Source organism: Leucopleurus acutus (genome assembly GCF_964270905.1).
Source record: "Leucopleurus acutus genome assembly, chromosome: 18".
In the NCBI taxonomy this organism is placed as follows: Eukaryota; Metazoa; Chordata; class Mammalia; order Artiodactyla; family Delphinidae; genus Leucopleurus; species Leucopleurus acutus.
In genome coordinates this window covers 55461383-55533471 of record NC_139160.1, presented here as the reverse complement: position 1 = coordinate 55533471, position 72089 = coordinate 55461383, and positions in this window count along the sequence as shown.

Below are 72089 nucleotides of genomic sequence, written 5' to 3'. Positions count from 1 at the left end.
AAGCTTTTGACAAAGTTCAACACCAATTTATGATAAAAACTCTCCAGAAAGTTGGGATAGAGGGAACCTACCTCTACATAATAAAGGCCATATATGACAAACCCACAGCTAACAGCATTCTCAATGGTGAAAAGCTGAAAGCATTCCCTCTAAGATCAGGAACAAAACAAGGATGTCCATTATAGCCACTTTTATTCAACATAGTTTTGGAAGTCCTAGCCATGGCAATCAGAGAATAAAAAGAAATAAAAGGAATCCAAATTGGAAAAGAATAAGTAAAACTGTCACTTTGCAGATGACATGATACTATATATAGAAAATCCTAAAGATGCTACCAGAAAACTACTAGAACTCATCAATGATTTCAGTAAAGTTGAAGGATACAAAATTAATACACAGAAATCTCTTGCATGGCTATAAACTAACAAGAACAGATCAGAAAGAGAAATTAAGGAAACAATCCTACTTATCATAGCATCAAAAAGAATAAAATACCTAGGAGTAAACCTACCTAAGGAGACAAAAGATCTGTAAACTATAAAACGCTGATGAAAGAAATCTGAAAACTATAAGCTCTGAAACTATAAGCTCTGAAACTATAAGACGCTGATGAAAAAAATCAAAGATGACGGAAACTGATGGAAAGATATACCATGTTCTTGGACTGGAAGAATCAATAGTGTCAAAATGACTATACTACCTAAGGCAATCTATAGATTCAGTGCGATCCCTAACAAATTACCAATAGTATTTTTCACTGAACTAGAACAAAAAATTCTAAAATTTATATGGAAATACAAAAGACCTCTCAGAATGGCTAAAATTAAAAAGACTGAACATAAAAAAAAGTGTTGGTTAGTATCAGCAGCTGCAATCATCACACACTGCTAGTCCAAATATGGACCAACCATATTCTGGTAAAATGGAGCAACCACTTTGGAAAATATTTCTTAAGGTTAAGCATACACCTGTTGTTCTACTCCTGTTCCCAGGATAAATAAAAGTATATGACAAAGTATGTACTTTTACTCAAATGTTTTAAATGTAATAGTCAAAAATGAGAAACACCACAAGTATGTATGACTTTGCAAATATGAATATTGTATATCCTTACAATGGAACACCATTCAGCATGCACACAAAAAAGGAATGCACAAATGACAAAACACAGGTGAATCTCTACATAGTTTTGTTGAGTGACAGAAGCCGGCCCTCCTACCCCAAACTCATACATATTATATCATTGCATTTACGTAAAATTAGAAAATATGAGTTATCTACAGTAACAGAAAGCAGATAAGTAGTTAACTGGGGATAGAAAGGGGACAAAGAGAGGTGGGAAGATGCAAATGTAAAAAGACGAAAGGAAGCTTTGGGGTTGATTGTGGTGATGTTTTCATAGATGTATACATATGCCAGATCCTGTCAAATTATATACTTTCAACATGTGCAGCTTATTGTCAAAGTACCCATCCCACTCTCAATTAAAGATGTCCACTCTCTTCTACAAAGATCTGTTTCCAATATAATGACAATGTTGTATGATAAAATGAGGCACACTTTTGGAATAAAAAGATACAAATTATAGTCCTAATCTGACAATGTTTAGTGGGTGATCATGAATCAGTAACCTTCATGGTTCTCAGATTCCCTTCTTAAAATTGGAGGGTAGAGCCATTTAGTGTTTTTATGCACTTTAACACTGTAAATATAAAGAGGTCTTCCATGTTCTGGTGTGAATTTTAGCATTTACTACTATAGCATAAAACTTTTCATTTTCAGTGTCTCTCTACATTCAATCCAGATAGTCTATGGGAGCACATTCAGTTCTAGCTAGGAAACCCAAATACATGAGTTTATAAATCATAATTACATGCATAGTCATGTGTATATATATTACATATAATACATATAATTTTATATAATGTAAATGATACACATTGAATATTATACTTATCCTATCGTTTTCTTTAACTGCAACTAATGATATCATGCACAAATGATTTTTAATTATCATGAAATGCTTAAAAATAGCAACCTTTATTTACTTTTCAATATATTTTGTGCTTCTTCTTTAGCTACATTCTTCGCAGCTTTGCATAGAATATTAGCCAGGTAGTTAAAATCTGGGCATAGAACAAATTCAGGTTGTTTCCTCAATGACTCCACATCTTCACAAGAGAGAGGGAAAGAGACAAACTGAAGCACTGACTGTTTTCAGTGGACAACTGAGAGTACTTAAAAGTTAATTTCGTTAGAATCACTTTTTTAAAAAAAATTCAAATTGGCGCTGTGTTATGAAAGGGGATTTTATCTCTTGAGTTTTATCAGGATGTTACCAGAGTTTTTTATCTTACTAACAGTGTATCATATCCAAAGGACATCAATTTTGGACTATTCTCAGAAACAGATATTCCACACTAGTATAAAACAAACCTCTTAATTGTTATTCAGATGGGAAAATAACAAAGAAAGAAAAACCATTGTCATAGGTGATCTATAAAGGTTACAGTATTTAAAATTATATCCCCTTAATGTGTATTTCAACTCAATTTGTAATTTGAAAGATTATAGCAATCTCTGTTTTGAATGTGAAATGTTATAGTCAAATGTAGAATGAACTTTACACTGAGAAATACATTTCTCTATATAATTAAATTTACCTAATTGATCCTGTTTGTTAATCTCATTTTCTTACTTTGACATTAATAAAGTGGATGGATACTAGAAATAGAACATACATACAGTACGCTCTTATTTTTGGAGAAAATATAGCTAAATCAAGTGAGAGATCTTTTAAAAAAAAACAAAACTATTTTTATTCCAAGAACATTTACAGCTAACCTATATACTTAACTTATAGTTTAATTCATAATTTAATAAAAATATAGATTAGATATATTTTTAAATCATCAAAGATATCAAACTAATTAGGCTTCCTGTAGTTTTTAAAATAATTCTCCAACATGTATTGTCTTTTTCCATTATAGGGTATGATAATTTAAGAATGTGACAACTTTATTGTGCATTTTTAACAAATTCATTTTATATGAAATAAAATGAATGACAATTTTATATTTTTAAAATATGTATATTAAAAAAATTGGAGCCCATTACATTTGTATAAAGCAACATTCTCCAATGAAAACTTTAAAACTAAACTTAAAAATCCTTCCATTCTAAGTTCATCCTTGAATTTCTAAGCAAGCCAATTTGGAAGAAGAAAAAAAAAAAAGGAAAAGAGTAATAAAATTTCACAACCCAGCCTTGCCAAAGTTAGTCAAAATAATTAGGCAAACCTTGAATATGTATGATTTTCCACCTGTAGACATTATATTCACTATTGTGCCATAAGTTAGAAATCCAATTTACATTCATTACAATATATGCTTAGTTATAAAAATGTTTTTGCCCCAATCACATGCATTCATTTTTATTTTCTTTTAACTTTTATATGAAAAACCAAACCACCATCTTTTATTAGTTTTATTCCATACCACTTTTAAGTGATAGTTTTAAGTAAAGCCATGTGTAGAGATAAAATTCTTTGTCACCACAGTCTCTAATTCTAAAGTGTTCTATATTCTTATGCATGAAAAATATCTTCTTTTGGAAAAAAAAATATCAGCAAAATTTCAAATGATTTCTGGTTTTCATTTCTATGAATATTATCCAAGAATTTTCTAGGACTTCCCGGCGGTGTAGTGGTTAAGAATCCATGCTTCCAGTGCAAGGGGCACAGGTTCAATTCCTGGTTGAGGAACTAAGATCCCACATGCCGCATGATGCGGTGAAAAAATAACAGTAAAAAGCAAACCAGGTTTAAATTTTTTTCAAAAAGAAGAATTTTCTAATACATAATCAAAATTTGTTACAGCAGACATATCCTAATTGTTACTGAACTCTCATGGCACATAGTGCCCACAAGTAGTGAATTGCAAGCAATTCTTGGCCAAACTATAGTCACAGTCATAAAGACTCAGCTCATAAAATGCTCACCTCTCAAGAGCTTTCCCTGAATGCCATCTCAGCGAAAATTCAGCTAAACCTTCTCCATGAACTTGAACTCACACCTATTCAGTCACAACCTACAACTCTTGAAGGCACTCTTCAGACCATATCTTATTCCTTCTGCAGTGTGATCAACTGTGTGTGAAATTGTTTATGATACAGTAATGTCTTCCCACAGCTTCACCCAGTGCTTATTGCAAGACTGGTGCTCAGTCAGTATTGGATGAGTTAACACTAGCAGATAGTATCTAATGAAACTAATAATTAAAATTTACAGTTTTCCTAAGGATTACAAGAAATCCAAAGCAGTCTCATAAGCTTGAAAACAATAAATTAAAAGTTTGTGAAACTAAAGTGATACTTGCCAAATACAATGTTTCAAATAGCTGATTACAGTGGTTCTTAAGCAAACTTTCCCTAATTAACTCCATTCACATTTTCATATTTAAGTACATAATTCGCAATGAGTAACTTGCTTTTTATACCTTTCTTTTATAAAGCTTCTAGTTATTATTTCCTGTGCCATGTATGTTTATCCTTTCTTTACCTTGATGGCCAGTTACACAAGATTAGGGTTTATATTTCTCACTGAGCAACTGTTACGTTAAGTGTTGACCTGCTAGACAGTTGCACACTGGACAAAGGCATGAAAAAATTACGTCAAAGTGCAGTAAATGTATATATCCAAAAATGTGAACAGTACATATAATTCAAGATAAGAAAGATCATGCTTCTGTACTCTTTTGATTACAGAGACTAAAAAATACACAGGAGGAAAAAAAAAGTGATATTATCTTACTTTGTAAAATAAAATTTAATTTCCAGTTTTCTATTTTGAAAACACTTGGATCATCTTTAAATTTAGCGTACATTAATTTCTTCAAACATTTGTGATTGTATAATATATGCCAGGCCCTCTGATGACTTCAAGGTAAATATGAGGAGACATAAACTTTACCCTTCAGAAACTCAGCTGTGCAGTGACCTGCAAGTTTAAAATCACCTGCCATATGGATGTTCTTATTGAATTTCACAAATTCTGCAATGAATTACATAAAAAAAAGAGCTTCACAGAGTTTTACAGAGTCATATAACTTCAAAATATTTGGGATGGAAATAATGTGCAGACTATTTTCCCACTTCTGCTTCATATCTCTACAGAATTCTGGCTTTAACGATCATTTCTCATTTTGAAATCTGTACTACATTCTAATATATATCACCAACTTTATATCATATTAAAATTTGATTTGCTAGTATTTAGTTATTATCATGCAAGTGCCACATATATATTAGCATTTATAAAAATAAAAAAGCAGAACATTAATCTGAACAGTCTTCTCTGTAGTACATTTCATAGCATTCTTGATTAAAAATATTAAAATAAAATTATATACTAGCCACATGACAACAGGATTTTTAGGTGAGGTGCAGCCTGGTTTTTACAGTTTTGAATCTTAAGTTATTTGGAAGCTCTTGTAAGTGGTATTGCTTTGTAGACTCATTCTAGTTCACACTTATAAATTCTTATTATTTTACAATAAATTTCATATGATTCTTATGCAAAATTTAGACCTAAAGTGTCATGGAGGAATCATACAAAATATTTTCATTTGTGCCTTTGGGTTTAACACTGCTGTTACCCAAACACTACTACATGTGTCCAGTATTAACAGTAATGTAATAAGAGCTCACATCCTGGTTTTCCTCCAATTCACAAGTATAAACAACTCAGATGGAGATCACAGAGCCTACAGGTAAGTTTTTAAAATCCCAGAAAAATAAATAAACAATATATGTTTATACACATAAGATTTCTATCATATATATAATATAGTTATTCTAATATTAGTTAGAATTTTAGTAGCATAGTTATTTGTCTTCTTTGAACACAGTATACTTTTACCTTTATATTAGAAGTTGAGTAAGAGAGCAGGTATTATATAAAAGCAGGGAGAGAGTACTGGGTGCTTTCAAAAGGCATGGCCAAGTCCAAAAGATCAGAGAAATGTTATCTCCACTATTTTCAAAACAGAAAATAGTTTGAATCTATAGTTTGAAAAGTTTAAAAAAAAAAAGAAAAAGAGAAAGAAAAAAACCTCTGTGTACCTCATTAGCACCAATGAATATCACTGTATGACTATAATTCATTAATATTTGTTGATATGACCTTGAGCCATCATGAGAAAGCATATCATATTTAATTTATTCTACTGAGGAAGGGAAAACTGCCTCTAATTTGAAAAAGATGATACAAACATTTTACTTGGTATTTTTTCAAACTTTTGGCACATCAAGAGAAATAAATCAGTCATCTATAAAAATTACTTTTGCAGAACATTTCATTTTGTCATAATCTCAGGTAAGTACCATATTTAATTCTTTAATCTGACACAGAAAATACATCTCCTCATCATTGCAGTGAGAGACAACCACCCTCTACATGTTTCTTGAATTGTATGCCTGGTTAAATTTTAAGATCTACACTAAACAGTTAATACATCCATATAATCAACTTACTGCAGTTTTTAGTGGCAGTGGTAATGACAGTGGCTGAGGACTCTGCATAGTGCGAGTTCAAAATGTGAAGCTCTGTCTTCCTCCTGGGCGCTGTCTATCACAAGGAGCAGAAAGGTACTCCTTACTATGGCCACTGAACAGAAATAATGTTCTTCATTACCCCTCCACATTCTTATATACTAATAAATTTAACTGATTGGAAGTACCCACATATTTGTGTGAGTTCTCTTAATAAATGAATGCATATGCATTCAATATGTTGCTTAGATATTTACCATTATTTGCAATTTTTTCACAATTCGACCCCAATATTTTTATAGTCATTGCCATGGTTCAACGCTTATACATTTTGTATCTTATATAAATTGGTTAAGTTTTGTGGTTGTACCACATTCTAATTCTCCAGATATATTTTTGGTATATATTTTATTTGTTTCTTATAACAATTTTATTTAATTCTATATAAATATTTTTTGCTGTATATAGGATACATTTGTAAATATCATAGTTTACCACCCACTGAACACCTTTTTTATTTTTCTTTTTTATGTGGACCATTTTTAAAGTCTTTATTGAATTTGTTACAATATTGCTTCTGTTTTATGTTCTGGCTTTTTGGCACCGAGGCATGTGGGATCTTAGCTCCCCAGCCAGGATCAAACCTGCACCCCCTGCGTTGGAAGGTGCCGCGGAGCAACCACAACTACTGAGCCTGTGCTCTAGAGCCTGCATGCCGCAACTGCTAAGCCCGTGTGCCACAACTACTGAAGCCCACACTCCTAGAGCCTGTGCTCCGCAGCAAGAGAAGCACCACAATGAGAAGCCTGTGCACTGCAACAAAGAGTAGCCGCTGCTCGCCACAACTAGAGAAAGCCCATGTGCAGCAACAAAGATACAACACAGCCAAAACTAAAAATAAATAAAATAAATTTATATCTAAAAAAATATGAATCAGAAACATAGATCTGGGAGTGCATTCAGTATATACAAATATGAGACAATGCAGAGTGGAGTGTAGAAAAGAGAAGAAAACCTAGAACAGAGCAATGACACTCAACACTTGTGAGAGAGCTACATGAGAAGAGAGCATGTACACTGAATCGGCAGAATTCCAGTTCAGCGTGTAAGGCACTTGGAAGTCACCACTGTGTCCTAACTACTGTGAGCAAAGAATGTCGCCTGCATTCTTCACCCATAGTAAACAAAGGATGTTGTGGCCATCAAGCCACTGGCCGCAGCAGCTGTCCCCCAACTATGCACCCTGAGGGGATTAGGATGAAGAACAGGCTACTGGCCTTAGGTATTTTAACTTGCATATCAAACGAATGAGTTCAATAAGCCAGACTCTTACATCTTCCCATACATAGAAAAGTGCTAAATTCATTAAACTGTGATGTCTGGTTACCTTAACAGTAATGTTTTGATGTTCTGACTACCTGGTTTTTGTTGCAAAAACTCCTATACATCCTGGCTCCTCCCTTACTCTTCGGAGCAGTCCCCTCAGAGCTGTCTGAGAGGCTGTCTTCTGGGCTTACATCCTCAGTTTTGTCTGCCGAATAAAACATAATTCTCAACTTTTAGATTGTGCCTTTTTTTTTTTTTCAATCGATGCTACAAGTAAAAAGTTGAACAGACTGAAAAAGTAACAATCCTTCTTGGACTTGTAAGAGAGAGGAGGACACAGGGCAAACTGCTCCCCTCAAGACTGGAAAGATAGGCAGGCGAAGTCTTACCCGAGCAGAGACTCAGAAGCAAAAGCCACTGTGGGAACCAGCGCTAGGAGGAAAACTGGACCGTTATTGACAAATTGTTGGAGGCTCAGTGAGGACGACATAAAGAGTTTAAAGGCTCCAGGGGGACACAATCAAAGAGAGGCCCCCACAATATTGTGAGACTTACCTCCAGGAGCTTGATCAGATTCCTGTAATAAACACTGGAGAGAAATCTCTTTGTGCTTCCCGCAGGGAGAGGGGAAAAGGAACCATCTTGAAATACACCAGAGCACTCTTTTCCTCTTAACAAGGCCTGCCCTCAGGGGAAACTTGTTAACCAGATTGTAAACTGCTGGGGTATTATCAGAGCCTAACTGCCCTGGCAGAAGGGAAATATGCAATTCTGGCCTGCTCTTGCCTTCCTTGTGGGAGATGGAAAATATCCAACTCCAGCCCATTCTACCCATCCTGTCACACCAAAGGGGAAAAGAAAAACTGAGAAAGTTGTGAAGTTCACTAAAAGACTGAGACCTAATCATGGCACTATGGAACACTTCCCCTCACCCCATAACTCATCACCACATTACTAAAGACCTATTTACAGAAGCTTCTTTTATCCAGTACATCATGTCCAGCTTTCAAGAAAACATTATGAGGCATACCACAAGACAAACAACACAATTTGAAGAGACAGAGTAAGCATCAGAACCAGACATGGCAGAGATGTTGGGATTATCAGACTGGGAGTTTAAAACAACTATGATTAACATGCTAAGGGCTCTAATGAAAAAGTAGACAGCATGCAAGAACAGATGGGCAATGTAAGCAGAAAGATGAAAATCCTAAGAAAAAACTAAAAGGAAACACTAGAGATCAACACAAAACAAAACAAAACAAAAACACCATTCTTCAGAAATGAAGAATGTCAATGATGTAGTCACTAGTAGACTGGACACAGCTGATGAAAGAATCTCTGAGTTAGGGGCATATCAACAGAACCCTTGAAAACTGAAAGAAAAAGAATCAAGACTAAAAATAAAACAAAACAGAATACTCAAGGACTGTGAGACAACTACAAAAGGTGTAACATGTGTGTAATGGCAAAGAAAATTGGCAGAAAAAGGCCATGGCTAAGAGTGAAACCAGAAGAATGCTGAGTTAGGAGATCAAAAAAAAAAAACATTAGAAGTACTTAAGCAAGATTGCCAGTGGTGACAACAGGTCAAATAGAATAAGCCTGAAAGATGTGTATTGGAGGAAACGGCGGATAACATATCAATGTCCTGAAGACGTTTTGTTTGGAGGAGCAGTGAGCAAAAAGGTCAGATTACAGTGGGTTGAAGACTGATTGGAATACAGGAAGTAGGGGCATTAAGTGTAGCCTTCTATGTTATCCAGGATACCATTGATTTCCCCTGAGCACTTTTTCCAACTGAAAGGATTTACTTCACACTGTCAAAATATATTGAGGGGTTTTAAAATCGGTGCAAAGGCAAAACTCATTAATTCTTGCTACTGAGGCAAATATTTAATTACCTTTTTTCATTTCATACATTTTTTTAAAGTTTATATTTAGCATTTCAGTTTCCAAAACCACCAATACCTAAAAATTTCTGAATCCTATTATTTATTCCTGCTTGAAAATCAGCCAATTTATTTTCTTATATTATGTCTTATTTGAATTATCTTACTAAATGCAGCTGCCAGAAACCAGCCATATGATACCACTTTTCTCCTTTAGGAGTTCATTAGGTGTGTAATCTGCATTCTGATTTATCTTAGTCAACAGTTTTAACAGTGTTGCAATACTGCCTACCATGGATCACCATGAATCCATCCTCTGAAAACAATTTCTTGAAGCCTGCATGCTGTATTTAACCCAGTGTCGCCATACCTTTTCTCATGTTTTGTTATGACACCATCCTATTCCCAGGAATTCATTTCTGTATCAAGTCAGGTATATTAGATTTTTTTTTTTTTTTTTGCAGTTCGCAGGCCTCTCACTCTTGTGGCCTCTCCCGTTGCGGAGCACAGGCTCCGGACTCGCAGGCTCAGTAGCCATGGCTCATGGGCCCAGCCGCTCTGCCGCATGTGGGATCTTCCCGGACCGGGGCATGAACCCGTGTCCCCTGCATCGGCAGGCAGACTCTCAACCACTGCACCACCAGGGAAGCCCCCACATTGTATCTTTTAATATGGTGTATGTGTGTGTGTGTGTGTGTGTGAGAGAGAGAGAGAGGGAGACATTGATTTTATACTTCTAAGAGTTAAACTGCTTTTGTTGAAGTTACAGAGGTTACAAACTAATCTCTCAATATGTCTGTAGGAATCACTATGTCAGTGATCTTATAGGTTGCAAATAGAAAAATAAGACAACTAATTTATTATATTATATAAAACTTTGATGTGAAATTAAACTACATCTTTTGGAAATCAATTTGGACTATTATATCTGACACAAAAATCATGTTAGAAAATTATATCTGACACAAAATAAGTGAACTATATACAAGTAGTTGTATATCCATTTGCACTTTAAAAAAATAATTATTTTATTTACTATTTACTTTTCATGAGACAAGCTTTGCTTCCTTATGAGGAATTGTATGTGGCTTGTGTTTTAGGAAAAAGTCAATGGGATGAACTAAAGTGACTCATCAAGAATATGTAATAAAATCTCCAAATGAAGATTATATTACGTATAAAATTAACTGCCAAAAAAGAGTGAAAAGCAACAGATGGCCAACAACAAAAGATGGCATTTAAAGAGTCAGGTCTGATATTGACTAAGTGGAGAATTTTAATCTAAACTTGCATATAAGATGCACAAATAATGGCTGACAAATAGAAGATTTTCTAGAGTTTGTGAGGTATACAAAGAAAATTTTTTATATGGCAAAAAAAGAGAAATGGTGACTATAATGTTGCACATGTAAAATCATGCTGAGATCATGTCCTAAAATTTAAGAACTTATAGATGAGAAGATCTGGGGAAAATAAAGCAAAGAATATAAGTCAGATGTTGCAACTGAAGTTGATTTTTCAACTTAACATAAATCCCCAACAAGTTTGAGCAGAGGACAATGAAATTTTCTCATTAGACAAAACCAGGATGATATATACTCTTCAAACATTTAAAATAACTATATATATTTTAAAGTTCTGAGACAATAATAATAGGATGAAGGTGTATTAATTACTTACTGCTGCATAACAAACCACCCCCGAAATTGGTGGCTCTAAAAAGAAGCATTTATTATTTCTAATAAGCCTAGAAGCCCAATAAGCTCAGCTGATGGTTGTAGTGCTCTGGAATCAGCTGTGCTCACCCAAGCATTAGGGTTAAGAATAGTGCAGGCTGGCTGATCTACAATGGCATCATCCATGTGTGGAAGTTGTCTGCCTGTTGGCCAGCTGGTCTTGTTCTCATGGCATGGTGTATATTCTAGAGAACAGTATAAAATGCAAGGTCTTTAAGGCCTAGACTTACAAGACTCATTGATACTCTACCACCTCTGACTCATCATATTGGTCAAAGCAATATAAGGCCAGCCCAGATTAATTTCCAGCAGGAAATAGATACCACTTCACAGAACTATAAAGTCACATTGCATGGGGCATGGGATACATGGAGGGGGACAATTTCAAAACGAAGTTTATCATGTTCTGCCCCATGGCCCCCCAAATTCATGCCTCTCATGCATTCAAATTATGGTCAGTTTACCTAAAGAGGCTCTAAAGACGTATGCAATCATGGCATCAGGTTCAAAATCCAGAATCTTATAATCTACATAATTACAGATGTAATTGTTTAGATGTTTCATTTTTTGACCTGAGGACCTATGTTTACAACAACAATTGATCTGTCACCTAAAATACCTAAGATACAGTGATGAAAAAGAGACAGGATTGCCACAATAGATCCATATAGGGAGCCCACAAATTTGTTAAATGAGTTTTGTTGTTGAAGAACCCAAGACTTCATCAGGGATAAAAGGCACAGGAAATTATTCAGACTGCAAAAAGCTCTCATGGTTCCTAAATTTTTATGAATAGAAATCAACCTGAGAAAGCTATGTATCTTTTTGTGTAGGCAATTTTTTCAAAAGTAACCAATGAGGGCAATGAACAAAAATTTCCCAGAGGATCTGCCAACAATAGTAAGTCAACATGCATTCTTCTTCTCTGATATGCTTCTATTCAAAACTTGAAATGATGGAACTATAGATGAAAATCATCACTGTGCTTCTAAGTATATGGTGCTCCAGATATCCCAGGATATGGTTTCAACATGTTTGTCAAAATAGAGTCGTTCATCTCAAGGTCATAACGTTTTGTCTATAACCCATCTGGTCAGGGAATGTAAAGCCATCTTCTTAAAATGTTGAACTCACATAAATTTTATATGCCAATGTTAAGGTGAAGATTAAACATTTTTTATACATAGTCCAGAAACAGGCCGCTCTGGTTACAGATTTCTGTAGATATTAAATTTCTAGTTATTTTAATACTAAATTGTTCAATTAGTCTTGGTACTCAAGAATTAGAGAATTATAGACATGGAAGAGGTTATCTAAAGATTATTTGGGGGAAAAAAGAAAAAAGGAATGTCCCAGAGGGAGAAATCAAGAGTCCTTAAATCAGTGGACTAGGGGGACACATCCAGGAAGCAGAAACTAGGTCTATTCATGCAGCACTTCTTATCCATGGGATTGATTAACCTGGCAATATATGCCCAGATGTAGTTCAGAATACCTATGGATCCACAGTGACTGCATTGTGCCTCTTATTCTCCCCTATGTCAAATGACTATTTATGTCTGATTGTAGTTAATTCTTTTTCATAAAAGCCAAAATCACATAGAGCAAGGCTAAGAACTCTGAGAGTTCCCAATCTCCCATACTGGATTAAATCTGTGAAATGTAATGATTTCAGTGTAGCTAGAATTATCTGAAATGTTGAGGTGTAAAGATTCATAGGTATAATTTTCTAATTTGAGAAATGATTTTTTTTTCAGAATAACTCACACTGAAAAACTAGAAAAGCTAAAAGGTAAAACATAAAACATAGTAAATATAAGTTTCTAGAAAACACTGGAGACAAAAGAACTTGTGTGGCAAGGGGCTAGAAAGGAGAAAATTCAAAGATGTGGGCCTTTTATTTTGTACTGCTCTTACCTCAAGGCATTTGCAAACTGGAAAGTGGTAGCTGAGAGACTAAAAAGCAGAGATTTTTATAAGCTCTTATGGCCAAGGAGAAAACCTTCACTTCAGTGGATACCAAAAAAAGATAGTGCAGGGAAAGCACCCTAGGTTTTGCAGTTGGGATAAGTTAGGAATAAGGGTGAACAGAAAAATTAATAGCCAGTCCGAAGACTAAAACCTAGATAATTCATTTCCATCCTGATTGGTTGAAGGTGTTCTGCCCCTCCTTAGTTGTTTAGTAGAGGCAAAATGAATTCTCCCTGGATATAGAAATACTATCCTATGCCTCAAATTTTTCTGTATAATTATACATGTATCTGGTGTTGAATCAGGAGGAAAAAAAAGGGGGCAAATGCACAAGAATTGATTAAAAACAGAGAGTAAACAACAGAAACAGATGCAAAATATTCAGATATTTTGATCCAGATATTAGAGTTATTGAACAAGGCCTTTGAAATAATTGTATTTAATATGTTCAACAAATTAAATTACAATGTAGAGAATTGTGAAAGGGAACTGATAACTATGAAATAATAGAGTAGAATTCATAGAAGTGAAAAAGATTAAAAATCCAATTGATGGGACTATCAATCAGACAGCCACCTTCACCATTGAATAATGGGTGCTGAAGGAAGGGTTATGAAGGAAACAAGATGTGACTGGCGACATATGAAAAAATGAAGACATTCTACACAGTTTACACTCCACTGTAAGCAGACCAGCCTTTAGTTTATGGAAATACACTGCATCATCCTTTGGTTAAAGTAGAATGCTAGAAATTTGTCAACAAGATAGAGTTGATGCTTGCTACCACATCATTAAATAATTACATTCCAATATTATTTAGTTCATCCTTAATTTGACAAACTTTTAGCTTATTTGTAAACTCATATGGTAAGTATCTAGGATTAACATTAACAAAGCAAGAGTGAAGTGCATAGGCTTCAAGATATAAGGTACTTGTAGACTTAGGCATGTTTTACTTTGAATTCTGCAATGCAACAATTAAAATTATTTGAAAATATGATATTCTATATCACAAATGCATGTTTTGTAATCTCATTTACAACTTAAAATATTGACAAATCACATATTTATATACTATATATAAATATTAGAAAATAGAGAGGGAATATAATCATTCCACTCTATTTTATATTAACTAGGGGATTAATAATAAATGTATTAAATACATAACTGATATCAACCCATCTCAGTGAATGATTTATTAATATTCTCATTAGAATGGCAAATTAAATGTGGGTGAAGGTAGCACACAACAATTCATTCTGAAAGAAGACTGAATAAATCAATATTGATAGAACAGAGGGATCAGAAAGATGACTGCTTAGAAATATCCCTGAAAAGGACAAAGAAAGCTGTTTACAGTCTAGTATGTTAGGCTAAAGAGTAATTGTGTTTGACTAATTCCTATATATCTTTTCTATCTCTATTTAGATGTTGCTATTTTCAGTAAATAATAAATCGATTACACCTAGTCCTCAGATATGATTTCTAAAACTTGGATTTCTAACAGCTATCTCAAAATTAAGGTAACTCAAGATTTCATTTGCTTTTTTTTTTCTTTTTTGCGGTACGCTGACATCCCACCGCTGTGGCCTCTCCTGTTGTGAAGCACAGGCTCCGGACACGCAGGTTCGTTGGCCATAGCTCACGGGCCCAGCTGCTCCGCGGCACGTGGGATCTTCTCAGACAGGGGCATGAACCCGCGTCCCCTGCATCGGCAGGCGGACTCTCAACCACTGCGCCACCAGGGAAGCCCTTCATTTGCTTTTTGTTCAAATCACCCACCCTATTTCTCATGCTTCAAACTTGTAAGCCATTATTTTTGCATCCTCCCTGTTTATTCCCATGTTTCATGCTAATAACTTAAAGTCATTACTATCACCTTCATTTATTCTCTAGATTCTATATATCCCACATCCATTCTATCCCTCCTCTTCTATCTGAAATATATCCAATCTCTCCATTTGTTTTGCTCCCCAAAACTCAAATCCAATCCATGATCTCTCACATGTATTATCGTAATACACTACCTTCTTCTCTCCTTGCATTTGCTATAACTTGTCTGCATACCCAGTGTGATCTACTTTAAGTACATGTCTGAATATGTCACTCCCATGATGACACCCTTCAGTGAATTTCCATGGTGCTTAAAATTCTCATCATGGCCTAAGAATATGTTTATGATCAGGCTCCTGATCATGTCTCCAATCTTATTTCTTATGTCAAATATACATTATTTTGAATTTGTTTTCCATCTCTCCTTTTTCTCCCCAGGTCAAGTCACACGACATCCCGCTCATCAGACAATTTAGAATTTAGGTTGCCAATCCAGTCTGTATTTTTATACACTTTTTTCCCATATATCTGTCAATCTTCTCTCTCCCTCTCCGTCTCTGTTTGTCTTTGTCTCTCTATATATATATTCAAAATATATTCTCTCATATATATACATATGTATAATATGTATCTATTCTCTCACATGTATCACATTGTATGTGAAATATATGTTGATTATACTCTGATATCTTTCTTTTTTCACTAATTATGTCAGGTGCTTATTGAGCCCTTTTGGCCTAAGAATGGGTGCCCTATTTCAATTCTTGAAAAATTACATTTAAAAAATATTTACCTATTTCTAGTGGTTTCTAGAGAATAAAAACAGCCAATCTATAAAGAAACAAGAATAAGGGTAGCAGATATTTTCCCAACAACACCAAATTGCAGAAAACAACAGGGATTATTAGGAAATATTAATTTAAAAACTTATTATATTAATTTAATAGAATTTAATAGCAGGACATATTATCAATTAAAATTGAGAGTACTATAAGATACACTTACAGACATGCAAAGAATCAGATATTCTTCTTTATTCACTCTCTTGTAAAGTTTATTAAGAGACAGAATGAAACTAAAAATCACTCAAAAAGTCATGGTAAACTCCTCCCACCAATAAAAGACAACCCAAGACAATTAACTATATAGTCTAATAAAAAAAACATAGGTTGACAGTTTTTCAGCAGACATAGGAACACATAAATTCAAATTTCACAGAAAGTCACTGGAGCCCACAAAAATTTAATTCTTGAATATAAATGGATTAATGTCCTGGAAGGAATTGTTAAAAACTGCAGAAGTCCCAGAAGACACTATTTTCTGTAACATGTTGATAAATACAAAAATGAAGGATCACTCACATCTTGGATAAGTTCTGTGGTTTTCTCCACAGCAAGCCAGATATGATTATAGGGGATACTGCCATTGAAGTGGGCTCCCTGATTTCAGTGGGGATTATGGGTTCCTGAGAGACTGAGTACTGATATTAACTGCCAAGGAGGCTCTGGGCACATCAGCAATAAAGGTAGCAGGAATGTACCCATCTCAGAATGCCTTGTCCATTGTATATCTTATGTAATGGTAAATTGATTAAAGTGTCCAAATCAGATGGACATATTATAAGAGAATTACTTGATAGGTATAATGAAAAAGCCCTATGTCTGGTAGCCAAAAACTTGACAATATTTGCCATAAGGAAGGGTCATGAACTCTAGTCCAGTTTTTAGACCTAAGGCAATTCACTAATTTAGAACAACTTGATTTTTATTTAAGTAGTGCCCATGAAGGACTATGCATGTGGGGCATGTGAAAATTATTAATCATTTTCATTAATATTTAAGTCTTCTTCAAAGAGACCTCCTGCCATTTCCTATAGTGACAAAGTAACTCTCTGTGATTAGATTCCCCTGGCACTCCAAAGAGGTTGTTCCCAATTAAGTGCTGTCAGCAGGTCCCCCTCCCCGTGGAAGACTTCTTTCAGCAACCCTTTGGGCATCTGTGTGTCAGGTTCCAAGGTACTATCCTTCACTCCACATGGATGGTTTATATCTTTAATTACTGTATGGTTCCTTTCTACTAGTTGGACCCTGACTGGTACAGTAGACTCATTTATTTTCCATACTGCAAACACTTTTGAAATGAAGATCTTAGTTATGAATAAACAATATAGCTGAAACATAGCAGGTACATGGTATATGCAGATATCTGGCTACACCAAGCTGTCTCAGTTTTACATAGTATTGAACCTCTGGTATAATCACACTGGTTGATGGAGACTACTGGAGACACAAGTTAAGTACACACATACATGAATTTTAAAATAATACCTTTCTCAACATTGATTTTGTGAGGGACTGGGTGCCACATTATGAGAAACACTGGAGTGGGTAATAAAATTATTTAGATCTTATAGAAATCAGTAATTTTATTATCTGGGTTTATTTTTTCCATACGCATGCAGTCCCTGGACATGTGGACAAGTGTAAGTCTTTTTTATCCACATAATCATGATTATTTCTTTTTCTATGTAACCAAACAAAGAATAGAAGGGAACTTCTTCAGCCTGATAAATGGCATCTATGAAAAACCCCTAGCCAGCATGACCGATGTTGAAAGATTGAAGCATTAAAAAAAAAAGAAAAAAGAAAAGAAAGAAAAAATAACTCATAGAGGACAAATTGATGATTGTCAGAGGCAGCTTGGGGAAGGGATGGGGTCATTCAGTAAAAGACTGAAGCATTAAAAAAAAAAAGAAAGAAAGAAAAAAGAACTCATAGAGAACAAACTGGTGATTGCCAGAGGCAGCTTGGGGAAGGGACGGGGGCATTGAGAAATGGGTGAAAAGAGCCAAAAGGTACATACTTCCAGTTATAAGATTGGTAACTCCTGGGAATATAATGTACAGCATGGTGACTATAGTTAATAATACTGTATTGTGTATTTGGAAGTTGCTAAGAGAGTAGATCTTAAAAGTTATTATAACAAAAAAATGTCACTAGATGTGGTGATGGATGTTATCTCAACTTGTGATAATCAATTCACAATCTATCACATATATCAAATCATATATTGTACACCTGAAACCAGTACAATATTATATATGTCAGTTACATCTCAGTTAAAAAGTTTTGTTTAAATAATTACCAATAAAAAATAGCTAAAATTGATTGTGTCTCCCTAAAATAGATACAGATGATTTTTCCTGGAACTACATAAACTTGAGCCCAATTAATTGGAAAGAGTATTAGGAGACTGATAGGCATCTAACAGGTGCTCAATAAAATTCAGTTTAACGAATGAGTTTTCTCTGCAATTATGATCTAAATTGCATTTCAAGGTAGTATGCCAACTTTTGCAAGTACTAAGAATGAAAACAAGTTAGATAACAATGCTATTACACCTGTATTCATTGAAATAGTCAAAGGAGTTAACTGTAAAACAGTGTTTTAGGTGGGTGGGTATGGAAAAGTTTCTGAAAAGTTTTATGAGGGAATAAGAAAATAGACATGTAAAGTTATATCAAATGCTAGAAAGCAGGAACAAAATTATGAAAGAAACCCCTGTGGAGATTCATGAAACCAAGCAGCAACATAAAGTATATACTTTAGGATGGGGCAACTTTGTTTTAAATTTTGGAGATGATTTGTTGAAAATACTAAAAATTTAGAATAGTTCTTTCTATTTATTTTTTTAAAGCCAGTTGCAAGCTAGCATCAGTAATCCTCTTAGCCATGCTGACCTCATGAAACTGATGATATTCTTGCAATATGAATATGAGAGCTTTTCCTTCTTTCCCCAACCCAGCCCATTCACAAATTTCACATTTCAGTCTACAAAATTAACAACAACAACAAAAAGAAGAAAAATGAGAGTTTTTTCCCTAAGATAAGAAATAAGACAAGGATGTCCACTCTTACTACTTCTATTCAACATTGTATGGGAGGTGCTAGTCAAGGCACTTGGGTAAGAACTAGAAATAAATGGCATTAAGATTGAAAAGGAAGAATAAAGATATCTTTATTTGAAGTTGACATAATTCTGTATATCAAAAGTCCTAAGGAATCAAAACAAAGATACATACACTATTACAGCTAATACATGAATACAGGAAGTTTATAGGACAGAAGATCAATACACAAACTGAATTGTAAATCTACATAGTAGCAATGAACAATCTGAAAATAAAATTAAGAAAGCAATTCCATTTACAAGAATGTAACAATGAATAAAATACTTGGGAATAAATTTGACAATATAATTTCAAGTTATGCACACTGAAAACTAAAAAAAATCATTAAAAAATTTAAAAATATTTACATAAATAGAATGACATTCCATGTTCATGGTACAGAGATTTAACAATGATAAGATGGCATTACTTTGCAAATTAACCTACAGATTCAAAGCAATCCTTATGAAAATTCCAACTGCATTTTTAGCAGAAATTAACATTTATCTTAAAATTAATATGGAAATGCAAGAGACTCCAGAATATCCAGAAGAGTCTTGAAAAATAACAAGAAGTTACAGGACTCACACTTCTTAATTTCAAAACTTACTACAAAGCTACAATAATCAAGTCAGTAGGGTACTGTCATAAGGATAGACCTAACAATAAATCAATTGGAATCAAGAGTGAAAATAAACTCTAATATCTGTGGTTAACTGATGTTTTACAAGTGCTCCAAGAGAATTCAATGAGATAAGAATAGCCTTTTACCAGAAAACTACTACAGCTAATCAATGAATTTGGTAAAGTAGCAGGATACAAAATTAATGCACAAAAATCTCTGGCATTCCTATACACTAATGATGAAAAATCTGAAAGTGAAATTAAGAAAACACTCTTATTTACCATTGCAACAAAAAGAATAAAATATCTAGGAATAAAACTACCTAAGGAGAAAAAAGACCTGTATGCAGAAAAATATGAGACACTGATGAAAGAAATTAAAGATGATACAAACAGATGGAGAGATATACCATGTTCTTGGATTGGAAGAATCAACATTGTGAAAATGACTCTACTACCCAAAGCAATCTACAGATTTAATGCAATCCCTATCAAACTACCACTGGCATTTTTCACAGAACTAGAGCAAAAAATTTCACAGTTCGTATGGAAACACAAAAGACCCCAAATAGCCAAAGCAATCTTGAGAAAGAAAAATGGAGCTGGAGGAATCAGGCTCCCTGACTTCAGACTATACTACAAAGCTACAGTAATCAAGACAGTATGGTACTGGCACAAAAACAGAAATATAGATCAATGGAACAGGATAGAAAGCCCAGAGATAAACCCATGCACATATGGTCACCTTATCTTTGATAAAGGAGGCAAGAATATACAGTGGAGAAAAGACAGCCTCTTCAATAAGTGGTGCTGGGAAAACTGGACAGGTACAGGTAAAAGTATGAAATTACAACACTCTCTAACACCATACACAAAAATAAACTCAAAATGGATTAAAGACCTAAATGTAAGGCCAGACACTATCAAACTCTTAGAGGAAAACATAGGCAGAACACTCTATGACATAAATCACAGCAAGATCCTTTTTGACCCACCTCCTAGAGAAATGGAAATAAAAACAAAAATAAACAAATGGGACCTAATGAAACTTAAAAGCTTTTGCACAGCAAAGGAAACCATAAACAAGACCAAAAGACAACCCTCAGAATGGGAAAAAATATTTGCAAACAAAGCAACTGACAAAGGATTAATCTCCAAAATTTACAAGCAGCTCATACAGCTCAATATCAAAAAAAACAAACAACCCAATCCAAAAATGGACAGAAGACCTAAACAGACATTGCCCCAAAGAAGATATACAGATTGCCAACAAACACATGAAAGAATGCTCAACATCATTAATCATTAGAGAAATGCAAATCAAAACTACAACGAGATATCATCTCACACCAGTCAGAATGGCCATCATCAAAAAATTTAGAAACCATAAATGCTGGAGAGGGTGTGGAGAAAAGGGAACCCTCTTGCACTGTTGGTGGGAATGTAAATTGATACAGCCACTATGGAGAACAGTATGGAGGTTCCTTAAAAAACTAAAAATAGAACTACCATACAACCCAGCAATCCCACTACTGGGCATATACCATGAGAAAACCATAATTCAAAAAGAGTCATGTACCACAGTGTTCACTGCAGCACTATTCACAATAGCCAGGACATGGAAGCAACCTAAGTGTCCATTGACAGATGAATGGATAAAGAAGATGTGGCACATATATACAATGGAATATTACTCAGGTATAAAAAGAAATGAAATTGAGTTATTTGTAGTGAGGTGGATGGATCTAAAGTCTGTCATACAGAGTGAAGTAAGTCAGAAAGAGAAAAACAAATACCATATACTAACACATATATATGGAATCTAAGAAAAAAGAAAAAAAAAAGGTCATGAAGAACCTAGGGGCAAGACGGGAATAAAGACATAGACCTACTAGAGAATGGTCTTGGGATATGGGGAGGGGGAAGGGTAAGCTGTGACAAAGTGAGAGAGTGGCATGGACATATATACACTACCAAACGTAAAATAGATAGCTAGTGGGAAGCAGCCGCAGAGCACAGGGAGATCAGCTCGGTGTTTTGTGACCACCTAGAGGGGTGGGATAAGGAGGGTGGGAGGGAGGGAGATGTAAGAGGGAAGAGTTATGGGAATATATGTATATGTATATCTGATTCACTTTGTTAAAAAGCAGAAATTAACACACCATTGTAAAGCAATTATACTCCAATAACGATGTTAAAAAATTAAAAAAAAAAAGAATAGCCTTTGTAACAAGTGGTACTGAAACTATTGGATATCTACATGAAAAAGAATGATGTTGCATGCCTCACATCATACACAAAATTTAACTCAAAATTGAACAAAGGCTTAAATGTAAAAGCAAACTTTATAAATATCTTAGAAGAAAACATAGGTACAACTCTTTGTGAACTTGGATTTGGCAATGATTTCAAAAGCACAAGTACCATAATGAAATATAAACTGAACTTTAAAATTACAATTATTTGTGCTTCGAAGGATGCTTTCAAGAAAGTAAGGACAACACACAGAATAAGAGCAAATATTTCCAAATTATATATCTAAAAGATCAAATCCATATAAAGAATATACAAAAAACACTTAATAAAAAGGCATATAACCCAATTAAAAATTGGGAGAGGAGTTGAATAAATGTTTCTCCAGAGATGTTATGCAAATGGCCAATAAACATGGAAAATATGCCCAATATCATTAGTCATTAGGTAAATTCAAATCAAACCCACAATGAGAACAGCCCAAGTGTCTATGAACAGATGAATGTATAAAAACATATGGTATATACATATAATAGAATATTTTTCAGCTAAAAAAGAAAGTTCTGATACATGCTAAAACTTAGATGAGTCTTGTAAACATGATGCTTAGTAAAATAAGCCAGATACATAAAGACAAATAAAGTATGATTTCACTTATATGAAACATCTAGAAAATAGGCAAATTCATAGAAATAGGGAGAAGAGGAAAATTGACGATTATAGCTTAAATGGTATTGAGATCCTTTTTGCAGTGATGAAAAAATTTTGGAAATAGGTAATGGTGATGGTTGCACAACATTGTGATTGTAAATAAAACCAATGAACTGTAAACTTTTACAATTGTAAAAATGGTTAAAATGGATAAATATATGTAAAACACACACACAAACAAAAAAATGAGATACCACTTCATGTTCACTAGCATAGCTATCATCCTATTATCAGATAACAAATGTGGCCACGATGTGGAGCAATTAGAATCCTCATATATTGATGAGAATGTACAAAGAAGCAGCCACTTTGATAAACTAGTAGTGCCTCAAAAAGTTTAACAGATTCATCTTATGACTCAGCAATTTCACTCCAAGTTGTGTACCTAAGAGAACTGAAAATATATGACTGCTCTAAAATTTCTATAAGAATGTTCATAACACTATTCATTACAGAAAAAAAGTTGAAACAATCTAAATGTCTATCTACTGATAAATGGATAAGCAAAATGTAGTATATCCATGCAAAGGAACATTATTCTGTCATAAAAAGAAGTAAAGTACTGATACATTCTACAACATAGATTAACCTTAAAAGTTTTATGTTAAGTGTAAGAAGCCAGAAACAAATGACCACATATTATATGATTCCTTTTGTATAAAATGTACAAAATAGGCAAATTAATAGAGACAGGGAGTAGTTTGGGAGTTGCCAGTGTCAGGGAAAGGGTGAACTGGGTAACTTTTAATTGGTAGAGTCTCTTTTTAGGGTGATGAAATATTTTGGAATTAGCAGTGATGGTTGCACAACTTGTGAAAACCCTAAAATAACGCAACTAAATGTACGTTTTCAAAGAATAAATTTTAAAGGGTATCTCAATTCTAAATTATTTCAAAAATAATTAAGGGGAAAGAAAATTTAAATATACATAGTCTTCTAAGTTGGATTTTTTTTGCAGTATGCGGGCCTCTGTTGTGGCCTCTCCCGTTGCGGAGCACAGGCTCCGGACGTGCAGGCTCAGTGGCCATGGCTCATGGGCCTAGCCGCTCTGTGGCATGTGGGATCTTCCCGGACCGGGGCACGAACCTGTGTCCCCTGCATTGGCAGGCGGACTCTCAACCACTTTGCCACCAGGGATGCCCAGATTTTTAAATTCACTTTTTCCTTGTGAGTATATTTTATACATACTCCCCCTATTTTCTTCCCCTATTTTCCAGGTAAAGAACAAATAGTTTCTTTGTGCAAGCTTACACAGCTAGAAAATGTGAAAGCCAGATTTTTTCCGAGTGTAATCTCTAAATCACATGCGTATGAGAAGAAGTCTATTCTCTGTCAGCTCCTCACTTAACCATGTCAATAAATGTACCTGGGTCTGGTTCTTTATTAACAAAATACTTCTTCAACTACCTTTCTCAAATTACTGTATGCCTCCATTTCAGCATCATTTATATTTAACATGCTCCAGGAATCCATCTTCACATTTTAAAGAAATAAATTATTTTTCTTACTGTAAACTCAATATATTTCCTATTTGGAAACTAATCATGAATATTTTAATAACCATCATATAATAACAATATTTATATATACTGGTAACACTTTGGACAATTCATGGTCTATGTCATTTTTGTATATTACTTTGAACTTTCAACACATGCATGATGGATAGCCAATATAACACTCCATTAAATAAGCTCTTATAAAAAACACTTTTGACACAAGTTTTGTCATGGAAATGCGTGGTACTAAAAGTTTATTTTACTTCCTTTGTGACATTTAGTTGAAAAACAGCCACTGTTTCACAGAAATAGCTATGATATGAAAGTCTTTTTCCTATGAACCAGGTTTGATTCCATATCCTAATATATATATATATATATATATATATATATATATATATGGCTTATAAAGCATTAGTACATAATTCAACGTTATAGTTACATTAGAATTTTAAATGAACATTGTAAGGATTAAAATGTTGCTATAACAGCAGATGCATGACACCCCCTGAATCACTGACTGTCTATCTGAACTCATTGTATTTGCCAAACACATTGTACAATTTAGCATATTTGATTCTAATAAAAATGGAACTCCTTTATTGAACTCTAAATCTTTCACTAATATTCACACTTTCAGCACTTGACCTATGGTTTGATATTCAATCGAAAATTACTGGCACTAATTTATGGTTGAGCAATATTCCTCTCTCCATTATTACTATTTCAAATTGAAAGAAGGAAGTTTCAAAATATTTTCCATATGTGTCATGAAAAGGATGAGCAGAAAAGCATTTTATTTTTGTTTTAACTGCTTTTAAGAAAGGAAAATAATATATATACACAAAGCCTTAAAAATCATTTTTGACGTTATTTCAACTTGAAATCTACATTTTCTAAGTTTTCAGACACTATGTGACACACTGTCAAACAAAATATTTATTCTTTACCTAAATTCTATAGCAAAATAACATATTACTCAGTAAAATAATGTAACAAAGTATAATTTTTCTCATGGAATTTTCCAAGTCGGTTTTAATAATAGTTTAAAATGTAATCTAAGAATCTTAAAATTTATAGTGAGACAAAATAATATAAAATAATTATTTTATAGGTTCCCAAAGTTCTTTAAAAGAAGTATAGTCTTTCTCTTCATTGGCCCATATTCTCAGTGGTTGCCAAGAAGATACAAAATTTAAATTTATTGCTTGTTATGTTTTATTTTTCAGTACACAAAAACAATAATAGGACTAACACTTATCAATATTGCTTTACAGTTAGCTGTTGCTGTAGTATTCTCTTTCCCTTTCTCATCTCTCAAGTGAATTCCTCTACATATCATTTCATGTAACCTGAGGATATTAATCTATCACCACGTAGAACTGACAATATCCTACCAGATAACAAAAGATTCTCAAACCAAGGGTCAAAGAAACCATCAGATCTTGACAAAGCTTAGGAATTCTTGGTGAATTCCAGGAATAAGGCTTCATTGCAGTAATCATCACTGGGATTTTCAGTGGACATTCTTTTTACATACATAGATAATATTTCCTTTAAATAATAGAATGTTTAAAAGATATGTATAAATTATGTTTTCAAAATGTAAGCAAAGGACATGTACACTGAAAATTTTAAGACATTGATGAAATAAATTGAAAAAACACACAAAAATGAAAATATATTCATGCTCATGGATTGGAAGAATTAATGTTGTTTTCCATACTACCCAAAGCAATCTACAGATTCAATGTAATTTCTACCAGAATTTCAATGGCATTTTTCACATAAATAAAACAAACAATTCTAAAATTTGTATGGAACCACAAAAACACCATATAGCCAAAGTAGTGTTGAGAAAGAAGAACAAAGCCGGGAGTTACACACTTCCTGATTTCAAACTATATTTTGAAGCTACAGTAATCAAAACAGTATGGTATTAGTATAAAAACAGACATATAGATCAATAGAACAGAAGAGAAACTCCAGAAATAAACCCACACATATGTGGTCAATTAATTTACAACAGAGGATCCAAGAATATAAGTTGGGAAAAGGGCAGTCTCTTCTACAAGTGGTGTTGGGAAAACTGAACAGAGAAAAAATGAAAATGGACCACTATCACATACCATACACAAAAATTAACTCAAAATGGATTAGAGACCGGAACATGAGACCCAAAACCATAAAACTACTAGAAGAAAAAAGACAGTAAGTTCCTTCCCTTCAGTCTTGGTGATGATGTTTTGGATTTGACACAAAAAGCAAAGGCAATGAAAGCATAAATAAGTGGGAATACATCAAACTAAAAAGTTTCTGCACAGCAATGGAAACCACTGACAACATGAAAAAGCCTACAAAATAGGAGAAAATATTTTCAAATCATGTATCCAATAAGGCATTAATATTCAAAATATATAAAGAACTCAAACAACTCAATGGCAAAAAACCAAACAATCCAATTAAAAAATGGGCAGACGATCTGAATGGACATTTTTCCAAAGAAGATATACAGATGATCAACATGTCCATGAAAACATGCTCAACACCACGAACAATAGGGAAATGCAAATCAAAACCATAATGTTATCACCTCACACCTGTTAGAATGGCTATTATCAATAAGTGAAGAAATAACAAGTGTTGGCAAAGGTGAGATAAGGGAACCATTGTTCACTGTTGATGGGAATGTTAACTGGAGCAGCCATTAAGCAAAACAGTATGAAGGTTCCTCAAAATATTTAAAATAGAATTACCTTATGATCCAGCAATTCTATTACTTTTGGTTATTTATATGAAGGAAACAAAATCACTTACTCAAAAACATATTTCCACGCCCATGTTCACTGCAGCATTATTTACAACAGTCAAGATTGGAAGCAACCTAAGTGTTCACTGATGGACAAATAGACAAAGAAAATGTGTTGTATATATATACAGTGGAATATTATTGAGCCACGAAAAAAGAAAGAAGTCTTGCCATTTGTGACAACTTGGATGAATCTTGAGGGCATTATGCTAAGTGAAATAAGTCAGTCAGATAAAACAAATACCACATGATCTCACTTATATTTGAAATATAAAAGCAACAAACAAATAAACTCACTAATACAAAGAACAGATTGGTGGTTAGCACAGGCTGGGAGTGGCAGTGGGCAAAGGGGCTGAAGGTGATCAAAGGTAAAGTTTCAGTTACAAAATAAATGCCATAGGGATGGAATGTACAGCATAGTGACTATAGCTAATAGTACTGTATTATATAGTTAAACGTTACTAAGAGAGTAGATCTTAAAAGTTCTCATCACAAGAAAAAAAATTTCTAACTACTTATGGTGTTGGATGTCAGCACCATATTTGGTGATCATTTTGCAATATATACAAATATTGAGTCATTATATTGTACACCTGAAACTAATATAATGCTGCATGTCAACCATATCTTAATAAAAAATTTTAAGTAAATGTTAATAGATTTGAATATGTCAAAGTTTAAACTTTATTAGACAGAGCATACAATAAAGAAAAAATAACACATGAAAAATATTCACAACATGGATTAGCACTCAGAATATTAAAAAAAAATAGTATAATTGCTCATGTCAAAAGGTGAGAGTGGCTTAGCCTGGAATGCTTCCATTGAAGGTAGTTAGAGTGATCAAATCTGAGATATACTGCCTTCTTTCAACTGTTCAGTTTATGTCATTTTTGCCATAATATCTCATGAAAAATGATAACACTCTAGATAGCAACTCTAGATAGCAACACTCTAGATAGCAACACGATAGCTAATTGTGGCCTTTGTCAATCAAAAATGCACTAACATATTCTTTTTGGTCTATGTTCAAACCAGAGGATGTTACATACCTTTATACAAATTCAAGAGAAAACTCTCCTTCATGATTCTGCTATAGCTTTCTAATATCGATAAAGTTTCTTTCAAGAAAGGGACATCTCAGGGAATAGTACTGACATTTTTATCATGCTTACCATTGAGAAAGTGTATCTTATTTATATATACCAATGCTGTAAGGCAGACAGGCTAAACATTATTATCACCATGCTGCTTATGGGGAAAGTGACAGCAAGACATACTATTTATAGGTCATTTAATTTCTTAGTATAACTCTAAGTAATACTGAGGATTATGATTTTTAAAAAATGGTCCCTATCTTCTAGGGAGATCACTGCTAATACCATCAACAGAAGTTTAAATGCATTTCAGGGGAATTGGATAACTCAGAAACGCTTCTTAGATAATCAGTTAAATAATAAATTGACCCAGGCCAAAGTAAGAAAGATGGAAATTGAGAAACAAGAAGGGCTTCCAGCAAAAGCAATAACTTAAGCAAAAGTCTTGAGGTGTGAAATTGCAGAGTATATTCTATGAATGAAGAAATCAGTATAATGATCAAAAAAAAGTGATAGAGCTGAAGAAGCTCAATTGTAAATAATATGCTGAAAGTCTTTCTTCAAATGTGTGGGGTATAATTGGAAGTTTCTGAACAGTGGCTTACCAAGGTCAGATTTATAATTCAGGAAGATCATTATGGTAAATAAGGTGTAAATTTGATTGGAATAACAAAAAGCTAAAGATTAGAAAAGAAATAGGAGATTTACAATAGTCCAGGAAAAACATATGAGAACCTGAAGACAGACATTGGCACTGGGAACTTGAAGGTGAAAAATGATACTAAAAGGAATACAGAGTCAGAAAGATAGGATTTCCTGAATGACTGGCAAAAGAGGATAAAAGGAAGGGCATTATGATTACAGTGAGATTGAGGGAGAAAAGTGGAAGAGGAAGTCAGACATGCAATAGGTGGGGAAAGGAGTTTAGGAGATTATGAGGATTTTAGGTTATATTTGTGTTAAACAAAAAGCCATGGAGGTCTTGATTACAAAGGAAACACAATTTCCATTATGGTTAAAATCTTTTGGGCTGGCCTGTGTTTACAATGAAAGATAGAAGTAAAAGCGGGGAGATATATGAGGTATTGTGGTAATACAGGTGAGAGACAATAGTGGTTAAGACCAGGGTGGTCCCAGTGGATAGGGTAAAAAGTGGTTGGATTCAAGATACATTTTAAATGTGGAGGCAGTCTTTCATTAAAGACTAGGCATAGGATTTGACATAAAGAGAGGAATTAAAGGTTACTCCAAAGGTCTTCCTCTGAACAACCTGAAAGAGAAGTCATTGCTGACCTTGATGAGAGTAAGGCACCTTGATAATCAGGGACAAAGATAGATAGAGCTTGGTGTAATAGAAAATTGGAAAGCAGCTGGGAGAATGAAAAAAAAAAAAAAAACTATTTAAGGAGTTTTGCAGTAAAGAGTAGGAAAGAACTGGGAATTTTGTTTGTTGGGTTACTTGGCATCCAGAAAAGTTTTTTGTTTGTTTTCCAGTTGTTTGTTGTTCCCTCTAAAGAAGGAGAGGCTTTACAAAATCACCAATAGGACTTTGTAAGCAAGGGTTAGGGAAAGTCTCCACTAGCTTCAATCTGATGGACAGGAGGACCCCCATACAAAGTTGCCAGCAAAACCTAGCTTTAGCCTGATACCCAAAAACCACGTCTGCCCCAAATGCCTCAGGAGCAACAATGGTTTTCTTTTCAATTCCCTCTTCCAAATCAGGTAAGTAGCCTTTGTTATCAGATTCTAAACAGAAATTCTACCTGAAAAGATTCTGTGAAATGTATATTCAAGACTTATAAACTTCATGATATAAGAGAAAATACCTAAAGAAGACAATAGTATAGTCACTGGTTCCCTTGACTATTAACCCACATAGCAGTAATAATAGAAACTCTAACACTTTTTGTACTAAGTTGAAATTTGCATTTTTAGAAATTTTATCAAAAGAATGAGAAAAATCCCAATCTTTACTACATGGAAAAATAGCAAAGTGAATAAAGTTTCAACTAAGAAAAAAATTCAAACTATTAGAAAAGTAAAATATGGTATGATTTTTTTTTCATTATTACAAATATATTTCAGCTTAGGTTCTTAAATTTAACTTGAGGTCTGAATTGATTTTTGTGATGTCTTAGCCTGTGGAACTCTGAGTTATTTCTATTTCATCTGTTGTATCCATTTCTTAATTCTAGGATTATGTCTTCTAAAATTTAAGGGATAATATTTCAATTTAACTTACATAATTTTTATTTTGGTCAAGTTGTTTGCATTGTCAGGAAAGCTATTATAAATGTCACCACAGAAAAATGACAAATATAGGCCTTTAGGCATATAATGGGAATGTATTTCTGTTTAGATGTAAGCATAATATGTGTCATTTTCCAAGCAAATATCTGAATATAGAGTATAAAATACTTTTATTAGAGATATAAGGTATATTATTTCTTCTTATCATTCCTCATGTTACTTTTTCCCTGTATCATAATTACTCTATTCCTACTCTCTTTGCCAATTTTTTTTAATGGAGGTTGAGAATTCTCCTTCTCTCCATATTTATTCTTCTCTTTCCTCTCATGCCATATATTCATATTAAACAGTCAACTAGATTAGAGTTTTTTTCCAAATATTTTTACAGAAAGTCTGACTCTTCTATTTTATTCCTCAGGATGCTACATGGTTAAAAGCAGAGGTTTATATTAAGTAAATATAGTGTTTGCTAGCTGACAATTTTTCTAAGTTCCTAGTATTACCTGGTAGTGGTTAATTAAGTTAATTTGTATTAGACTTATTCAAGATTATATATTGCAGAGTAATATATAATCCAGAGTAATCACTGAAATAAAAGAAAATATAGAACTAAAATTAATCAAGGGAAATGGAATACAAATAATTCACAGTTTAGCTGCTCTATCATCTTGAAGAAATTATAATATGTAAATAAGTAAATAAATAAATATTGAAGAAATTATCACCAGCATACCTGCAGTACAAATATATTCTAAAGTAAATTCTTGAGGTTGAAGTGAAATTACATCAGGTCACAACTTGGATATATAGGAACAAATGAAGGACAAAGGCTGTTGTGCACATGTAGACAAATATAAAGGACTATGTATAATTTTCTTTTATTAATTTCTTTTTAAAATTGAGGCCTATGGGTTTACAATTACGGAAAAAATAATGTATATGCTCAGCAGCACTTCAGAGAGGAGAAAGGAAATACATGATTGTGAATTTTCTATATATTACCTACTATAATTTAATATTAATTGTAAGTTGTGATAAGTTAACAATGAATATTTTAATCTCCAGAGAAACTACTGAAAGACATTATAAAGAGACGTAGCTAGAAATCTAATAAATTAAAATTGGATATTAACAATACTTATTATCATACATTCATACATGTAGGCAGTAAAAGAGAAAGTGAGAAACCAAAATCAGATGGGGACCCAAAGAAAAAAAAAACACCCAAGACAACAGACCCTAAAACAACCATATCAATAAATACTTTATTTAAATGGATTAAACTCCCTAATAAAAAAGCAGAAATTGTTAGAATGAATAAGAAAAGAAGATGCAACTATATGCTGCCTATAAGAAATGTACTTAAAATATATTGACACAAACAGATAAAAATAATAAGTTGTAAAATGTATATCATGCCCGGGAAACATAAGCATGAAAGTTTGGCTGTAATGCTAAAAGACCAAAAAAACAAAACAAACTAAACCAAACATTTAATGCAAAGATGGCACTCACTAATGATAACTGATTAACTTATTAAGAAGTTATAACAATTATAAATGTATTTGTGTTTAATATCAGAGTTTTAAAATATACTGAGTGAACAATGACAGTGCAAATAGAGATACAGACAAGTCTAAATCATAGTGAGTGATGTTAACTTCCCTCTTGTAGTAACTGATACAGAAACTACACAGTTTCAGTACGGACATAGAAAATCTGAATGATACTATCAATCACCTTACCTAATTGACATTTATGGAACACCAAACCCCCAAACTGCAGACTTTACAAATTTACATTCTTTTCAAGTACACATGGCACTAGCACTAGGACAGAATATATGCCAGTCATGAAGTAAGTCTCAGTATATTAAAGAATATACTGTAGAGAAAGAGCTCTAATCATAAAAAACTTTAGAAATCAACAAAATAAAACATTTAGAGAAAGACCTACATTCTGATTTCTAAACAAATTATGTGTCAAAGAAAAACATCAAAAATATTTTGAACAATGGTAATAAAAATAACACATATCAAATTACTAAGGGCTATTAAATCAATGCTTGGATGAAATTTCAATGTTCATGTTAGATATTTATATTCTTTTAAACTTAAAGAAAAGTTTAAAAATCAATGATTTTTTCCCACCAGAACACGAAGCTAGAAAGAACATGAAGAATAAATCAATCACAAAGTAGATAGTAGAGATAAGAAAATAAAATGCAGACATTAATCAAATAAGGCAAATCTGCTGCTTGGAAAGGTAGGGAGAAGGATTATTTTTACAAAAAACAGAGAAAATAAGCATTAAAAATAGCAAGAATGAAAGACAAGATCCAACTGCACATTTGATAAGAAATGTATAATAAGATTGAAGACAGAACAAAACAAAAGCCTCCATTTGCAGTAACTTTAAAAAGAAGTTCAGAATAAATTTAATGAAAAATGTGCAGAACTTGAACGCTAAAATCTGCAAAACATTGCCAAGGGAATTTGAAGAAGATCTCAATAAATGGAGGAATACAGGTTGAAGGATTTGCATTACCTAATTTTAATACCTACTATAAAGCAATGTTAAATAAGAAGAGCCTGACAAAAGAGTAGACATTAAAATCAATAGAACACAGTAATACACATTAAGTAGACTGTTGGTTCAAAATCTGGGAAGCTTCCCAGGTGAAATATGAAATTGATCCCTGTATACAAGGGACAGGGAGAAACCAGAGGCAGACTACTTAGATTGGTAGGTGGCAGTTTTAATAAGCAAGTGAACTTGCATACAAGGTTTGTCTTGGGAGGCTAGAAAATGAGTCAATCTCTCCATTCACCTCCCAGAATAGTAAATAAGAGTTTACACAGAGGCCTTAATTGGGTTCAGTCATGTATACCAACCAGAGACTCTCAACAACACATTACTCTCCCAAGGCTGCTTGCTTGAAAATGGCTCCCACTGTGGGAACAGTGGGCAGAAGGTACATTCTAAGGACAGGGTAGGGGGTGATGTGCTTCTAATTGCCCAGGTCTAACTTCTGGGTCAACTGTTGGTCATATTCTCTCCATGACCTTCCCCAACATAGATCCACACTTATATGGTCAATTGGTTTTAAAGATCTTTTTTTTTTTTTGATGTGGACCACTTTTTAAAGTATTTATTGAATTTGTTACTATATTGCTTCTGTTTTATGTTTTGGTTTTTTGGCCATGAGGCATGTGGGATCTTAGCTCCCCGACCAGGGATCGAACCCACACCCGCTGCATTGGAAGGCGAAGTCCCAGCCACTGGACCACCAGGGAAGTCCCTGGCCAACTGGTTTTAATACAAGTGCCAAGGTAAACAAATGGAGAAAAATAATATTCTTTTGAGTAAGTGATGATGGAACAACTGAATATTCATATATACTTTCTACTTCATATAACACACAACAATGAACTCAAAATAGAACATAAATGAAAGAGCTGAAACTACAAAACTTCTAGAAGAAACAAAAAGCTTTGGGGCATTTAGTTAGGCTCCACTTTCTGAACTACACATACACACACAAAAATTAACTGTAAAGAATAATTCAAAAGAAAAATTTTGCAAAAATGCAGTTTTGAAATATACCATTAAGAAAACAAAAAGGTAAGCCCAAGCCAGTAAGAAAATATTTTCAAAGTGTATATATAACTATAGAATATATTTTTAAAATACTGTGATATTTCAAAAGTAATGCAATTTTTAATCCAGTAGAAATTAGCAACAACTTAAAATGGATATTTCACAAGTTATAGAAATACCCATTGAATACATGCAAAGATGAGAAAGATCACTGTTCCTTAGGAAATTGCAAATTAAAACAACAAAGAGATACAATTAAACAGATATTAGAATGGTTAAAATTTAATAACAGAGACTAATAATATCAAGTGTTTGTGACAATGTGGAGGAATTTCAATTCTCATGGTGGAAGTAGGGGGAAATGCAAAATGGTCCATCTCTGACACTTTGGAAAACAGTTTTGAAGTTTATTACAATAACATATTACATAAACATATGGTAAACATATATTTGTTACATAATCTGAAATCTACACATATTTTCCCTAAAGAATTGAAAACATGTTTATACACACACATGCAAATTTCCATGCCAGTAATAGTGATAATAGTGAAAATTAGAAATATCACAAATGTCCATCAATTTATAAATGAATACAAATGTGTGATATGTCCATATCATGGAATAATATTTAGTAATGAAAGAATCCAATGGCTATCAACATAACATCAATAATTCTCAAAAGCCATAAGTTAGGTGAAAGTAGTCAGATCCAAAATACTATATTCTGTATTATTCCACTTATACAGATTTCCAGAAAAGGCAAACATTTAGTGAAAGAAAATTTTAATGGTAGCTTGGAGCCAGGGTCAGGGAGGTGTAATGAATATAAATTGAATATAAATTGAATATAAACTTTTGAGATGTTTGGAGTGTCCTATGTCTCGATTATGGGGTATTCATTGTATAAAATTCCAAAACTTATTAAACTGTACACTTAAATGGGTGAATAAATTGCACTTAAAGCTGGTGGGAGGGATGGAAAATGAACAAATATTATGAACCATCTTGTGGTAATTAATTTGAAAACTGAAATGAAATAGAGAAATTCCTTATAAGAAATACATTATGATAACTTACACAAAATAAATAGCAACTTGGATTTGAATTATATTTTAAAGACATTGAATTTTTAATTAAAACTCTCCTGTAATGGAGATTCCAACTACAGATAGCTTCAATGATAAATTCTATCAAATTAAATACGAAATAATATTGGTCTTACACAGAGTCTTTTAGAAAATGTAGGAAAAGTTAATAAATCTCTGCTTCTTTTTCAAGAAATTATTATTCTGATCAATTAAACCACATAAATATAAGAAAATAAATGTCAGGAAATATTTTCATAAACACAGATATAAAATTTCTTAATATTAGGAAATTGCCAACAATATATAAAAAGGATGATACAGTATGACCAAGTAGAATTTATCTCTCAAATATAGGACTAAATGAATATTAGAAAATTAAGCAATGTAATTCACCATGTCAAGAAAATAAAGGAGAGAAAACAGGATCGTCTCAATAAATGAAGAAAAATTCTATTGATTATCTCAATAAATGAAGAAAAATTATTAAAAAAATGAAGAAAACACCATTTATGATATATAAATCATATATTAAATATAAACCTTTTATATAGAAGGTTCCAACCAGTGTGATAATACAAGAAAAATAAATGAAATACACATACATTGAAAAGGAGGAAGCAAAATTGTCTTTATTTGCATATGACATGCTTACACAAATAGAAAACCTTAAGGCATCTAAAAAACCTTATAGAACTAATACACAGTTGCAGGATATGACACAGATATACAAATATCCAACAAACAATAAGAAAAATATTAGAAAGTTATTATTTAAAAAATCAAGTTATGGGCTTCCCTGGTGGCGCAGTGGTTGAGAGTCCGCCTGCCGATGCAGGGGACACGGGTTCGTGCCCCGGCCCGGGAAGATCCCACATGCTGCAGAGCGGCTGGGCCCGTGAGCCATGGCCGCTGAGCCTGCGCGTCCGGAGCCTGTGCTCCGCAACGGGAGAGGCCGCGGCAGTGAGAGGCCCGCGTACCACAAAAAAAAAAAAAAATCAAGTTATTAGTGGAATGTTTAACAAAATACAAGTATGACCTGTGCACTAAAGCCTACAAAACGCTACTGGAAAAAAAAAAAGCCCTAAATAAAGTGATCATCAATGAAAAGACTCAATATTTTTAACAGACATACTTTCCTTATATTGAGATAAAAATATTTAACATATAGTTTACTATCTTAATTTTTAAGTGTACAGTACAGCGTGATAACTATATGCACATTGTTGTGTAACAGATTTCTAGAACTTGTTTATCATGCAAAACTGAAACTCTCTACCTATTGAACAACACTCCCCTTTCCCCCTCCGCCCCAACCCTGGCAACTACCATTATACTTTCTCTTTCTAAGAGTCTGACTACTTCATATACCTCATATGTATGAAATCAGGTGGCATTTGTCTTTGTTACTGGTTTATTTCACTTAGCATAATGTTTTCAATGTTCACCTATGTTGTAGCATATGACAGAATTTCCTTCTTTTTTTAAGGCTGAATCATAATATTCTGTTATATATATATATATAATACATACATTACATATTTTCTTTACCCAATCATCCATTGATGGATATTGAGGTTGCTTCCATCTCTTGGCTATGGTGAATAATGCTGCAATAAACACATGGTGCAATTATTTCTTCAAAATCCTATTTTCAATTCTTTTGGTTGTATACCCAGAAGTAGACTTGCTGGATCATACAGTAATTCTATTCTTAATTTCTTAAGGCATCTCAGTATTGTTTTCCATAGCAGCTGCACCATTTTACATTTTCATGAATAGTGCACAAAGCTCCAATTTCTCTATATCCCTGTCAACACTTGTTATTTTCTGTTTTCTTTTCTTTTTTTACAGTAGCCATCCTAGTGGTTGTGAGGTGATATCATACTGTGGTTTTGCCACATTTGCATTTCTGCAATGATTAGTAATGTTGGACATCTCTTCATATGCATCTTGCCTATTTGTATATCTTCTTTGAAGAAATGTCAATTTTGTCCTTTGCCCATTTTTTAATTAGGTAATTTGTGTCTTGGTTTTTGAGTTGTAAAAGTTTCATATGTATAAACATATGAAAAGATGCTCCACATCACATGTCATCAGGGAAACATAAATCTGCAACACTGACAACACCAAATGTTGGTGAGGATGTGGAATAACTAGAACTCTCATTCATTGCTGATGGGAATGCAAAATAGTACAGACACCTTGGAAGACAATTCAGCAGTTTCTTACAAAACAAATATACTCTTACCATAGATCCAGTAAGCTTGCTCCTTGATATTTAACCAAAGGAATTGAAAACTTGTGTATATACAAAATCCTTCACATGGCTGCTCACAGCAGCTTTATTCATAATTGTCAAAACTTGGAGGCAACAAAGATGTGCTTCAGTAGGTGAATGGGTAAATAAACTGTGGTACATCCATACAATGAAATAATATTCAGCTCATAAAGAAATGAGCTACCATGCCATGAAAAGGACATGAGGAGCCTTAACTGCATATTATTAAGTATAAGAAGCCAGACTGAAAAGGCTACATACTATACAATTCTAACTATATAACATTCTGGAAAAGGCAAAAAAGTATGGAAAAAATACAAAGTGCTGGGTAGGGGCAGAGCAAGGATGAATAGATGAAGCACAGAGGATTTGGAGGGCAGTGAAACTACTCTGTATGATACTATAATGATGGATACATGTCATTACACATTTGTCTAAATCCATAGAATGTACAACACTAAAAGTGAACCTTAGTGTAAACTATGAACTTGAGTTATTATAATATATTAATTAAAAAAATGTACCACTTTTGTAAGTGATGTTAATAATGGTGGAGAGTTACACATGAATGGGGGTACGTGACATATGGGTAATGTTAGTACCTTCTTCTTAATTTTGCTATGAACCTAAAACTGCTCTAAAAAAAAAGTCCTTTTAAAAAAGGAAAAACAACAAAAACATATAAGCAAAAACAAAAGACACACTTTATACAGATGGGAAATAATAGATGAAAATAAAAATTGAAGAAAGGAATGATAGGCAGATTAAACAATGGAAAGCTGGTGTACCACTTATAAAAATACAAGACAAAGTAGACTTTTGCTCAAGAACTGTTATTAGTGATAGAGGGAAAATTCAATAATCAAAGGTAATTCTACCAGGAAGATACAGAAATTCTAGATAGGTGTACACAAAACAGTAGGTTCACAAAATATATAAAGCAAAAGTTGAAAGATATAAAAGGAGAAATAAACATCTATAATCAGACTTAAAAACTGATTAAGAACATAGAAGATTTGAACAATACAATTAGAAAACAATCTAAATGATATGTATAAAAGCACACAAAATAAACATTTACCACAGTCAAGCATAAACTAGAGCAAAATCAAGTCAAAATAACTACACAAGTTTGAAATAATACAGTGTTTTCTTTTCCCAGAGTGAGGTTAAACTATAAGTAAATAAGAAAAATGTTACTGGATATTCCACTATGTTTTGAAATTAATTAAAACATTTCTAAATAAGCCCTGGTTCAATGAAAATGAAAACTTAAAATCTATTAAAATAAAATTATGACATTTAAACTTGAAATGCAGCTAAATTGATGCTTACTGTTAAATTTATAGCACTACATACATATAATAAAAATAAGACAGTTTAAAATATTCCAAGTGTCCATTTTAAGAAGTAATCCAAAAAATTAAATTAAACTCAAATATACTACACAGAAGGAAGTGACATAATAAATCTAGGAAGATAAACTAATGAAGTAGAAAACATGTGTTTTAAAGAGGATTAACAAAGGCAGATATTGTTTTTTGAAAAGGTTAGTAAAAGTGATAAATTATTGTAAATACTGACTGAGAAGGGACAATTAACTAATACCAGAAATAAATAAAAAGGACAGCACTAAAGATTGTATAGGCATTAACAGTAAATTAAAAGGTATTATGAAGAAAATTACGTCAATTTATTTTAAAATTTAGATGAAATGTACAAATTATTTTTAAAAAGACTAAACCAAGACTACCACAATGTAAAGGAAAATATTAATAATCCCAAATCTAAAGCAATTGGAATCTTCAATTATAATTAATCCAAAAAGAGATACAGATGTCCTCTCTAGTGAATCCATTGCAACATTTAAAAAAAAAAAAAAAACCTTCAATTTAATGCAAATCACTCTAGAGAGTTAAAAATGTAGGACAACTTCCCACATTGCAATACAACAGAACAGAACTACCTTGAAACAAAGACCTGAAAAAATCTTGTGTGTGTATGTGTGTGTGTGTGTGTGTGTGTGTGTGTGTGTGTGTATAATATATACATGGCATTTAATTTTTTTTTGGTAGTACAAATTTCTTTCTGCTTCCCAGTTTAACCACCTGGCTCTGTGTACTCAACACAATTATTAGAGAGAACTACTCTATACTGAGAACACAATGTATTCACTGGGGCTCCTCCAGAATTAAATACAAAGTGTCAGCCCACTCAGTTATCAAAAGTTTGGCTGGTCCATGTAATCTTAGCATACGGAATCCTTTTGTGTGATAGGCTAGATTAGCCTCTAGATTCAAGAATGAAAGCATCCCATCCCTTGCTTAATCTGGGAAGTGCTAATCAACTAGAGTTTATTTCTCTTAAATTTTCTTGTGTCTGCTGTTCTTCACTAGTTTTAAAGGAAAGTATGATTTTTAAAATTAATCCAATGACTTTTATTATAATAGAGAGAATAAAAATATTTTACATCCTTCTACATGCTAATCGAAGATAATCTTCCCAAATTCATTTTTTACATTCTGAATTAATTACAAAGGGAGGAATGCTAGCAAGTGATCAAAAGAAAACTTATCAAGTGTTGAATTCTCCCACCAACATATTGAAATGATAGGACTACAATAATTATATGTTTAGTGAATTCACAATTTGGAAAGAATACATAAATAATATCTAAAAATATTTCTTGCTTCATACAAATTAGAGATAACATGAAAAACCTGTAATTTAAAAGGTTTTGTTTTGTTTTGCTTTTTTTCCCTACACCTTGTTTGAGAGTGGCAGTGATGTAAAAAAAAAAAAAAAAAAGAAGTACCAGAAGTACCAGAGTATTTATTTCCTTGACTATGCTTCTATGCTTGCAACAGAATCCATGGATTTCCTTAAAAAAAATAAAACAAGCAATTTAACAACTATGGAAACTATGGAAAATAACATTTTTTATTTTGGGTTCAAAACAGTGTTCTATTAGTGTGGATAGCTCAGTCACAAGATGCTTTGAGATTATAATAGCAGAGAGAGAAGCTTTAAAATGTGTACAATACTCTGTCCTTGGCCCACGGGAATCTCCTCCCTGTAAAGTGAAAATGGGATGTGGGAATTGGGCTTTGTTGCCAGAATTTCAGGCACTCTCTGAGAAGCCTCTTCTTTAGGAGCAATACAATTAATTTCTACCTTCAGAGAGAGGCCTTTCACCTTCTACAGCAGGAGATCTAAATTCTCACCCCTATTCTTCCCAGTATAAAATGTGTAAAGCTGGGCCATCTACTTAATCATGTGTCTTAGTTGCCCTAAACCATAAAAATGCAAAGGAACACTTATCTACTAGAGTCATAAGGCTGTTTCAGGGAGAAAAGAAGCATATTTGATTTGACAGAGGCCTTTAAACACTCTAAAATACAAGATATTAGTGAGGAATTTAAGTGTTACAGATGTATTTTATCACTCCCTACCTCATAGTTTTCCTTCAAATGTTTATCAGATGAATTGTAAGGACCTGCAGGCATGACCTCTGACAAAGCTGAGAGACATCCAAAAGCAGCAAGGTAAATCATTCCACTTGTAGAAAATCTTCTGGGCGAAGACATAGTTGTGTATTTTGTTCTGAAGTCATCATTCTATCATGTCCTTCCAAACTTAAAAATCAGATCAGGAACAGCTGGGAATCTGTTCTCATTACAAGAAAACAATATATATTTTTTCTATTCTTTAATGTTGCATCTGTATGAAATGATGGATGTTCATTAAACCTACTGTGGTCATCATTTCATGATGTATGTAAGTCAAATCATAGTGTTGTACACCTTAACCTGATACAGTGCTGTGTATCAATGATATCTCCATATAACCGTGGTGGGGGGAAGAACAGAGCATCTTTAAACTTATTATTTAAGACCATTAAAAATGGAATCCCTGTCGTACTGTCCACATTATCTCCTAATGCATAGCACTATAATATGGCCATATTATTAAAACTGGAACTGACACCTATCCATACATACAATTTCATCTGAAAGACATGTCTTCCCATGTTCTAAATCTGTACTTCTTTCGGGAAGTTTCCATTAACTGCCTCATTCTATTTCATTTTAGACTTCTGTCCTGAACTTTTATGGTACTTAAGTCTCTTTTGTTTTCTTGTTTTGCTATTTAAATGTCTTTTGTATACACATATAAAACACACACACACTTACACACACACAGTGTTTTTGTGAATCTATAGTAAAGAAGCAGGGGATATTTTTATTCCAATAGTAAATGCTTTCTAAAGCTATCAAACTACTATTGTGTATCAAAATTTTGGATGCATTTTAAAATCCTAATTCTCAGGATTATAGGTAATTGCATTTCATTCTTTGACTAAGGATATCAAAGCATGGAAAGCCAATGTGCCTTGCAAATTTGCAAAGATATTTAAATGTCAGAACCAGGATTCCAGATAGATCCATCTAATTCCAAAACACATTTCTTTCTTTTTGTTTCTTCGGTACGCGGGCCTCTCACTGCTGTGGCCTCTCCCGTTGCGGAGCACAGGCTCTGGACGCGCAGGCCATGGCTCACGGGCCCAGCCGCTCCGCGGCATGTGGGATCCTCCCGGACCGGGGCACGAACCCGTGTCCCCTGCATCAGCAGGCGGACTCTCAACCACTGCGCCACCAGGGAAGCCCCAAAACACATTTCTTTTAAACTTCATTGTTGTCTGGCCCATTTTGTTTCTCAATTTAATTTTTTATCATCAGTGCCTTCAATGGCTTCTGCACAATTTTGATACTTGTTAGGCTATACATAATACGTGCTTATAAGGGAATCTCAATAAATACTTGCAGAGTGATGACTGTTTACATATTGGGTTTTTCCAAGGATCCTGGAGGCAATTAAAAAGAAACCCAATTAACATCCAAACTGCAGATTATCAGGTATATGCGGACACTTACACTACCCTTTTCCTATGATGAGCTCAAGTAGGAAGAACTCCTAACTCTGGGAGTAAATACTATAGAAAACAACTGAACAGACTTGTCTATGTACAGAACATATTTTACAGATAATCCCTGACTGATTTGGTACCATCTGATTTCAAATTTGAAGTGTTTGACTAGTACTAGTCAAAATTTAGGATTATAGGAAAATGCATATCCATTGATACTTTCCAGCAGCCTTCCCTGCATGAGATGAGTTGGATGATTAAAACCATGTTTCCACTAACAAAACCGATGGGAATTATAGCTGATGGAAAATGTAGAGATATGCCAAAAAGAGAAGGCCAATAGGCTATATCCAAGTAAATCCAGAGTATGGCACTACTGTGGTGAATTTACAAATTCACATGTGCAGAGATTTTTGTGCTTTTCTCATGAACCTATTCCATGCTCATTAAATAGCACCTGGAATAACTGCATTACTGAAATTACTAGATTCAGAATTAACCACTGAAAGTAGTTCTATCACTGAGAGAAAAAAAAATCATATTAACTAAGTTCAATTTTATTTGGTTTAAAAAAAAAAAATGAGTGACACAGGGTCCAGAAAACACATCTGCAGATCCAGTGAATTCTCTCCCTCTAGATAGCCCTACACAGGATCCCAATTTTTTTGTAAAGGTGACTTTGTATGTATGGTAATCAGAACCATGGGCAGATAAGTAATATCAATTAATTATTTAATGGTTTTGAGCCAAAATGGCATAATGTGCCCGATTCCACAAAATACATGGACTAAATAAATGATTGAATTAAATAATGAACATCCATCAACTACAGTGTTCTTTCTCTTTGGGCAGCACTTTAAAGTATATTCCCTTTCATGATTCTGTTCTTGTATAAATCCACATCAGACCAACACTCTTTTCTAACTGAGTCAATGTTTTTTTAGAAATGTTAATAAATTTTCTCAGTTCAAGCCTTGCATGGTGGTAAAGTGTATTTAATTGAATTTGTCAAGTAGTTAAATTTGTATTCATTATTTAATACAACCCCCTTATTTTTCCCAGTATACAAACTATTATCATGATTATTATTTTATTTTCTAAATAACAGAATTGAAAAGAATGAAAAACTTCAAAAAAATGCAGTGATCATATCAGAAATTAATAAATACTCACTGAATGTATGGAGTACATATTCAAATTTAAGAGAAATGGACAAAATTAACATTAAAATATGCAAATTATTTTTACTATTATGACAAAATAAAACTCAAAGAAAATAATTTTTTAAATAGGAGTATTTAATTGTTTTTAATGGAATACAATGTAGTGTTACTAAACTTCGCTATAATGGGAAAGAATCCTACAATCACAGTAGCTTGAAGTGAGTACTTAATTATCACATGCACAGTATGTAGCTGTTTTGGCTGCAGCTTTGCTCCAGGCAGTTTCTGAGCTTCAGGCTAAGATTGTTTCAGGCTGCAGCTCTGCTCCGTTTCGGGTATGACTGATGTGGCTCTTTATTTCAGAACATAGGTAAAGGAGCAGCACTTACACAGTACATGAATATTCTGCAGGAAAGTGGAAGTGTAAGAACTGGTATAAATATATAATACCTACAGTTTTGGTGTGGCCATTGCATAACTGTGTTTACTCACATTGTCCAAAACTAGTCACATGGTCAATGTAAAGTCCTTGGAATAGGGAATTACATACACTACATCCTGGAAGGCATTGCAAGTCGCCTGCCTCAGATGGGGTTTGTCCTCTCAGGTCTCTTACAGGGAAGAGAGTATGAATCATTAATAATAAGCTACCACAGATATATTATGATACATACATTAAACATTTAAAACTGAAAACATAGCAAGTGACTGAATTTATATCCATGACAAGATTTACGGAGGTTTATTAATAATGTGTATCTTTGTTAGTGATTTTCTGTTATTGTTCCCAGTTTTGTATGAACAGAAGTTGCATGCAGTTATTTTGGATAAAATGTTTAGAAAAGTAATTTTGGTTTATTTCTGGCTAATATTTTGTTAGAAACCAGGTAGTCCTTTTTTTTCTTTTTTTTATGTCAGTAGAAAGGCAGTTGCCTAGGAGTCAAAAATGTAGGATTGAGTCAGACATCTTTCACATATTGGGAGGAGTGAAGAAAGGTCCTGACCTCTCTTTTTTTTTTTTTTTTTTTTTGGTACGCGGGCCTCTCACTGTTGTGGCCTCTCCCATTGCGGAGCACAGGCTCCGGACGCGCAGGCTCAGCGGCCATGGCTCACGGGCCCAGCCGCTCCGCGGTATGTGGGATCTTCCCGGACCGGGGCACGAACCCGTGTTCCCTGCATAGGCAGGCGGACTCTCAACCACTGTGCCACCAGGGAAGCCCAGTCCTGGCCTCTCTTTACCTTTCTGTTAAAATGTGAATACTCAACTCACAGTGTCTTCAGTGCTATGTTGTATAATTCTTAAACTATGTGAATATTATTAACTTATGGATACATCTTTGTACTGAAATACAAAAGCAACCTCCAAAAATCATTTACAAAATCAATCTCTGTTTTAACATCAATTTTAGTTCAGGGAAGTTTAAGATATCAGTTAAGATATTTGCATAACCACAAATATATATGTAAGGAAAAGAAAAATATTTGGATGCTTAGATAGGAAATTTTCTTTTTCATTCATAAATAATCATCATGGAGGTCACAGCTCCTCTTCCTGTCTTACCAAGTTTATCTTTGTGAATTTCACTTCTGAGACAAAAAAAGTCACTCCATTTTGTGAACGTATCAATACTATGATTTAACCCAACAGACCTCCGTTGATGGAAATTTGAATCCTTTCACATCCATTGCTATTATAGGTATTGCTGCAGTAAACAGCCATGTGCCCTCATTTTGCACAATGTGTTTGGCAAAGATTTTTAGAAATGCAGTTTCTAGGTCAGATGGTAAATTTGCAAGATATTGATGAACTGTCCCTCCATTATGTATTTTGCAACCTTATTAACAGTGAATTAAAGAAATTATTGCCTCGGGCTTCCCTGGTGGCGCAGTGGTTGAGAGTCCGCCTTCCGATGCAGGGGACACAGGTTCGTGCCCTGGTCCGGGAAGATCCCACATGCCGCGGAGCGGCTGGGCCCGTGAGCCATGGCTGCTGAGCCTGCGAGTCCGGAGCCTGTGCTCCGCAACCGGAGAGGCCACAACAGTGAGAGGCCCGTGTACCAAAAAAAAAAAAAAAAAAAAGAAATTATTGCCTCAAGCCCCTCTCCAGGACATGCTGTAACATGTTTAGATTTTTATAAATATAATAAGTAAAAAAAAGTGTTCCAATTTTTTTCATTTTCTGATTAGAAGCCAGTTTGAGCATCTTTTCATATGGTTAAAAGTCACTTCCATGTCTTTTCTCTTAAGTTTTTATGTACATCTTTAGACTCTTTTTACAGGGTGGCTGGACTTTTTCTACTCCATTGTTTAGAAGCCCTTTACATATCAATATCTTTTGTAAGATATGATTTTGGACATCCTTCGTTATAGAATTTGAATCTGTGTTGTACCTGAGACATAGATTGCAGGACTGAAAGTTGGTTTAGTCTTTTCATGTAGATGCAGTTCTGAACTTAAAACATTTTGCCTCTGGGACTGTGCGAAATGATTAACTATATCTAGTTGGTGCCTCTGTCATCATGAGCCTCCTCCAAGCCCATGGTGAATTTCTAGATCTTCCAGCTTCCCGCTTTCCTGTCAGCAATTCTCAGGTCGCACTCCATCTTTGAACCCTCTCCCCAGAGCACCACTCAGGCCTGTGCTACTCCTCTGTCTCTGAGAATGGCAGCAGCAGCTGTGAAGTACACAGCCATTCCCTTTCCACATGCATCTGCAGAAGGGGCCATCCTCTCTCATTGCACCTGTGCCACTACCGTTCGTTGCATTTTGCTTTTGTTTAGGGTATTTCTGCAGATGTTTTTGCTTAATTAATCTGTCCTTTATGGCTCTGACTTGTATGTCTCAGCTGGAAAGGCCTTGCTACTCCAAGGTTATAAAAGTATTCATCCACGTTTTCTCCTAATACACAGAGAATAGAATTTTGACATAAAATTTCTGATCCAGTTACAGTTTGTATCAATGATTTTTGATGTACTTTTTTCTTCATTTATGATATAGTTAAGTCTTTTGATTTCATATCTTTCTCAGGTTTTGACAGCTCCAATTTCACAGTCTAATCTTTTAGGCCTCTCTTCTCTGTGTTCCTATATTTCTGCATTTTTTATTCCTATCTTCTTTCTTTAAAACAGGAAATACTTTATTAAACATATTTTTAGTTCATGTTGGAATATTAGATTACAGTTTTCATCAACTATGTGACATAATAGTTACCATTTTCATCTGTTTTCTTACCGCATTTTTGTTTAGAATTAGAATTTGTTCTTTTTTTTTTGTTCTTTTTTTTTTTTTTTTGTGGTACGCGGGCCTCTCACTGCTGTGGCCTCTCCCGTTGCGGAGCACAGGCTCTGGACGCGCAGGCTCAGCGGCCACGGCTCACGGGCCCAGCCGCTCCGCGGCATGTGGGATCTTCCCGGACCGGGGCACGAACCTGTGTCCCCTGCATCGGCAGGCGGACTCTCAACCACTGCACCACCAGGGAAGCCCTAGAATTTGTTCTTTTATTTGTTAGTCACTGCAGCCAGTGAATTTTCAGGCAATGAATTTTCATGAACTGTTGGTAGATTCCTAGGCAGCAGCCATAGGATTGATCTGGAGTGGCTTTCCAAGTCTTCTTAGTTAAAAACTTCCTCTCTGTTTCTGCAAAGGACTTAAAAATATAGCACATTTGGCTCTCAAAGATCTACTAAAAGAAATCTTGCACTAACAGTTCTGGTTTTCCTATATCTCACAGCCTTTGCCTTACAATACATGCCTTCAGTTATAGAAGTTCTATTTGCTGAAATTCTTCAAATCTACTATCTCTGGGAAATAATCCTCACCCCAATTTCTAAATCTTCTCTCTCTGCTTCCCTAGAAATTATGCCCTATTCAATATTTATTCTAATTCCAATGACCATCTTCTGGTGGGCCCCTCTCTTCCTGAAAGTCAATGCAGTAAAGTCTTGCAATCATATGGCCTGATAATGCAAATTATACTATAATATGATGGGAGATTAGCTCCTGCTCTCTGTGCATACTTATTCTAAATTGGATGTAACTAACATTTGAGACCCTCTTAGGTGAGAGGGAAGACAGAATGGTGGACAGACTGAGAATTCATGGGGCAATGGCAGTCATTCCCATCTCAAGGTGGGACTTTGAGGTTGTGTAGCCATAATCCCAGTATTCTCCTTCCTTAGTTTTTATCCGTTTTGAGTATACAGAATAGGTATCAACTAACTGGAAATATTCCTGGAATAATAAGTATTCTGGAAATTTTTCCATTGATATTTAAATGAAGGTAGAGAATCGCCATCACGAGACTCAAAAACCAGCTGCACCAGGTTGGATTTGATTTGCATGGCCCAGTCACTGGAAAGCCCGAACAGCCACTGTGTAGTCTCAACTCAGTTATCTGATTAATCTCACAGTAATGGAACCCAACATTGTATGTGATTTAATACTTTGCATCCATTAGGTTGGGTATTTATGAATCTCCAGCAATTTCTGGGCTTACAATATCTAGTCCTCTTGTATAGATTCCTGTTGACTTCATGGCACATTCCCATGTACGTACCTCATGGTTTGTTGAAGATCTCTGCTTTGGGCAACATTTGTACAGATTTGTTGCCTATATACTGTTTTTTTCTGATCCTAGTTTTCTTGAAAATGTAGGTTGTGAATTCGCTGTTACTGTGGTTATTGTTCTCCTTAACACTCTATATGAATACCTGCATGTACCCACTAGAACAGGAATTCTGTTCAGGGATGTGGAAAGATATTTTTAGACCCCTGAATATAATTTCTTACCTCTGAAATTAGGAAGCTCAAGCTTCATAAAATACTATTTAAGATTCACTAGTAGATTCTCATAAGATTCAATAGTAGAAGCAATTTCACCTAAATAATTTTTATTCATTTTATATTCTTCCTTTCTAGAGAATAGTAATTTTTAATCTATTTCTCCAAAGTTCACCACCAGAATAGATATGAAAAATTATATATACACTAGCTTCAAGAAAGCACAAAGGAAACTATATCACCTTTGACCTTGTGAATAACAAATCTGAACACATATAAGCCACTTAACTCAAAATATTCAATGTCGTTTCATTTACACTCTATAAAGAAACTTACGAGGGTATCTAATATAGATATGTGAAATTTGACAATGTTCACAAATAATAGTATTTTGTCTTTGAAGAAAAATGTAATCATTTTATAAAGTGTTACATTGATCCCAAGCACTCTTTCAATGATGAATATACTTGGATTGAAGAATAAGACAAGATCAAATATTTTTTGTTCTGCTTTGACTCATGCTTGTTTCTTCTCAAATTAAACCTAATTCTAGTTGGCAGGATCCTAGCTATTAGTGTGTCATCTACTGTGACCATTTCCATCATGATATGCAGAGGTCATCTGTATGATATTTGACTCTATTGATTTTAAAGTTATAAAACTCAACACCACATGGACTCTTTACAGTCCACGATAAAAATGGAATTTGGGACTCCTGATGTGTGGCAGAGGGCAGTTAAAAAAAAAGAAAGAAAAAAGAAGAAATGTGTCATCCTAGGAAATAAATTTTGATAGGGAAATAGCATTTTGAATACATACTGTTAGGGAGAGGAGAAAGGAACTGATTAAGACTAAAAAGTAACAGAGTGAAAAGAAAGTAAAATTGAAAAGTAAAAGGGATTATAAAGTTAATATTGGTGTAAAAAAATTACCACCAGTAAGGGAAGAATGTGCCATTGACAGCTTCAAAGGAAATCTGGGGAAAATCACATGAATTATGAATTTGCATAGTGGTTATATGTCATATCTCCTGACTACCCAGCAACTTTTGCATATCCTTCATGTGCTTGAGAATTTTCTTCCCTTAAGAGTTCTGGATACCCAAGATAGAAAACAGAAAACATACCTGCTCAGTGTGACTGTCTTTTTGTTGTGTCAACTTAGGAAGGCTATAGTCCCTGGTTATCCAAACACTAATCTAGGTGTCCCTGTGAAGATATTTTGTAGATGTCATTAAATTCCATAATCAGTTAACGTTAAGTAAGGGAGATTATTCTAGATAATCTGTGTGGTCTGACTCAATCAGCTGTAAGGTCTAAAAGCAGATCTGAGGCTTACCTGAAGAAGAAGAAATTCTACCTGTGGACAGCAGCTTCAGCCTGTGCTCTGGAGTTCTGCCTGTTCTTCAGATTTTGAACATGCCTAGCCAGCCACCCTCACCTGGTAAGCTGATTCCTTGCAATATGTCTCTCTTTTTACTTAAGTTTTGGGGTGCTTAGTTATACAGCAATACTGACCCCATTTAATAGGAGCTTTGTCCTAAGCTTCCTCATAGATTGACTATCTTAGGGCACCCATATATAAAAAACAATCGATAATTATTCTCTTAGTAAGCACAATGGGTCTGGAAATTTATCACAGAGTACAGTTGTAAAAAAGAGATATTGGGCTATCCTGTGGGGGAAAAAATTAAATAAAACATGTATCCAACTTAGTATAATGGCCCACCTACTACTACTTTTGAAAAGTCAGAAATAGTTATCTTCCATACAAACATGAACACCAGATGAAGTTAAATTCATTTAATAAGGAGTTTCAGAGAAGCCTAGGGTTCCTAGAGAGAGTTGATTTGTAAAGATATACAGCTTTGGGTTTCTAGATCTGCCACACTGGGTGTTGTAAACCCAAGTCAGCCTTTGGGGGGCTCCTGTGTACAGTCATTTTTAATCTAATTTTGGTCAAAGAAACCTTTGAGAATGTAGAATCATTGTCCTGATAAATACAAATTGCTACTGTGAGTTTACAAATTCCCTGCTTCTTTTGGAAAATGCTTCCTACCTGTCAGTTGTACCTAGAGAAATTTGAGTAATTCTAGGAGTTATGGTCCAAGTAACTCATGGTTTTCTGGAATTTTATAATTCAGAAGATTTTGAACTATATGGTTTACTACAAACTTAATACTTCACTGCATATGTTAACTACTGCTTTGTAAATGAAGTTTGTTTGTTTGTTTGTTTCAGTAAGTGTTCTCTGTTCTGTTCCAAGGAAGCTGAGAATCCAAACCCTCAAATAGGAGTAGAGAGTTACCCAATCCTTGTACAACTTATCAATAATAACATGCCATAACACATATCTGTGTTTATTTAATTTATAAATTATTGGTGTTAATAAATAATGTTAACTTATATTGGTACTCACCAAAGGAGATTGTTTATTAATTTTTCCAGCTTTACTGAGATATAATTGATATATAAGTTTAAGACATACAACCTGTTGATTTGATATACTTATGTATTGCAAAGATTATTACCACCGTAGCCTTATTTAACATCATCATCAGTTCACATGATTACCATTTCTTTTTTTTTAATGAGAACATTTAAAATCTACAAGATCTAGCAACTTTCAAGTATATAATACAGTATGATTAAATAGAATCACCATGCTGTAAATTAGATCCCCAGAACTTATTCATCTTATAACTGGAAGTTTGTATTATTTGGCTAATATCTTCCCATCTTCCCCAACCTCCAACTCCATATGACAACCATTTCTAGTCTCTGCTTCAATGAGTTTGGTTTTGTCAGATTCCGTGTATTAGTGACATCATACAGTATTTGTCTTCATCTGTCCTTTGGACTTTTTCACTGTGTATAACGCCCTCAAGTTCCATCCATGTTGTCACAAACAGCAGGAGGTTTTTCTTTGTCATGACCAAAAAATATTCACATATGTATGTAACATCCACTTTCTTTAGCCATTCGTCCATTGATGGACACTTAGGTTGTTTTCATATCTTGACTCAAAAATAATGCTGTGAAGAAGATGAAGGTGAACATGTCTCTTCAAGACCTTGTTTTCATTTCCTTTGGATATATATCCTTAAGTGAGATTGCTGGATCATACGGAGTTCTATTTTTTAATTTTGGGGGAACCTTCATACTGTTTTCCATTGTGGCTATACCAATTAATATTCTCACCAACAGAATAAGGGTTTTCTTTTCTTCACATCCCCACCAACACTTCTTATCTCTTGTCTTTTCAATGATAACTATTCTTACAGGTGTGAGGTCGTATTTCACTGTAGTTTTGATTTGCATTTCCCTAATGATTAGTGATGTTGAGCCCCTTTTCATATGCTTGTTGGCCGTCTATATGTTTTCTTTGTGAAAACGTCTATTCAGATCTTTACCTATGTTTTAATCACATTGTGGTTGTTGTTGAGTTGTATGAGTTCTCTATATATTTTGGATATTAACTCATTACAGATATACAATTTGCAAATATTTTCTCCCAATTGGTAGGTTGCCTTTTCATTTTGTTGCTGGTTTCCTTTGCTGTGCAGAAGTTTTTTAGTTTGATGTAGTCTCACTTGTTTATTTTTGCTTTTGTTGCCTTTGCTTTTGGTTTCAAATACAAAAACTCATTGCCAAGACCAAGATCAAGAAGTTTATATTTAAAACCCCAGTTTTCTTGCAGGAGTTTTATGGTTTCAGATTTTACATTCAAGTCACTGATCTATTTTGAATTGATTTTTGTGTATGGTGTAAGACAGGAGTTCAGTTTCATTCTTTTATACATGGCCATCCAATTTCCACAAAAAGCATTTATTGAAGAGACTGTAACTTATTCATTTTATATCCTTGGCTACTTTGTTGAAAATTAATTGACCAAATATGCGTGGGTTTATTTCTGGATTTTCTATCTTGTTCTATTGATCTATGCATCTGTTTTATGCCAATAACATACTGATTTACTATAGTTTGTAATACTGCTTGAAATCAGGACGTGTACTGTCTCCAGCTTTGTTCTTTCTCAATATTGTTTTGGTTATTCAGGATCTTTTATGGTTCCATACAAATTTTAGGATTGTTTTTTTCTATCTCTGTGAAAAATGCCATTGAACTTTTGATAGGGATTGCATTGAATCTACAGATTGTTTTGGGTAGTATGGACATTTTAACAATACTAATTCTTCCAATTTATGAGCACAGAATATATTTCCATTTATTTGTATTTTCTTCAATTTCTTTCATCAAAATCTTATAGTTTTCAATATATATATCATTCATCTCCTTGGTTAAATATAGTCCTAAGTATGTTATTGTTTTTATTGCTATTGTAGATAGGATTTTTAAAATTCCTTTCAGATTTTTCACTGTTAATGCATAGAAATGCAACTGATTTTTGTATACTCATTTTGTATCTTGCAGCTTTACTGAATTCATGTATTTGTTCTAACAGTTTTTTTTTATGCATTCTTTAGAGTCTTCTATACATAATATCATGTCATCTGCAAACAGAGATGATTTTACTTCTTCCTTTCTGATTTGTACTTTTTTTTCCTTTGCCTAATTGCTCTGGCTAGGACTTAGGACTTCCAGTACTATGTTGAATAAAAGTGGTGAGAGTGGGAACCCTTGTCTTCTTCCTGATCTTAGAGGAAAAGCTTTCAGTTTTTCATCACTGAGTGTGATGTTAGGGGTGGGCTTGTCATAAATGGCCTCTATTGTGTTGAAGTTACTTCTCTCTATAACCAGTTTGTTGATAGTTTTTATAATGAAACAATGTTGAATTTAGTCAAATGCTTTTTCTGCATATATTTAGAGATGATCAAAAGCTGGAAGAATTTTGAAGAGCATAATAGAAAAAGCCTAGATTATCTTTAAGAGACTGTTGGCAGAGATATCAATCTTAATGATTCTGCTAGTGAGTACTCTGAGGAAGTTAGAAGCATGGTAAAGCTAGTCTAAATCACCTTGCCAGGTATCTAAACAATTGTGAACAAATTATCAGTAGAAATATGACAGCTAAAGGTGTTATTCTTGAGAGAAGGAAATGAGGAACATGGTATTGGAAACTGAAGGAAAGGGGATCCTGGTGATACAGGAGAAGAAAGCTTGGCAGAATTGTGTCTTTCATTTCAAGTAAAGCAGAACTTGTAAGGGTTGAAATTGAATATTTAGTTGAGGAAATCTCCAAACAATGTGTTGAGGATATAGGTTGGTTCTTTTGATTTTTATAATAAAATTTGAGATAAATGAATACATTGAAGGAAGAATTTTGCAACACAGTGGAGCTAGGATGTGATTTAGAAGTTCTCAGCCTATCTTGATTATAAAAATGGTTAAATTAAGAGACTTTCAGGAAGAGAAAAAAAATGAGTGTGTGGCTGAATCTTAGAAAAGATTGAGTATGTGACTTATAGAGCTCATCAGTCATCACAGCAGAATCAAAATTACAGCTGGAATTATCTAGGAATGACCTCTGCAGGAGCCTCCTAACAAATGCATACATTCATTCATACATGCATACATATATACACATATACATACAAAGCATTCTGTAACAAATGAAACATAACATACTGGAGAGACACAAAGTCCTTGAGAATATTGTACCGGCAGAAACACTGCCAGATTGCCTTAAAGAGGCAATAAAAAAGAGGACACAATAAAAGAAGGCTGTTGGACCCTGGCCCTCAAATTCGACATGCAAGAAGCAGGCTGAATAAAACTTGGCTGCAAGCACATGATAGCATTGATCAAAAAGGAAGAATGATTCAGAGAATAGAGCTAAGAATCAAAGAGGATTATTTCCAGGCTTGAAACCAAATAAAATTTGCCCAACTGGATTTTGAAATTATTCTGGACTGGTGATTCCATTTGCCTTTCATTTTCTCCCATTTTGAACAGGAAACTGTTCTGTTCTGTAACTGTTATAGCATTCCTATCCCACCCACCATGTCATTTTGCTGCCAGTAACATTTCTTGTGTTTCATGGGTAAACAGATGGAAAGAAGTTGTCTTCACTATGGTTTATACCCAGAGCCTCATCTATCCCCAATTAAGATGATGTAGGTGATGAGATTTAAACTAATGACATTTTGAATGTTGAGCTGATACTGCAATGGGTTGCGACTTTAGGGGATCTTGGGATGAGATGAATGTATTTCATATGTAGGAAGGATGTGAATATTTGGTGGCCTATGGAAAGCAGAATATGGAAAAGCAGAATAATGACTTCCCAAAGACCTTAAAATCCTAATCCCCAGAACTTGTGAATATGTTAGATTATATGACAAAATGTAATTAAGGTTGTGATGGAATTCAAGTTGCTAATCAGCTGACCTCAAAATAGAGATATTAGCCAGAAATATCCAGGTAGACCCAGTATAGTCAGAAGGGTCTTTTGAAGCGGAAGAGGGATTGGAAAAAGGACCAGAGAGATGGAAGTATAAGGAAGACTCAGGCCCAAACTGCTGGTTTTGAAGAGGAGGAAGAGGGCCAAAAAAACAAGATATTAGGGTGTTCTCTGGAAGCCAGAAAAGGCAAGAAAATAGATTCTCCCTTAGAGTATACAAAAGGAACGGAGCTCTACAAACATATTGATTTTAGCTAAGTATGACCCATTTTGGACATCTTTACCTCCAGAACCGTAATAAAATGAATTTGTGTTATTTTAAGCCATTAAATTTGTGATAATTTTTTTTTTTTTATAGCAGCCATAGGAAATTAGTACACACAGCCTGCCCTTGCAGCCAGGTACATGATGTAGGTTCCAGCATGTAGACTAGCTTCCTCAATACTTCAGTTTGAAGGTGAGCGGGAAGAACAGATGAGTAGTATTCAGAATTCATTTTCTGGTGAGGTTAGAAGAGAAGGCTTTGCCCTACAGAATTAGAAGTGGTGAAGGCCATGGTGCTGAGTCCAGCCCCAGTATTGTAAGGCAGAGAGTCTATGCCCAACTGCAGGTCATCGTGATCTTCATGGAACAGTCTTCTGGTGAAGTTTGGGCTTTGATTCAGACTGTGGAGCCCCTAAAGCCCCAAATCCTAACTTGCTATCTCCCTTAGAGATTTCCTGACTTAATATCCTTTAAAAATTATTTTTTTGAACTAGCTAGTATGCTTTTTGTTTTTCCAATTAAGATTTCTGACATACACAATTTATCAAGGTAGAAGCTTCATTGAATTTCTGAGAAATAAACCATATTTTAGGATTAATGTGGAAATAAATGTGAAAGAATTGGAGAAACAGGGTAGAGATCACTTTGTTTAATAATCTGCACCCTTCTGTTATTAACTCCTGAGACAAGAAGAGTGCCAAATCAGTGTTGCAGTGAATGAACTAGGACCTTTATTTCCTCTCTGAGCAAATGAAATGCTAATTAGCTTGGTGTTTTAAATTCAAGAAGTTTATTCTTTCATTCACATGTGGGAATTCACACAAGTATAGTCTCATGTAGGGAAATTCTCTATAGTTTCTAAAAAAGGAAACATATTAATGTTTCCCTTTACAAAGGTAGACAACGGAGATCTTTCTGCCTACAAAACTAAATAAAATGTATTATTTTCCCATAAACTTATTCACTCATTAATTCTTTTATTTTTGAAACTAATATTTATTGAAAATCCACCATTTTCTTGATTATGATGGTATAGCCATAAGTAAGACATGGTCTCTGCCTTCCAATAAGTCTACATTTAGAGAAAAAGGCAGGTATAATGAAAAAAAAAATGAAATAAATGATACTGTAAAGTACTCAGTGGTCATAGAGGAAAGTATGATTAAACCTGCTTCAGAGATTAGAAAAGTCTTTAAAGCAAAGATGATATTAGGTATTAACCTTACTTGATAGAGAAGGAAAGAGGAGGAAATCAGAATACAGTATATTCCTAATGGAGAAATTAGTATATGTAAAGCCAAAGAGATAATACTGAGGTATAATGTATTCATGAATGATGAGCAGGCCAAAATGGATGAAGTGAGGGTTATGTATTTGTATATGAGTATGTGTGTGTGTGTGTGTGTGTGTGTGTGTGTTGGGGGTTGAGTTTATGGGAAACAATCTAAATAGGTCTGTTAGGATAAACTTGTGAAAAAACTCACATCTCACGCAATGGCATTTAGATTTGAAAACATTTAATCATATGGCCAAAAAGACCAAAATGATTGTTTGCTGGCAATGTGAAGAATATACTGAAGAGAAAACAGAAGGAAAGCAGGGTAAATAACTAGATAACAATACATTAGCCCTAGTTAGAAATAATGTTACTAAAACTAGATAGTGACATGTAAAGAAAAGATTAAATTTATAGGACATGAACAATAAAATGGGGAAAGGTGGTAGGGGAACAAGTTGTGGTGATGTCTTGATGGAAGATAGTACATTTAACTGGTGGAACTTCATGTGACATTTTCATTGACACCTAAATAAAATAACTCAATTCTCTCATCCTATTTGTGTTCAGTAAGTCTAATACTCTTTTGAAAAATTCTGAGCATTCTGAGGAATTGTTTTCATGTATTGTGTGTCTATTTTTACCTCTCTTGTGGATATGAACTCTGGGTTTCCCTTTAGTCACCATTGGCCACATCATTACTACCCCTCTATGCTCATTCAGCTCTCTTTGCTCTGTTTTGCTGAAATTTGGACTCATTCTGCCTCTTACTATTATTTATCAAGTTAAACCAAAGCAGACACTAATCTGAGGTTTCTAACAAACAACTAAAATATTTATATTTCATAATCATATATTATTTAGAACATCCTCAAGTACTCCCCAAATCCATCAGCCATATGCATTTACAGTGAATCTGCCATTATGAACATTTCCCACTGAAAACAATATTCCATTTCCCATTTCTTATCTTTCCCATCCTAGACCTTCCAAACTATGTCCCTGTGTATTTTCAGGGAAGTAAAATATTTCTCTAAGATTAAATCCTCTTGAAGATGCATTTTATAAAATTGAAGCAGATATAAAGATAGCCTTTCACATCCCCGTCTGAAAAAATATTTGCATTTCACCAAATCCAGACTACCACAAGGCAAAGTTATTGAGATATAACTTGATTTCCAGATATGAAAAAGTAAGAGCTTTCACTGAACTTAACATTTAGAACAAATAAAGGGTAGGAGAAATGTGAATTACTGATTCCATGTCTGAAGACTGAGAAGATATTTTGGAATGTTTTGAAACAGACATTTTGTTTTTCTTGATAAGCACCCAGAATTCAGAGATATTGGAATCTAGTTTATACACTCTCCCTACTAACTAGAGAAGGGAAAAAGGCAAAAATAAGTAGGTAAATAATGGAGATGCTAAGTTTCATTCCTTGTCTGATGGGTTACCAGTTGGAGATAACCAACGGGTTTAAAATACAAGTGAGGAGATTAGTAATGGGAAGATATATATTTGGTAATCCGTAATATATACACAAAATTAAAAGCTGTGAAATCAAATTCATCAAGTCAAAGTCAAATATATTGTGGAATCAAAAAAAGACAAGATATGAAATAAATAAAAAGGATTAAATGATAAAAATTAATTGCATAATGTAGAATAAAATTTGATTAAAAAATTGAGGCTATGTCACTTACTTAATGGGTTTTGCCCACATTCATAAGCCTTAAGCAAAGTTCTACAAATTGTATCTGTACATTAAGGTAAACACTTTAGCAGGAATGCTCTATGATGAGAGATTCTTTGTACCTAGCTCTTAAAATAATTGCAGAGAATTCTCGGCCTTACTGTATGCAAATAGCTCTTCAAAGTTCTGAGTTGAAATACAGGCACATAATCAGTTATACCTCATAATTTTTTAAAAACCTTCTATATTGCTGCTTAGATTTATACAATAGATGCATTTAATGTTTCCTCTTTTCATAATAAACCTAATATATTACTATTCCATTTGAAACAATTGAATTATTTCTATAACTGAACGGAGGTGTTTTGGTTTACTGTAATATTAGAAAGGGTAAACACAAATTTTAAATTTTAAAAATAATTTTTACAAGTGACCAATATTTGGGAATTAGTCCTTATTAATATGCTTTCTTCATTGTGTACAAATAAGTGACATTTTGCTGCTCCTTGTTTAGTGCTATTAAAATTCTGTAGATTTTATAGTTTAATTAATATTTGCTTGTATTTACAAAAACTGCTGTAGCTGTGGTTGGAAAATTGAACTATGGAAAACCTTCTATATTTTATATTATTTCTTTTTAAAGTTGAGTATAAGGCTGACTTGAGCTTGGTTGTGGGTTCAGAATAATGAGTCAAATAGAGAGAGAAAAATTTAATATACATGAAAAAAATTTTTTTTCAGGAAGGAGGCAAGTGGGTGAACAAAAGAGGTCAACAATTGGAAAGTATTATTTACTTTGTAATCAGATATATGAGGAATAGGAAAAGGGCTTAGCTAAGAATATATCAGTTCCTCACTCATTTTCTGATTTTACATAGTTGGAGGGAAAATAAAATATCAAAATGTAAGTTCCATGTCTTAGTCTTATTACTTCCTAGTAAGTAAGGAAACACCATCTCTCCATTTTCCCCCAATTCCGAATATTTGTTGTGATTAATACCTTAAAGATTTCTTCTCTCTTAGTGAATAAAACTAATAAATTGTTACTTTATTTGGCTTTTAGTACCGGGAAAATGTAAGTTATATTTTTATGAAAATCCAGTGCCTTTTCAATTGATATCCTTTGCAAGTTTAAGGCACCATGAAAGCCCCATCAGCTATAGAAAACATCAGTGTAATTGGAGTTTTTGACAGTCTTATAATTGCATTTCTGTAAATGCTTAAAACCCTGGTTTGAAAATGAAAGCCACATATCATAAAATGAGAAATTATAAATGATATATGACCCTTTCTGTGAGTGAAAATCAGATGCGTCAATGAATTTTTATCATTGAAGAAATTGAGGCTCTCCTTTCGTAAGCAGTCTGAACTTTGTTACCACTAAAATCTCCAAAAGCTGATCATGTGAAAAAACATTTGACAGTTATTTAGCAAATCAATATAAAAGCTCAAAATCATTAATTTATCATTTAAAACATCAATCTATTTTCCAGAATTTTTATGGCTTCACTACCAGAAAAAATCTACCTTCAAGAATAACCCACCCACTCTTTTTTTGTGGGACAATCCTATGCACATTCCCTTTCTTACACCTTTGTTGCTGTATTTGCCTAATATAAAAAGGCTATTTAATGCTTAAATACAATTTTGATAAAGTCCTAGTTTTTAAAAATAATCAAAACCTTTTATGTTCTTAGAGATTTTTAATAATAAATAATATTCTGCTTTTATTTTATAGTTTAAAAATCTTCATATTGTCCTTATTGCCCAAGTGTCCTATTTCTATTTTTCTATCACACAAGAGAACATATCATGAAATGTTGCATAACAGACATTTAACAAATATTTGTTGAATATGTTTTAAAAGAAGAGTTCATAAAAATAGAGTTGCCATATGATCCAACAACCCACTCCTGGGCATATATGTGGACAAAACTATATTTCAAAAAGATACATGCACCCCTATGTAAATAGCAGCACTATTTACAATAGCCAAGACATGGAAACAACCTAAATGCCTATTAACAGATGAATGGATAGAGAAGATGTGAGATATATACATATATATATATATACACACACACACACACACAATGGAATATTATTCAGCCATAAAGAAAGAATGAAATAATGCTATTTGCAGCTACATGGATGGATCTAGAGGTTATCATACTAAGCAAAGTAAGTCAGAAAGAGAAAGACAAATACCGTAAGATATCACTTATATGTGGAATCTAAAATATGACATAAATGAACCTATCTATGAGACAGAATCAGAGTTATAGGCATAGAGAACACACTTGTTACCAATTGGGAGGGGAGGCGGGGGCAGGTTGAATTGGGAGTTTAGGACTAGAAGATGAAAACTATTATATATAGAGTGGATAAACAGTGAGGTCCCATTGTACAGCACAGAGAACTATATTCAATATCCTGTAATAAAACATAATTGAAAAGAATATGAAAAAGAATATATATGTATAACTGAATCACTTTGCTGTATATCAGAAACTAACACAACATTTTAAATCAATTATACCTTGATTAAAAAATAAATAAAAAATAAAAGAGTAAGAGGAGTTCATTTGGAAGAGTAAAGGAAAATTTTAAAACTATTCATTTAGTTATGAAATATTATACATACCTACTGTTATATGACATATATTTATAATGTAAGTATGTACAAACTTTTATAATCATAGGTACCATTTTATTTTTACCACAAGGATATATAACAAATAGTTTAATTATTTAAATCAGTAAGTAAATAAGTAAATAAACAGGACTAATAGATCATTTCTTTCAGGCATTTTTGCTGAATCTATGGCCGAGGCTGTATCTAAATATGGCCACAAAATTAGATTAAAAATACGTTAATTTTGTTCAAGCCACCTCTGAGCAACAGAACACTCTAACTTACTTTAAATTTATCTCATCTTATGATCAAGTTTATGAAATCAAATTTGAAGAGAGAGCTTAAATTTTATTTTTCTTAGACTCTATATTCATATTAGTAATGAGGTAAAGTCTTGAGCTACCTATAGACAGGATGTTAAGAAATGTAATGAGGACCATTAAGCATTACAATGTTTAATATTTACATCGTTGATGAACTGCATTAAGCACATAAAAATCAGGTTGTCTTATGGAGTTCTAGAAAATAGAATATATCTTTCAAAAATGGATGGCAGCTATATATTCCAAAGTATTCATCTGAGCCCAGTGTGTCTACCTTGACATGCTGTCACTCAGGACTATTTTGAGGCTGATAGCTGTGGCTACAGTTGTTGAAATATTTTATCATTGGCTGTTTTTTACTGTGTGTTTGTGTGTGAATGTGCATGTGTGTGTGTGTACACTTAGGTATGTTAGTGTACACACACTCAAAATCCTATGTCTTATGCAAAATCCTGTCTCATGAGATGATTATTGCCTGTTTTCTTTATATGAATTTCTGGCTTATTCAATAAATAACTTCACAGAATTTGTATATGTAGTCTAGGATTCTCCTTTCTTAGGCAAAATACATACGTTACTAGCTTTATTGGTTCATGGAATCAGTGTGGTTTAAGGAACACATTATCAATGATATGTAATCAACATAAGTATAAAGAATGCCACCAAAATGTTTATAATAGCCTATCTGAGAAAGTATAATGACCAGGGAAGATAACCTAAGCACTATATGAATGAAAAGGATGTATAACCTGTTACCTTTTAAGCTGACCAAATTCACTCACCATCTAATTTATATATATATTATACTCTTTGTGTTTCAAAACAGTCAGGTAATTTGTACACAAAAGAAGCAGAGTTGATTGTAATCCTCCAAATTTCAAAAAATAAAAAAGAATAAGAAATCGCTAGCAGAAGTGTTATTAGAAATTACCATTGCTATCATGATCCTATGAACTATTCCAGAGTAATTTTTTAATAGCTAGACCCTTAGAGCATCTAAATTGAAACAGAAGACATCATTTTGACATGGGGGATTTTTTGTCAGAAATAGGCTGCTGACAGAAGACTTCTTCCCTGGAGAGGTTTAAGAATAAGGCAGACATTTATCTGAGAGGATTTCATTTTCCCAAGGCAAACAGGCAGGAATCAGATGACTTCTTAATACCCTTTTCAGGACTTTATTTTCTCTTTTGTAAGAAAAGACAGAGTTTGATAGGAGAGATAAAAACTGAAAGATACCTTTGAACCACATCCTTAGAAGAACATGGAAATGTTTAAATAGAAACTGGATCTATAATGCCCCATAAAAGTAAAAATTCCACATATATATATTTTAAAGTCACATTCCTTTAAGTCAACTTTGTCAACATGTTCAAATTAAGATGTTTTAAAGTAATTTAGCGTGTAACTTGTAAACTCAAAGAATTGCTTTTTTTTTTTTTTAATCCTTCTATGTGGTGGAAATTACACAGGGTATCTTTCAGTGAAGAGATTTTATTCTGAGCCCATATAAGCTATGTGGCAATTACCTAAGGATGGAGTACAGAAAGCCATCAATATTTTGGTGGCAAATGGCATATACAGAAGAAGGAATGAATATGAAAAAAAAAACTGATTCACTAAGTAAGAGGATTAGGGGTTCAAGATGCTGAATCAAAACATATTCAAAGTCTTTGTAACTGAAGCACTGAGAGATCAAAACATACTCAAAGTCTTTGTAACTGAAGCGTTGAGAGATTAAGTCCCACTGGAAAGAAATTAAATTTGGAAAAGTATAACTGGTCCTTTGCATCTGTGGATTTAGCCATTTTATGGACTTGAGCATCCACAGATTTTAGTCTGTGGGGGTCCTGGAACCAATCCCCTGCGGATACTGAGGAGCAACTGTAATTTATTGCTACTTACAGCAAAATGATGCAGAGTAAATGCATAATGTAAAGAATCTATAATATATATATGAATGCATATAGCCCTCTCACTCTATGCAAATATACAAATATTTACATAGTTTTTGACTACCAATAAATTAGGCCATACTTTGCTTTCTTTTTCCTAACCTTGTTTTATTTAAAAATAACAAAAATCAATGGTAAAATAAAAGTCAAATATGAAGATTCAAGCAGATAATTGAGATAGTAGTCTGCTGAAATATTAGAAAGTAGTCATTAGTCAAATAAAAAAAACCCTCATAAATCCAATTATATTGATTTCAGTTATTTTCTTGACTCTCTAAATGGAGCATAACCCTGTTCTGATTACAGACATCTTTGGTGGCACTACATGCTTTATAAGGGCAGCATTATTAAGAATTTAATTTCAATTGGGAAACAATTCACAGACCTGTTAGGAAAATATAATTATATCTAAACATTTACAGATAAGTTTATGAATGATATTTGTCTCAGAATCTATGTACTATTGTAAAGGAATAGTTTTCATTTTATCGTTCAAGCAGTGAACAAAGATTTCAGTAACATTACCAATCCGTAATTGGTATGCAGGAAAAGGCATGCAGAGGACATTTGCTACAAGGTCAGTTGAGTCAAAGAGAAGCATATTATGGAAAAGTTAAAAGTATTAAAGGATTGAAATGTCTTAGTAATGAGAAATGATTTTATTAATCTCTCCATTACAGTAAGCACAAAGTTCAATCACAAATTCTACATAAGTTGTTTTGGGATTTTGTAGAAAATATGATCTTTTTTCTCTCCCTCACTTTATTTATAGCTTTAATTTTCAAAGTCATCTGGGAGGAAAAAGAAAAAGAAAAATATCTTTTCACTCATTTGTTAATAGGAAATGGCTAATGAAAGATTATTCCTACCTCCTTTGGACTCAAGATACCATAGTCCTAGGATATAAATTCCACTATTATTTAAATATAAGGCAAAAGCCTGCTTCGCTGAAGTCTCTAAAGGAAGGTATGCAATTACTAGAGGCCCACTGATTAATTCAGTGTTCCATGATAAAGATGTTCTAATCAAGGGCAAACACAATCTTCAGTTATTAAAATGTGGGATATATCTATGGGAAAAAGTCTTTCTGTAATTACAACTTAACAATTATTTTGGCCAGGTATTCAGACAAATAGAGGAAAAGTTTGGGTTGGGGATATTCATTCCAACAAATATAAACACATAATTTAATCATCACTTTAACATATCCTTGATGATGAGAACTTGGGACAGAAGGTATAGACCACATAGGTTTAGGTGAAACAAATGCTCATGGCATAAAGTATGAGCTGAAGTGTGTCATTAATTTACATACAGCCTATCTAATAAGATAGAATAACTTCCAAATAATCATTGTTATTCACTGAGACTCCATTTCTATGATGCCAAAGAGGTGACATAAATAAATAAGTACAACTTCAAATAACATTTTAAATATTCATAATACCAAATCATTTCCTTATTTTGAAATCCCTCCCTACGTATTTACAAACAATTTTAATGGTCATTTTTTTTAATCAAAGCACATATTTGGTAGAGCTAGCTGGCTACTTTGGTCATCTCGACACTATTACGTTTGACATTATTAAGGATACCAATAAAGAATAAAATTTTCTTACTGTTGTGCTAGAGCAACTACAAAAACTAACCACAATAAAAAAATCCAATTTTCCCTTTTCTTCTTCCTCCTTCAATGAACCCAATGTTCTGAACAAATTTACTTCCTTTATAGTTCACTACCATATTCTTCCTTTTCTGCCCTGCTCAACTTCGCTTATATTTTTTCTTTAAAATTATATGCTTATTTGCCACATTTCCATAGATTCTTAACAAATTCTGTACAGTTTTCAAAAGCATGCTCATAGTCCACCCCTCCCTGACCTTTAATTTTTCCTTGTGAGTATATTTTCTCCTGCTCTAAGATATGTAGGAAAGAAAAGGTCAAAGGGACAATAAGGATGTCATTAGTTCAGCCCAACTGGTTTAATGACAAGAAGCCTCAAAAGATAGCGTTTAATTCATTGAATTCACCAAAGTCTAAGCTTTGACCTCACACGTTCAGAAATACAATATTGCAGCATCTCAGAGTTAATTAGATTCAAGCACATCATCTCATATTAGCAAAGTATGGATTTAAAATAATGGATATAAAATCATGCTAAAAATTTAAAAAATGGATATAAAAATCGGTGTTATAGTTTACTTTACTGTGTGCAATACAGTTGTAAAGTAGACTGAATACTTGTGTGGGTTTGTGCATACTCTCTCCCTGCAGGCCATGGCAAGTGAAGGCAAATGATCTGAAGGATGCCTAGTCAGCATGTAATCGAAGTAAACTAAGTCGTATTATTTGAATAATCCAGTAGCAGCAGTTTCTTAAAAAGCTGCCACATTTATTATAACTAGAGAAACATGTGTCCGATGGATTGAATACCCAACAGCCTCAATGCTTGGATGGGCCTGTTCCTGTTCCTTTCTGTGGCTTTCCTTCTTTGTTTTCCTAAATTACAATATCCCTTTCTAATGAATATATTATTTCATTAGAAGGTTTAAAACAGTTTTCCTCAACCTTCCTCTACAAATCACATGCATTAGAATAACTTGAATAGATCTCTGAGCTCTTCCCCAAACTTGCTCAATCAGAATCTTTGATTGTAGGGCTTGGAAATTGCTGCTTAAGCAAACCACCCAAAATATTCTCATTTTTACTAAAGACTAGAAAACATAAGGCTTACAAAATTACTTCTTGGATTTGTACATTTTTATGTATATACATTATATCCCCCCAAATCATATGCTCCATGTACATAGGAAATGCTACCTTATATCTTCTCATTTCTAATCACCAAAAAAGGGTATTGTATTTATGATTTGTTTATTAAGTGCTGATCTGAAATAAACTGAACCTTTACTTTATTGAGTGCAAATTATAAACTATTTCCAAAAATTCCCAAATTGCCTTTTCTTGGATCTAAATATGCATCAGACGAAATTAAGTGAATTTTAATTTAAACCAACCTGATAAAAAACATGAATCACAAAACAAAAATCAACCCTACCAAAGCAGTAAAAACTCAGAAAAATATCCCCTCTTCTGCAAGTACATCATTATTTCTTGGAGCATATTTTCTTGTAGTTTCCTGAGTAATGGTCAGAAGAAATCAATTTTTACAACTTTGCACATCTGAAAATAACTTTATCCTTGTATTTGATCATCTGACTGTGTCTAGAATTCAAAGGTGGAAATGATTTTTTCTCACATTTTGAAGGTATTGATCTATGGTCTTCTAAATTCCAGTACTGTTATTTAAGAGTCCAATGTAATATGATTATTGATGAATCTTATATCAACTTTTTCCTTTGGAAAATTTAAGGATACCTATTTTGCCTCTGTTGTTTTAAAATGCCCTGATATTATACCTTTCTGCAAATACATTTTTTCTCTTCATTTGTTTGTACTTGTCATTCAATAAGGGAGACATCCTTTATAGGAAAGTAACTTGCCCTGCTACTTGGATAATTTTGTTGCCTCTGTTTCCCATGCTATCCCTTCTTATACCTTATTATTTGGCTATTATACATCCTGCAGTAAGACTTGGTTATTCATATCTTTTCCTGTTATTGGCTCATTATCTTTATCTTTGCTTGACAGTTTCCAAAAGCTCTTTTATGTTCTCTGGTTGATACTATCTGTAACTTTTTTTTTTTTTTTTCTGTACGCGGGCCTCTCACTGTTGTGGCTCCGGACGCGCGGGCTCAGCGGCCATGGCTCACGGTCCCAGCCGCTCCGCGGCACGTGGGATCTTCCCGGACCCGGGCTACGAACCCTTGTCCCCTGCATGGGCAGGTGGACTCTCAACCACTGTGCCACCAGGGAAGCCCCTGTAACATTTTCTTCTTGTTTTACTCATGCAGTATGATCTGTGACTGACTGCATTAATTACACTTCATAGGAAATTTTCTTTTGCTTTCAGTGATTGTCTCTGTTTCCAGTTTGTTCCTTTAAAAATGTTTTTGTTTTTGTCTTTCATACTGACTGCTTTTCCTAAATATCTGGTCAACTTTGGCTTTTGGTTTATATTCATTCATGAGGAAAAAACGCTTTAAGTATGTGGATCTGTCAATAGATGGATTTTGCTGCGGTTTCATCTGGGAGCAACTCCTTTTTCCACTGGAATAACCCCCCTGAAGAAAAGTCATATGCCCAACTTTACATGAATCATTGTCCAGGAGAAATAAAGCTTCCTATGATTGCTTAATGTCACTCATGGCTTCAGCCTCGGGGAACTTAACTTACCATCTGACTAAATCAAGAAACTTAAGCAGGAAAGAAGTGAGATGAAAGGAGAATGGCATTGGTTGGCAACACATTCCTGCACCAGGCCCAGAATGTTTAATTCTGCATTTCTCCTTTTGTGAGAAAAATAGTATCCTTTTTACCAAATCCAATTTGAAACTAATATTTTATTACTGAGTATCCAATGTATTCTTAAATGATAAGCCACCTTAACTAAAATAAGCTTACCATTCTCTTTTTATACAGTCTTTATATTCCTAATGTTTTTTTAGATAGGTATGTGTCAAATTATATTATGTCATCAATATTGTTCCTTTATTCATTGCATGTTTCTCTCACTACATTCAAGATGCAGAGAGAAAGAGATTTGGTCAGATTCTCTTACTGCTATACCCTCAACTCTCAAAGTAAAGCTTGCAAAGAGATGAATATTGAGTAAAAATCTATTGAGTTCTTTCAAAGGGAAATTATGTGATATATCGCAAGATGGAAAAAGAAAGCTGCAAAACCAGAAGAAGGTTAGTCATCATTAGCTATGTGAGCCATGCAATCTGGCCATCAGGGTCACTATGCCTCTAGGATAGGCATGCAGTTTCTAGTTCCCTACAGTCCCCCAAAACACGTATTGCCTTGGAACTGAGCTTTTTACACATTTACAATAAATGACAGACCCTAAGACTTTATAGCTTTTGATTATTTTCCTCACAGGTATACATATATGGTACAGTTTTTGCCTCTGAGTGATGTCCATAAATAGGAGGCAGGTGTATTTACTTTTCAATTATCCTAATTTGCATTTATTGTTTGAACTATTTAACTAGGAGTATGCATTACTTCAAAGTAAATAACCATAAAATAAAAATGTTCTGTGTCATTCTTGTTATCCTCACGTTTACCTTGGTTTCCTTAGAGAAATTATTCATGGAGGCCTAAGTATGTCTATGTAATACCTGTTAGAAAAAGATGTGATTATCTAATACACCCTGGGGAAAGATTATAATATAAACTATATATAGAAAATAATCAGATTTTTAAAGTTATTTTAGCCTATTTGAAAGAAGATTGGCATTTATTTCTTAATATGGAAAATTACCCTAAAATAGCCAATTCAAAGTCTAATATTTAGTATTTTTGCCTGAATTTTATAAAATAAAAATTTGTAATACTCAGAGCTTACACATAATAGATTGAGACTGTTGATTGATATGTGTGTAGATACAGATTATTGGGTTTGACCTATTTTTTTCTAATAGCTATTTTCTATTTAACAAGTTTTTCTATAAACTATATTTTTTACCTTTTTCCCCCAAGTTGTGTATGATTGTGGATATAACTATACAATGAGATGGAAAATGCCTTTTCAGTTCATTGTATTTAGGCAATACCACATTATCTGAATAATACAGTAACAACAAAATTATTTGCTTTGAAAATAAAAATAAACCTTTTGACGCAATAATCTTAAAAGCCAGAACTGATTCCTTCTAAAGGTGATCAAAAGTCTGAAATAAATACTTCCTTACTGTACAATTATGCAATTACATATTGTATTAAAGAATATGTAAGTCTGTCCAACAGTGAATTCAAAGGTCACCACTGAAACTGTTGGCAGTGGCTTAACTGAGAAATAAATTAAACATTTTGGCATTATCTATAATAATGCCACATGAAGCGCTGAATTTCTGAAGAGAGATACATTAAGAACTTGATTACTTTTTCACTGTAACCATATGCTTTTAAATTTTAATAATGCAATCTCCTTAAACTCAGCATTCAATCATACCCTTGCTTAGGATGATGTTAAAGTTTCTTTTGCCCTTCATTTAATATAACTTGGATGATGTTTTGTGAAAAGGGTTAATCTAATTTTAATTAAATTTATTTAATTAAGCTTCAACCCATTTTAATAACTGAATATCTAATGGAAGTCAGAGCTGCAGAGAACCAAATCATTTTTTGCAACATGTAGCTCTTAAATGGAACTGATATAATGTTCATGAAATTAATTGTGGTTCAAGAGATGACATCAAATGTTGCATGAAACACTTTTATTGGATCAGATTTCAAAGGTACTTTTTAATTTCTAAAGATCAAACTAAGTGGTTCCTGAAGAAATAATTGCTATTATTGGGAAATATTTTAATTATTTAAATTTTTGTTTTAGAAAGAAGCAAAGGGAGACAGATGAGGAGAAAGCCAAACAACTTTAACTGTTTGATAATAGGTAGGTCGTATCAGCATAATGTATCTACTTTGATACATATAGTTGAGATATGTTATTGAGATTTTTAAATCAAAATTTTAATAAGGGTAATGACTGCCAATTCAGATCAGCTTTTCAACAAACATCTTTAAGCTCAGTTTCTAAATGTATGTAATCATCCAACTATCCTAAAACCAAGATTGACTTGATTCATGATACTTTTTCTATATGATAAAGCCAAACAACTGATATCTCAATGGCTAGAAAAGTAACTTAGGGTAGTGGTTCTTCAAATCAAAATAGATCTATTACAGTTGGTCTTCAGTGAGGTCTACTAATAAGAATTTAATATCTATCTGGTTACTTTAATGCAAGTGTTTCAGCACACAAAATTTTGAGAATTTTTTTAAAAATAGAGGGCATTTTGAGTTTCCTGATACACCCTTATTTAAGAGTGGATACATTTATAATAATACAATTAACTGTCCTCCCCTGAGAACAAACAAATAATTACAAAGTTTCCCTTGACTTAGAAAAAAGTCTATCATGATAATTTGCCCGATCATCTGACCAATAAAGAATTTCTATTAAAACAAGTTCAGGGCTTCCCTGGTGGCGCAGTGGTTGAGAGTATGCCTGCCAATGCAGGGGACACGGGTTTGAGCCCTGGTCTGGGAAGATCCCACATGCTGCGGAGCGACTAGGCCCGTGAGCCACAACTACTGAGCCTGCGTGTCTGGAGCCTGTGCTCCGCAACAAGAGAGGCCGTGATAGTGAGAGGCCCGCACACCACGATGAAGAGTGGCCCCCGCTTGCCACAACTAGAGAAAGCCCTCACACAGAAACGAAGACCCAACACAGCAAAAATAAATAAATAAATAAAAAATAAAGGAATTCCTTTTAAAAAAAAAGTTCATTAAATACTTTAGTTATTTCTGTAGAATATAGGTTCTACATTTCTGAAATATATAAACTGCATACTTACTCTGAATATCTATATGAATTTAAATATGTTGTGTAATTTATTTTAAACATGGACTATTTTGTGTTTTTAATGCCATTACCATTTTTATCTTTCACAATACTAATTGGACATCTTTAAAGGAAAACTGCAAACATTCAAAGAAATACTGGTAGTCAACATTTGTCAAATAATTCAATTTGTGTTTTAAGAAAATAAATTTAGCCTATATCAAGGAAAAATAGAATAATATTGTTTGATTTCTATTAATGATTGGCAAAATATTGAAATTGAGTTGGATATTTTAAATTAATAACAGTTGTTTACCTGAATAGAATAGAAACATGTAAAATAACCTGTATTGCATTTGGGAAAGGCTGATTGTTTTTAGAATAATTATTTTTATTTAATATGAAGACAATGATTATTTCAAAAATTACTTTTTCTACTACAAATAATATACAATACTTTAATAATGTTGCTGGTCTTTACAGTGCATTTTCATTTATAGTGCATATTTATTATAGTGCATATCTATTCTAAGTTTGGAATTTATAAAGAACACTGCATGCTTGAAATGGGACATGACATGATATTTCTGAGAAGCGTATTACAACTTTAATGCCAGTGATCATTTTAAACATCAAGGGTTAGAGTGCTTAATTGAATTTTTTTTAGCTCAGTGAGACTTTATTCATTACTGAATGTAATCTTCTTAATTTATGCATTAAAACGACATTTTGAAAGGTTAATGAAAAAAAGAACTAGGTCATCAAGATTATGGATGAAACTCAAGTACTGGAATCTCAGGCCACTGCACCTTTCTTATACGCTTTGCTTTTCTTAAAGAGATGTGGTGTCAATCAATTAAAACTTAGTAACTGATATAGAAGCCAAAATACTATATTTTAAATGTTCTACGCAAGTTAAAAGTTGTGGGAAAAAACTAACTGCGGTTGAGAAATAGATTAGAACTTCAATCTAATATAATTTGGAGTTAAAGAAATTGTTTTAAGCATAATGTTAGTGGGTCCTTTTATTGATCCACTAACTTTTTTAATGTGTTAAAAGTTATTTTTACCACATAATGGACAAATTCTTACTAAAGATACTGAAGGCTATTTTTTGTTTTTGTTTTTGTTTTACCATGCAGTCTTAAAAATAAATGAGAAAATGAGACTGTGCTTTCCAGACCAACAGGATTTCCAACCTATGTTTCAGCTGCTCTAAGCAGCACTGTAAATATCCTCACAGCAGAGAATAAACTAGCAACCTCCAAAAAATGCAAGCTAAAAGGACATCAAATTTTTTGACCTATACTTTTAAAATCCTAATGACAAAAATATGCAGTACTGCCAAACTAAGGAACATCACCAAAACAACAAAAGGATTACTTTAATACAAATTTTACAAAATATACGATAGTCACTTAAGCCTTAATTCAAGTGCATTTGAGAGAAGACCACGTGCAATAAATAAAGGCTGGCTACGCTGATGAATGAGTTAAAAGGCCAACCCCCAACCTGCAAAGTGCCTATGAATAAAAAGGGGATGCAATTTCATATAGATAATGCATAATATGTGATACCCTATAAAATAACATATAGATATATATCAACCTATTATCTGCATTTAAATATTTAAAGTAAGCCAAGGCTCACATATGTGAAATAACTTCACAGCAGTCATGCTTCTAATAAATTACAGAGTCCAAAACAGAAATACCTTTGGATACCAAATGACTGCTACAGTATCATTATTAGAAAATGATGGTAA